The sequence below is a fragment of the Sinohyriopsis cumingii genome, chromosome 5, assembly GCF_028554795.1.
Source record: "Sinohyriopsis cumingii isolate HCF-2022 chromosome 5, ASM2855479v2, whole genome shotgun sequence".
In the NCBI taxonomy this organism is placed as follows: domain Eukaryota; kingdom Metazoa; phylum Mollusca; class Bivalvia; order Unionida; family Unionidae; genus Sinohyriopsis; species Sinohyriopsis cumingii.
The window spans coordinates 103,572,108-103,644,196 of record NC_142965.1 but is presented as its reverse complement, the minus strand read 5'-3'; the positions used below and the strand labels follow the sequence as shown (position 1 = coordinate 103,644,196).

The following is a 72,089-nucleotide window of genomic DNA, read 5'->3' as shown; positions in this document are numbered from 1 at the left end:
ACGGACGGATGCCAAGAAGAAGACAGATCATCCTCTTACGAATCAATCACTTTATTTGGGCGGAAACATATCGACCAGTCACATGAAAGATCAAATATCACTCAGCTATTTTAAAATTATGTTATTGTATGCTTTGTTATCTTGAATAAGAAAGAACTGTGTTTCTCATATTTACTGTGCTAATGTAGAATTTAAATCTAGAGACCCTGGAGGAATACAGATACTGCTTGACTGTAAACGTTATATTGTTTGACAGGTCTAACTACGTGGAATTTTCGTCCTTTCTTTTCTAGGTAGTTGGTAGTTCTTGTTAACCTACTGGATAGTTTAGGGTACCAGATTTGTCAGTGCTGATCAGTGGACGTGTGGTGTTGGTTAATATGAGTAAGTGTGGGAATGGTCAGTAAAAGTGTATGAAACACCTATGGACGTTTTAACATTACCATTCCCTTTTGCCCATAATGCTATTTTTGTACTAAAATCCCAAGACAAAATATGAAAATTAACAGGAGATGTCTAGGTAAGGGAAAATATTACACATATCTTGTGCCTATAGTGTAATGTTAATGTTTTTCCCATGAACGTAACGTTAGTTTTCCTTTGTGCCCATAGTGTCATTTTTAGAAAGAATAGTTATGGGCACACGATGGTCGTCGTAATTTTAAATTTCCCCTGTACCCGTAGCGTCAGTTTTGTTATCGTCCCATGTTGTAAATAATATAGGTTAGTGCTAAATTCACTTGAGCCCATGTATTATCAAAATGGCGGCCGTAATGTTAATCCGTCTTGTCCTTATATGGTCTTTTACATGCACATATTGTCACCATATACTACTCTTACACTCTTTGAGGTTGGTGCGAAGTGTTGTATTCTAGTTTATAATATTACTCTGGTGAGCTTTTACCGTATGTGCAAGGTGTGACAAATTTTTTTAATGCATTCTAACAAATTGTAGGTGTCTTGGTTAAGTTGGTTTGTTTTATTTTCTACTATCGATGAGTCACACGAAAGATCGAATATCACCATATACGAACCCACTGCAGTCGTGAATATCATCATATTTCAAAATTGGTGCCTGTTTGATCAAAGGTTCACTAATTAAAGACCATGACGATGAATTTAGCCAAGTTCTGCTGTTGAGGTTTCTAGAGCCCTTCGATGGTACGACGTAGAGATTCCTGCCGTTTCTGGTAAAAAGAAAACAGTGTTGTATTCTAAACAAGAGACAATCCAGCTAATTTTCATCGCAGTGCGGCAAATGAAACACTCTTTATCAAATTGACCAACAGATTAGAGTTGAACATAATTTCAAACACACGAGAATCAAAATGTTAAATATACCTTATAATAAAAACACGTAGGGCAAGGAGGAACGTTTCAAAAATAGTCATGATGTATTAATAATTATTTACACTAACTTTATTGAATGGGACAGATCCTATTTATGGCTTATTTTTCAAAATGAATTACCCACTGTTTCAAACAAATAAAACATTGTCCCTATCGCTTCATCTCACTCATAAAATTATGCATGCATCTATTTTCAGGCCCTAGACTATCCCAGTTAGGTATATATGGGATGGTTTTCAACCCATCCTTTGTAGAATTCATACTGTTGAATTTCACTGGCTATTCTCTGCTGCAAGACCCAGTCTCTGAGTTACTAGCCTAAGAGGGTGTTCAATAGAATCTTTTGAGGAAAACAATGTAACTTTTACGCATATGCTGATGAGATAAAATATAAAAAACAACACTTGCTCAGATTTCAGTCAGTGTCTCCTTTTTATAAATCTACCTGTATCAACAGTATTATTTATAATATTTATCTTGTGTTGTACCTTATGTACACCTCACATAGCACCCTTGAATTTAGATGTATTGACTGTGTGTGTTGAACGTTTCTGTCGTTTATGAAACACCAGTTACCTAATGGAACGAACCTCACCAACGAGGAGGCTTGAAGTTTTGATAAATGTATTTAGGCTTGAGTATATCTAAAATACGTCTTTTTTCATTTTCAACGATTAGATGCCTTCACCCCACCCCCACTCCAAAAAACAGAAACCCTCTTTGAAAGAGTTTTAGTTGTGTTACGTTGTTATAAAACCGGATTCTTGTAAGATTGTCAAAACTGAAGTAAACATCTTTTCTGTTTACATCAAGAAACTTGCGAAGAATGACTTAAACGGTATTACCACCATTATTGTGCGCCGCGTTTTGGTCTAAATATCTTTTCTGAAACTATGATCTGTTTAAATCAAGTAGCTAGCTTGCAGAATATTTATTTAAACTCATTACCGCCAAAAGTAACCATTATTCTATAACTCTATTTTCTGAATTGTTTTGAAACAATGGCCCATAATGTTTACATAAAGTAGGTTGCAGACCATTACCTCAGAGTGAACATTACTAGGCAACCAGTTTGTTTTTCTTCTTTTGAATATCTTTACTTTATTTAAGCACTTTTTATGAATCTCGTCTTTGAAACAATGTTATGTTCTGTTTACATCCAGTAAGCTGCAGAAGAATAATTCAAACGGCATTAACGCCATGTGAACATTATAGTGCAACGGGTTCCTTTTACTCCTGAATCTCGTTTTGAAACAAAGGTCTGTTTTTGGTAGCATCCGGTAGCTTGTAGAAGAATTATTTAAACGCATTAACCCAGAAAGGTTACCATTATTGTATAACGCATTTTCTTCTGAATCTCTTTCTTGAAAAGACGGTCACTTCTGATTACGTCCAGTAGCTTGTAAAATAATAATTTAAATAGTATTATCGCCTAGTAACCAATAGTTTCAACGCATTTGTTTCCCTGATTCTCTTTTATATGATGTCCCAATAATACGCTGAACAAAACATATTAAAATACCCAAAGGCAGAAAACAATAGCAAAACGACAAAACCAAACCACAAACACTGCAATTCCAGCATCATTCGAAACAATCATCGTATTTGGCTCATTTACAGACGATCTTAGCACATCTTTACTCATTCACTTCCTCCCTAATAATAAATTATTCACATTCTGGTGTACGCCTACTCTTGGTTGTCATGCATCACAGTCATCTTGTTTTGTTGCGTCCTATGCAAACATCCGTGTATCGATCAGTATTTGGAAAAATTAACATTCGTATCATCCTCATGTATAACATATATAATGAAATGTAACTATAAAAGTCCAGTCTTTCGCAGTTGAGAAAATAAATCTGAATTCAACGACGCTATATTGAAATAATGAGACATGCCCACTGAATGATCAAATCGGCTGGAATGGTTAAGACAAGTTTATTTTATCTCATACATTTCACTCAACTCGTAACTTTTCCTATCTTAAAAGAAAACATTTTTTTGCGCATTGCCTTTTTCAGCTGTGATATTTCTATATTGATCAATTGTATCTTAGTTTTCATTCATAAAACTATTAGACTGACTTGATACCATTCTGAGATTTGTAATAAATTAATTTAAATTTGGAGTACTTTATGTTTATGGTTCTTTACGTTAGACCATTTGACGAGATATGTCAAAGCCATTCTTGGGCTAGTAAAATTGGTTGTAACTACCCCAATTGTCTTTTGAATCTTCCCTAGTAGGTCCAACATGAAGACATAGTTAATCTTCCCTAGTAGGTCCAACATGAAGGCATAGTTAACCTTCCCTAGTAGGTCCAACATGAAGGCATAGTTAGCCCCTTAAGTAGCAATCACTTTGGTGAAAACGTAGGTTCAGCAGAATGTGATGTTTCGTCTATTGAGCTGATACAGATTTAAATTTACACGGTCGAGACAAGAAATGTCAGTGTATCAGTATATTGATTTAAGCAGCAGGGGCGGGTTCAGAAATATTGTTTAGGTGGGGCGTAAACAAGTAGGCAAGGTGTATATATGATGGGAGTCCTAGTGGATTCCAAGAAGCCCCCGAAAGCTTCTGTATTTTAATCGCTTCATGACATAATTTTGACCCTGAGGAAACTTTATTGTTAGAAACATTCCAGCTGTGTCGTGCAACATTTTGGGTGTGAAGAGCTCATTTGTTATCCGCTCCTTTCCCCACTACCCTGAGGTGTATACAAATATACCTTCGATAAGTGATAAATATAACTGATTATTCATAGCTGTGACAACTGAGTATGAAGAAATCACTCAGTTACCCCGATACAGGATAGAAAGCTGTAGTACAAAGTAGCATTCCGTTATGAAACTGCATGTTCTAATCTTGAAACTGGCTGTATATGTGGGTGTGGTAAAGAAATTTCTTAGGGTTTTAATTTTTTATTTAGAAATACAGCATTAAATCATGAGGCATAATGAAACTGGTCGCGTCGGACGGTCAACAGTAGTAATATATTTGTATTAGGTATAAGGGCCCATCAGAAGAATCAATAATTAATTCATGGCTAAACCGATATACGGCTAAACTCATAGCCTGGACAACAGAGAAGTGTGAGCTTTACGTTTACATCATAATATTATGACGTAATTTAGCAAAATCGCAGAAAGACGTTCTATGACGTTATTTAAGAGTTTTTCTGCTGATTGTTATAAATATGACTAATATGACTTTAAACAGAAGCATTCTCGCTACAGATTTTAACTTGTGTTACAAAAAACACCGCCATCCTTTAAAAGAAAGAAGTTGCAGCAAAAGTAGCAGTACGCTTGTATAAAAGTATGCGGAATGAATAATAGAGACGCCTACGATAATTTCTACTATTGCTTAAACATCTAAAGAAGTTACCTCCTTTAACCTAAAATTTAGCATCTTGATTTATGAGTAGAACATTAATGTAGTACTGTTTTTTATGAGATAAAAAATGTATTCAAATTAAAATCTACTGATCATGAGGTAAAAATAATTCCGAGTAACTAGCAGAAATATATATTTTTTTAGCACGGATTTCAAAGTTGATCTGTTCATGGAGGTTGGTAGGAACCGATCATTTAATTTTTAAATGGAGTTGAGTCGGGGTTGGGATTTGTGTCAAACATGTTTTGGGCAGTTGGGTTAGAAATTGTTGAAACAATAAACATTTTATTAAAATGAAAAATGTTTTCTAAAGAACATATATGCGCTTGAGCAGAAGGGTTTTAATACTCTGGAAGTTATTAATTAGAAACAAAGTATTGGTTTCATGGTACATATCGAAATGTAATCCTGACAACTTATGTAATTTATGTTTGGGATCTTGAACGATTTTCATCTTTGACTAAACAATTTCGATCCAAAGACGTGTTGTACAGAATAATATGCACATATGATTATGATAAACCAATGTATTCCAAACATTGATCACTACATACAATATATTCCAACACTTAGTCAATCCATACAATGTTTTCGCAGAAATAGTCAATACACAGGATAATATTTCTCAATGTATTCCCTCATTTAGTCACTCCATAGCTTAGAAATTTATTTGCTTCAACATAATTGATTTGAACGGATTGTTTTCAATATTCTACCTAACTCTCAGTCACGAACATTTTATCATCACCAACAGTTTATTTTATATTGATTTGAAAATAAATCCTTGTTGTATGTATACTAATCTAAGTCATTGTCATGCAGTTTCTTAGCGTGTGCACTTCTTAGAACAAGCTAGGCGCAGTGATTATCAGTGTAATATTTACGAAGGCTTACGTTACTAATTTATATATACATTTATTATTTATCAAATAAATATTTAGTAGATCATCTACGTTGATAAACAAATTGAAAACCCTTAGAATAATCTATATTTGGCACACGACACCTTCAGTACTAGCACATACTTAATTTTTAATGCCGAGTTGAACAACTGGAAAAGATGACTTTCTCTACTCTTTTCGCTAAGTATCCACACATCCTTCTAGATCAGTCTAGAAGAATGTAAGTTCTATTTTTGGTATGCAGTGAGTCACTCCATAGTGATGTAGTCATAGAAGAAACCAATTTCATTTGATTCAACGATAATTGTATCATACTGTCACAAAATGCTCTCGAGTTCATTGTCTTATTTCTTACTTCTACAACCTTAGCTGCTTTTGCAATCGGAATGTTAAATCCAACATACAAAGGAAGAGCACAAGGACACAATGGACAATGACCTGCTATTCCAACGATGCTATAACCTTCTTTTCATATGCCACAAACTGTACAACTTCAGTACCAGTATTTGGCGCCTTATCAACTCTATTGTTATTCATCGCACCTGTTTGTTTTAACAAAACAATATAGGAAAAATATTTGTACACCACAAAAATGTATCCTCATCTAACTTGAATAGATCGACGTTATTTCATGATAAGGTAATTATTTTCACAAGTGGTCGATGTGTCGCATCTCCATTAACCTTCATATCAAACGTAACTAGGTAACTATCCAATGCAGTACAGAGAGTATATTTGGAATTGATATTATCACAGTTTGTTCAGGTTTAATGCTTCTAAATGCTTATTTATACATTAATTTGTTAGATTGAGGTACTTAACTTCTTGTAGTTGTTTTCCTGCTTATTATATATTAACATTACGAAGGGATTCTACGATGTATGTAGGGAAAATGCATCATTGTGCTTTAATCAAACATTTAAAATATAGTTCTCTTCGAATTAATTCGATTCTGCTTCATTGTTCAAATTAGACCGCTGTCGTGAACTGGTTGTGTTTACAAAAGTTTATTCTTGGCCTGATTCTTGTATAAAAGTCGAAATGAATGATGTTCGAATTACACTTGATACGCTAACTCACAAAATATAATGTACTTTTGAGATTCTGCTTTGAAAGTCTAGGTGCTGTGAATTTCACATGTGTGTGTCTGTGTGTGTGTGTGTGTGTGTGTGTGTGTGTGTGGTGTGGTGTGTGTGTGCCTGTGTGTGTGTGTGGTGTGTGTGGTGTGTGTGTGTGTGTGTGTGTCTGTGTGTGTGTGTGTGTGGTGTGGTGTGGTGTGACGGAGCACATTGTAATGAATGTGTTCATTCTACATTGAGATTCATAGCAAGATTAAAACCAAGCTGACTATTTCTTTATTTATGCCTCCCGGAGTATCCTCGCATGGTAAATATTCAGAAACCGGAAAGCATACATCCATGCATTAATTTGTATTTGTCATTAAACTACTTTTTGTCTTATATGTTTCTTTTTAAATGTTAAAACTCAAACAACACAATAATAATTACGCCCGCCTCCGTGCTTAATTCAAAAAGTAATAGTTTATGGTTTATTTCTGATTAGCTAGATCAATGATCCCACTTAATTCAATATTGTTTGTATACCCTTTAAACCTAGATGTATATGCATTTGTTGTAAATATTTACACTAAATCATATAAAAATTGTCTTGTTCAATTAACCGTGCAACTTCTTGTCACATGCGATGAATGTGTCACCTTTTATTACTCTGATGTTATGCCACAGAAGTGAAATATTTCATCTGTAAGTGGTTCTAATAGTGCTTCCATGCACATTCAGCTTTGTTCTGATAATTATGTCTATGTATTTGTTTGTCTCCGTTAGATGATTATATTTCCGTACTCTGACAATGTATTAGCAATATATTTTGAATTGCCTTTCAGGTCAGTAAAATTTTTGCTGAAGTTGTTGAGTACATTCTTTTCATTGTTCTATTAGGTTTCACGTCTTCTTTAAATTCTCAAGATGAGATTGTAAAGTACTGCATAATTTAAGAGAGTTCTTTGTTTCCACAGAATCGATATTCAAAGCATCCATCTTATCGTCCTATCTTCGACTGGTTGTAAATATTTCCTGATGTTAGGCAAAGCAGATGCTCTTTACCGTACTGATTGTAGGACTTCAGCAGAAGCAGAGAGGTTCACAATCTTTGTGTATATAAGTCATGTGCATATAACATCTGGTGTTCGTGTCAACAATTTTGTTTTTAGCTGTACGATTTTGCTATATCTGTTAGTACTGCTTTGTTCAAGGACAAATAATGTATTACCAATTTGTTTTTAAATGATCAACTCGTTTTGTACAAAGGTTGTATTAGATTAAATGTATCTAACGGATTTGCTGAATTTGCAAGACAATTATTGTTGCCGTTTAAGTCAACGATATTTCCCTCATCAACTGTAGCTTTTTAGTCTTTTGTTCTGTTGTTCTCGTTGACGATTAAAGTAAGCCCTATATGGCTGACTGTGTTGATACTTTTATTTATACTTATCGATTTGCAATGTCATTTTGTCATCGGTACGATAATGCCGTTGTTTTTGTTCAAAATGGTGATAACTAAGATTTCCATGTCATCACATTTGAAGTCCTTTCAGCTAACTATCACCTAGTACAAAGCTTTGAAACGATACCCATAACTGCTGTACAAACCAAGGTCAAGATTAGTAAAATAAATACACCAGTAGATATTTCCATAGGCTCAGTCCAGCTGATGAACACCTACACTTGCCGAAACTGTTTTCATATCTCCCTCTAATAATTCAACATTTGACATAATATGTTGCATTGATTGCTTCATAACTTGAGCAAATAATTATTTTTCACGTTAATGGTTTGGTGTACTTGCATCATATTGATTGTCATTCGTTTCTAACGACGGAAGGTAGTGTATTAATTGAGTACCTGTCGCATCGGGGTACCGTCAGTTTCTTAACACGTAGTCGATCTTGGCTGCCTAAAAGAACTTGAATTATCAGTCCTGCAGTACATGCTACTAATATGTAAGACCATAAGAAAACAATATGCATTCTGTGTTTGTTTTAACTCAAAATTATTCAATTGATTTCTTGAAAAATGGCAATTTATACTTGAATTTACACTTGCATGTCCTGTTTCAACACTTTAAACATGTAAACATCCGTATGCTATCAATTAGTCATTTGAGCAATAATTAAGGACAAAGTGAATCAATAACTTTGCAATTTCGTCAATGTCCAATGTTGATAGTAGATCTGTTGATATATAAAACATTTATTTATAAGCATGATCTATGAGAACTTTGGTTATTGCTGTTTGGTACTTGTAGCTATTAATGTTTTGGTATGAAGTATCATACTTCGATGTAAACAAATCAAGTTTTAGCTCTTTATGAAACATCAGCAACGACTCCAGCAGTACAAAGTGCACAAAACACTTTAACTGAACGCATTTTATATCCACATACATGCTGACAATGTGATATTGTATGGAAACAGAAGCACTGAATTACTTCAGTGATTGATACTGTGTGGTAGATTTCCTCGGCCCTATGCTATAATGAAATAAACTTAAGTTTATAAATGCATAACACATCTGCATATTCTCATATATGAATGTTAAGAAAGTCATTCATAGTGGATACATAAATGGTTATGATTCATATTGGTATTAGCATTGGTAAAATTATGTAATAGTGATTTGCGATATCAGATGATTAATAGTAATCATATTTTCTCTCACTTTTCTACCGTGTTCTGATGTTATTGCTTGGTATTATATTACAGTTAATTTTCAGAATATAGTGTTGCCGATCTATCTACATAAATGTTCTCTTTCTGTAATTTTTAAAATTAAAGGAATGGTATTGTTCCGCTTATTGGAAGTCTTTGATTGTTCTCGATACAAAGAAAGGTTAGATAATTAAACGGCAGTCATAAAGTTATTTTAAGGCATTTCTGTTAATGCATTATATGCAAGTAGTTTCTTGCCGTCTAATTAGGATTGTTGTGCTTATAATCATCGCTGGTTTCTTACTACTGATGAGTATAATGGCGATGACGATGAAGATATAAACACTAAACCAATATAAATATGATGGTACACCAAACAGTGTTAGTAGTTTTGATCCTGACTACACAATACCGTTAGAGTACAATCAAGACAAATATTAAATCGAAGGAACTGTGACTATTAAGAAATTATGTTTGAACTATGGTTGATAGCTTTAGAAGCAAATAACTGATATAAGCCATAGCTTTATAAGCAAATCACTGATATAAGGCGCAACAATAACAATCAACTGGCAACGCTCCCCAGTATTACAAGCTCTCTAGCTTTATTTGCAATTGGTAGCAGTCAACTAATACAATTCAGTTCCCCAAAATATTCGTGTACAGTTTTATCTGTCAGTTTTCCAAGAAAGGTCATCAGGTAAGTGTATATAATTTTCAAGGCTGATTTCGATAAATCTGAAACATCGCTGTCGTGAAAATGCTAGAAGGAAATCCCGTAATGTCTTCCACATAGTGCAGTTAAGTTGATTCTCCCAGAATCTACCATAACTGTTATCTTCTCACAGAATTTATTACTGTTAATTTTAGGATTCAATTGTCAATGATATTTAATGACTTATAAAACCATTTGAATAAGGTGATAGTAAATTTGCTGTGTTAACTTGGTTATCCAATTAAGTGCATCAAACTAAGTTTAAAGTTGAAATACCAAGTATACGCTCTGTACTTGCTTGATTTTTCATTTAGATTTGGTGTTAAATTGATACAGTTTTAAAGGGTGCTCAGTTATAAATTAAGATTTCTTGTGCAGTTTTTGCCTCTGTATAAGGTTCATTCAGAATTCACATGTAAATCTATCCTGATTTATGTCCCTTATCTGTTAATGACCTACATTGTAATGCTATTTTCATTTCCTCCTTCAGTTGTTACTTGTTGCATTGGTACCATTTTACATCTATTTTTGTTCTATGGGATGGTCATCAGGAAATTTAGGCTCCTCTAACTGTGATTGCGCCATTTACCAGAGAAGTTTAATTTCAATTACAATCGAAAGAAAGTTCTTTGTAAAGGTAATATTCAAAATCTGCATATATACATACTATAAAAGGCAAATATGGCTTTTCTTCGTTTAGTTTGTGTAAAAAAATTTCATATGTCAACTGATTTTGGTCATTTATGTGCCAATTCTTTGATATTGAAGGTTTAATGAGTGAATTAATATCACTGATGGTACATATTTTTTACCACGCTAATAACATAATCAACGTTGCAATCATCTGTTAAAGTCCCGACATTGTGAGCCGTGCATACTGCGGCTGATCATGTGTAATGCACTGTTGCTTGATGTATCTTGATTCTGCTATGTATGTAACGTCATTCAGTCGTCTCAGTACGCTAGACGAATCTATGACACAACATTTATTTCAATGGTATAATGTATTCTGCTGGTTTGAAGCTGTTTAGCGATTCATCATTTTTATTCCAGTTCAAAATAGCATACGTCTTTTAATACATTCGTATGGACTTCATAACCTTGTTCACATTTTATGTTATTGTGTTTGTCGTATAGAGACATATCATATTTGTAAAACATTCTCTCCTTTACTGGTTTAATTTTGAGTGAAGTTCTTCCATATTCAAGTCTTCAGAGTTCTGCTAAAATCTTCCCACTTGAGATATTTTTCTATGAGTAAACGTAGGAATGCGCACGCAGTGTTTTGCTTTTTCAAGAAACCCATCATATGTGTGTTCTAAAATTATTTGATCTCGCTACTGAGATCTGTTGTGAAATCCAGTTGAATCCATGCATTCATATTGTTTCTATCCACTCTTTATGTCGATAGAACATATAATATTTTGCGCTCTATTCCATGACCAATTATTCAATAGATCAGAGTGATATAGGAATTCGAGTGTGTTGATTGTGTTATAGAAATTTAAAAGTGTGTTCTTTGTGCTTGTTCTGTCACTGAAAGAAGAGTTGTTTCTTTCTTGTAATCCTACACAGAATGGTGATATTCATTTGAAACGTCATCAAGTGTCATGTGGTGTAAATGTTTCATTTAAAAAATAGTTGCTCTTTTTGAACATTTATTTGTTCCTATCGGAGACGATAAAATCAGTTTTAGAAAATAGTACAAAGCGTGCTCGGGCGTTTTCGCACGTATCTGATCGATGGTTGTATTAACTTTTTAAAAGATTAGTACAAGACGTGTTTGCGCTTATACGTCTACTATGGTTTGGAATTGATTTAGCAAAATATTGAAACACAAATATAATAATTATGGTAATATATCACGAATCGATTTTCTAGCAAACCTTTCTTTCAGAATATTGGCTGACATAGAATATTTTAAAATGAACTGAAATCAAATAGTTCGTTTGAATTATAACTTTGCTTATAAGTGAAAAGTTTCATTCGACGTCTGATTCTTTGAATACTGCAATGTTCGGACAAAGCAAAACAAAAAAACCCAACAAATTTAGTTTAGAAAAGAGCATTCTTATGTTAGCGTTTGTGAGCGATCTGGTTACAGTAACTCTAAACACACATTGGAATTGCACTTGCTGCTGTCGTACTGTGTATTCATATTTATAAAGCAACTTTTTGGCATGAATTTATATGCTTAGCAAAAGATCATTTGTGAATAACGATCATACATTGCTTCCTGCGTGCAAACGTTTGACTTAGTCGGTGCAACATTTTAAACCTTTGGGCTCCAAAACTTGTGTTTGCGCACTCATAAACACTTCCACACCGCACACAGTGTATTATAAAAACGTATGATATTTCACATTATAGTCAAAAGTATTTTGTAACCGGACGTTCTCATGGATCAGAAATGCATATTTGAATACAGTTTGTTTCGTCTTGTAAAAACTGACCATGCAAGAATAATCAGCATACGTGTGGTATTGTCAACTGTAGAGATGCAGAGTAAAAGTAAGGCAATATGTGATTCTTGTCTTCGTGCTTTGTCTTTCATTTTCTCAGGTCATGTGATTATTACGTTCCATTAGGAAATAAACTGTCAGCTGTTTACATACTAGTCATGACCATTTATATATTATATTATGTTGCAAAAATTTCGGAACAACAAAAGCACGGAACACGATGTATTTGGCCACCATTAAACTCTGGTTCGATATGTTTCTCCTCTTCTTCCTTGTCCAAACCGGTTTAAAGCATAGTGGTAAAACTACCTGATGCTTATATTTGACACGCCTTGCTCCTGAACGTTATGAAAAAATGCAAAATATAGTGGTATTTAGGCAATATTTATCTTTAAAGCAGAGTACATACTTCGTGCAAGAAATAACCGCTTAATGTTTAATCTGCTCTGGGGTGTACAAGTTATTTGTAACACATTGTGTTTCATTGGCAGAAGAATCTATGGAGCAAGGTCATCACGAGGCCGAATAGGTATTGATAACTTACAGACATGTATTTTTCCTATTTTGATATAAGAAATTATTTAAAACCATAACGCCTTAATTTAGAAAAGGAAGAGAAAAACAACGAAGCAAATAAAAATATCTGACTACAAACGAGTTTGTTACAGATATCGTGGGAGCTTGATATCTTAAATTGATGCTAACACTAATGGGGTATATTCGATATTTATTAATTCACCATTCTTTAGATTTGTTTTCAAAGCAGGTAAGTGAGATTAGATACAGCAAAATGAACACTTAAAGCTAAATATAAGCTAAATTAAAAGTTAACATCATATCCATTAGGTATAAATGTACATTGATATTGATGGAATTATGATAGTAGAATTAAAGCAAATTAGACACTTCTTGTAATAACGTCTGTCTTTCCAATAATATTAAATAGGATAGAAAATATAGGTCTCTGTAAACCATTGGATTGTAGTAGTTGCATGACCCTATCAAATATGAATACTTCAGTGCTAATACAGCTTATTTCATCACGATTAAATATTATATATTTGATACTTTGCCTATGTTGGTAACTTACCTGTATTTGCTTCAGATGTATGGTATTTGATACCTTGCCTGTGTTGATAACTTACCTGTAATGTTTCAGATGTATGGTATTTGATGCCTTGCCTGTGTTGAGAACTTATCTGTATTTGTTTCAGATGTATGGCATTTGATAACTTGCCTATGTTGATAACTTACCTGTATTTGTTTCAGATGTATTGTATTTGATAACTTGCCTATGTTGATAACTTACCTGTATTTGTTTCAGATGTATTGTATTTGATAACCTGCCTATGTTGATAATTTACCTGTATTTGTTTCAGATGTATGACCACAAAGATATATCAACTTGGTAATAATAGTTTACAAATTAAGACAAATTGGCTCATGACATGTTCCATTTCATTTGCAATATTTTACCTGTATTATTTTGTTTGAGAATGTTCTTCAAACACTATCTAAATTAACATCCAATGCACTTAAAAACCTAACAATCTCGTAATTGCATTATAATTCAGATACAAAACCCCATAGGTTACAGAATAAGTGAAAGTCCAGCTGAACCGCATTTTTAGTTTTACTTTAACATACAGTACGATGAAATCTATCGTATTAATGTGCACTGAAAAACTGGCGTTATCGTCACATTAAAGTTTATATAATTTTCCTCTTGATGTGCTTAAGAAGCTTTCTGTGGGATATTTTTGTCTCTTTTAATTATAAAAAAATTGTGATAATTAGCACGTACTACATGAGTGCAATACATTGCAAATTTTATCAGTATTGCATCTGTCTTACTGAATTAAATCAATAACATTTTTATCAACTTGAATAATCGGATATACATACATAATAATTGTTATGTTTGTAATTATGAAACTAGTTACGAACAACTAAGAGAGTATACAGGGAAACATACGAAAACTACTTAGAAATCGAAAGTAATTAAAAGCTAACCACTCTCAAACCTACAGAACGTAATGCGACTTAAAGCTATAAGCAAAATTAAGTGACTCAAACGTAAAAACTCCCCACATGCTAAAATGATTAATATACAACCAACATGGGGAAAATCAATTCAAAATTATGCAAGCAACGTTGCGATATGTAAGGTAACAGAAAGCTAGAAGCAAATATACACAATTAGAAACCGAAACACTAAACACGAAGCCGATTATGGTAGCAGCAACGTATTCGTTTGGATCTCCATATGGAACAATTGCACAACTCACAGTTATACACGTCTCTCAAGGGGATTTAATATTGTTTAATATTTGAATTTGGCTAAATTCATATTGTAACTATCTTTGTTCTCCACGTGACTTCAGCCATTTGCTGTAGCTTGGCATTCCATATCTGAAAAAGAATATTGAGATCAAGTAAACTTTTATTTAATTAGAGTAGGAATTTTTCCTCATAAGGGACGAGCTTGTAAAACGAAACGCTAACTTCTTAAATGTAAATACATTATATTCACATATAAGCAGGTCTTTCGCAAACTTGTATCTATGATAATAAAACTGTTTTAATGCCATCATATAAACTACTTGCTTAATTCTTCCCTTTGCTGTCAGACGTGCTGCAGGAATTGTATTTATTTTGCGGATCTCACAAGACCGAGGTAATGTTGACAGTCTTGGCCATAACTGTTGCAGGGGTCTTCGAGTAACATTTATAATTATATCAACATGTGATTTCCCATGCATACCTAATTGCTAAAAACGTAGTTTTACTTTACTACCTAACATGATAAATACTAAAAGCCTGAATATGACTGGAAATGAGAAAAATAGCTCTTCAACGAAGCCTCTCTCACGTGATGGTAAGAAAGCTACCAGCAAACACAATTTGAAATGTTATAACCAGCAGACCACGTTGAACTATTCTGATGGCAATAATCAATCACGACAAAGGTCAAACTTAAATAATAGACTAGCGTATTCAGAAAGATCTGTGGTGCGCATTGGGTTAGTTAGCATAAACATATATGATATATTTATGATTGAGTTCATTAGAAGTGCTGCGAATAGAAGTGCAAATTAGTATTTGAAAAATGGCTAAAGTTGGATTTTATTATTGGCACAAAATAGCAGTAAAAATCGAAAACTACGTTTTGATATAAAGTATTTCCTTTACTGGCATACTACAACAACACCTATTATACTTGTTATTATTATTAGTAGTGGTATTAGTAGTAGTTATCGCTCCGGTAGCCTAGTGGTTAGAGCGTCCGCCTGGGAAGCCTGAGGTCGTGGGTTCGGACTCCGGCTGAGTCATACCAAGGTCTTACAAAAAAATGGTACTAACAGCTGTCTCGCTAGGCATTCAGCATTAAGAGGTTAGTGTTAGGACTGGTCGTCCTGGTGTCAGGATAATGTGACTGGGTAGGACATCATACTACATGTCTGCGGCAGGTTTCCTCAGTGCTAGACATCACTATAGACTGCCACGCTGCAGACATCGTAGCGATATGACGGAACAATTTTTAAAGCTACGTTAAAAATCCTAATCACACACACATACACATTAGTAGCAGTAGTAGTGGTATTAGTAGTAGTGTAACTACTTGACAAGACATCGCTTACCTTGTTTCTGGATCCTATTCTAGGCAACTCATCCATGACATAATAACAATCAGGTCGAAACGCCAAGGCCAACTGAAATTAGAAATCACAAATGCTGAGTACCGGGCAATGATAATGATGATGATGATGATGACGATGATGATGATGATGATGATAGTGATGGTGTTGATGGTGATTGTGATGATGCAGCCATGCCGATCTGTGAGAAACTGTTGCTTCTTGACTGTGCAGAAATAGTGGTACGGTCGTTATTTGTGGAAAGTGGTGTTTGAAATCGTGTGTTGGAAAACTTACATATTATAGTTATTTTCTTTACCTTACTCTCCATAGCATCCTGAAGCTCTTTTTCTGTCAAGGAACACCCTTTCTTTGTCCTTTGTGAAAGAATGAATAATAAACTGGAAGATGTATACGTAACTGGAGAAGGTTTAATATAAACATTATGTAGGATTAGTTCATTTATGCAAATGTAAAAACACATTTGAATACTTAGCATGTAAGTATTCTCCCCTTTTGTCTTGTGAACTTAATTGAAATGCTAATATACTACTGTTTCTCAAAGCCCTATATGCAAAAGGCTCGAATTAAGATTAAATTACATATCTATCAGTATCGTTTGGTTCCCGTACTTTCCAAATATAAAAAAATAATAGATAAAATTGAATTTTTCTTAAGGTTGTTCCTGTCCACACGTCATCATTGCATGTTTTACATGGCTGTTTAAAAGACTATTATATCAGCTTGCAATTATGAAAATATTGTCTTTAAATGATGCAATCGGGCTGATATTAAATAATGCACGCAACTATAGTTATTCTGTATTTGATACCGTAGTGGATAGAACGTAACTTACTCGACGAAAAGACATACTACATCTCCTGCGACGTCATTTGGTACACCAATAACCTGCAATATACGGATACAACAGGCAATCAGAAACGCCTTTAAAATTAAGTCTTTGATTTTGAGGTGTCAAATTAACCGACTGGAATTGACTGATTATCGATTCCTCAAATGGCACAAAATGTGGTAGATGCGATACAAGTTGAAGCCCAAAAGTAAACACATCTATAGAATATCTTTATTTATGTCACGTCAAACTCTCGCTGTCGACTCTTAATGCATACATATTTTCTTCTACATGTCCTTCATGGGGATGGTCACCGAGTTCGAAACCCTTTGTATACTTCTGTAAACCCGATGCGAATAAAATATATATTATTCATCCGACATTTGAAGCAATTGGTTAGGAATGTAATTATGTATATATTAAATTATTTGCATGATGTTAGGGCCATCAGGATGAAGTAGCACCTCTGGATGGAGGACATGTAGTTTCCTTCTCAGGACAGTTTATCCACCTTTGGTCCACACTTGGCGCTCAGCCCTAATATGTGGCTCCAAGAAGTTGCTAGCATGCGACAGCGGCCACACCTCGGTAAATCACTTTGACTGGCGGGCTAAACCAGGTAAGGGTAGCCGACAGGTCTTAAACCCGCGATAAGTAAAGGCTTGCCTCCCTAAGCATGTGAAGAGTGGACTCGGGGACTGTTGCGAAGGATGTCACCAGCTGGTTCAACGGGCAGAAAGGTGAACCCAGCAAATCGTTGTAGATCGTGAAGAGCATTGCGAGAAACTTAAGACGCCATGCTCATCGAGTGCATCAGTCCATGTCATGTTCTAGATAGGTCAGGACGAGAGGGTGAGGGTGACGAACTTCGCAACTCTCCTTCACTCTAATCCAAGTTAAGCGCAAGTCATAGTTTCAAATCCATACCGCATGAATCCAAGTCATTTGGCAATGGGAGAGTGACGAGACAACAAGTGTGGTTAACATTTAAGCTGCAGCCACGAACCTGCACAAAGGTGGTTCAGGGCGTTGGGTCACTTGACACTGGATCGAAGCAGCTGTGGAAATCGGCAGTCCACTGAGTTTCTGAGCAGCCGATTCACGATTCCTCTGCTCAGTTCCGTAACATGTGCTCTAATCATAGCCTGCTTCATGTCACTATGGCCAGTTGATTTTACAACTCAGACTGGGAAACAAGAATAGTGCAATGTTGATCAGCGCCTACGCTCCAAGAATGACCAACCAAGATGATGTAATAGTTAAATTCGATGAAAAACTGGATTCTGTCATCTCAGTCACCCCGTAATCTGAAAGGCTCGTCATTCTTGGCGACTTTAACGATAGACTGGGGACTGACCAGCAGACCTGGTAAGATGTTGTAATGCATGGCGTGGGCAAGTTCAACAGCAACGGACTTTTGCTGCCAAAGATGTGCGCTGAACATGATCTCGTCATCGTCATCACCTTTTTCCGCCTATCTACCCGAAACAATACGTCACTGATGTTTCCCCGTCCAAAGCATTGGCATCCCACCTACTGTGTCATCATCAGGATGGTGGATGTACAGGACGTATGAGTGACGAAGGCTATGTTTGGTGCCGAATGTTGGACGGATCACAGGCGAATTGTGTCCAAGTTCAACCTTCACATCCATCCCAATAGACGCCCCAAGGGAAAAAGACTGCAAAGAGACTAAACATCGCCAAGCAGATCAATCGCCGAAGGCCTCTCAAGAATCCTTGTTAGCAAACTGGAAGATCGGCAAGGCTGCTGTGGAAGAGGACTGGGCCTTCGTTAGAGACACTGTCTACTCCACCGGCCTTTTACATCTGAGACAGACGGCACGCACGAACTGGGACTGGGTCGATGAGAACGACCAGGAGATATAGACACTGCTCTCATAAAACCACCGCCTATACAGAGCAGTTCTGAACGACCCTTCATCAGCCTCCAAGAGGATAACCATCAACAGTATGCGCAGGGCAGTGCAGGCGAACCTTCGCAAAATGCAGGACTCCTGGCTCAGCACTAAAGCGGACGAGATTCAGAAATATGCATATCTTGTTACCAGGAATCGTGGGCTCTGAGAATCTTTACCGGGATGAAACGCACTGTACCCGGCAGGTGCGCGGCGTGTGTCCTATCGAGTTTTGAAATTCGACAAAGGCAAGAGAAGCTATGCGAAATTCAAAACGATAGCATTTACGTATGACAATAAAGCACCATTTGCATTATAGAACGTTACTAAAATGAAAGGTGCTATGTATTGACTTGCAAATAATAATAATAATAATAATAATAATAATAATAATAATAATAATAATAATATAATAATAATAAGTGTATATTATCATTAAAACGTTATAAAAAGATTATTTGAACATATATTGTATATATTCGCACATTTAAACTCAGTTTCAAAATTAGTAATTATTCTGATTGAACGATTAAGCGATGAACGTAAGATGCTACCTACCTTTGCCTCTTGAACTTTGTCACATGCCATGGCAATATCTAATATTTCTTTTGGATACAGTTGAATTCCAACATGCTTGAATCGAACGCAGTCAGAAGATCTTCCAATATACGTCACATGGCCAGTGTCGTCCATGCATCCAATATCTCTATAAGTAAAGAAAACAATCTTGTATTAACAGACGGTATAAAATATTAACCTTAAATTATTCAGTGGAGAATAGCGCCAAGGTTTTCAGAGGATACATTATAATCTTACTCACCCATACCCCAACAATACTAACGCTCTGATTGCAATACTGTAACAATTATTTGTGTATGCACGTTCTTTATAGGTAATATATTTATTATATAATATTACTTATGTGAGTCTTTCTTGAATCAGTCATCTAAGTCGTACATATTGACGCTGTATTATTACAAGCTATACCACCTTTTCTTACATATATTATTGACGCCGTATTATTACAAGTTATGCCACCTTTTCTTACATATATTATTGACGCCGTACTATTACAAGTTATACCACCTTTTCTTACATATATTATTGACGCTGTATTATTACAAGTTATATCACCTTTTCTTACATATATTATTGACGCTGTATTATTACAAGTTATACCACCTTTTGCGCTCTCTTCTAGACTTGGATAAAGTTTAAAAATTTGTGTCAATTCTGATTATTTTCATGTCATTATGCCTGCGATTTGAAAAAGCTAGAAGAATTTGGAAAGGCGACACATTTTGTATTGAAGCTTGAACTTTCAAATAAAATCAAATATTTAGCTTGCTCTTAGATTTTGCTCAAGGTTCGATATAAATCATATACTGTTCATCCATTATAAAGCGTGTCGGAAAAAGAGGCTGAACAATGGGCCAGATACATTTGTCATTCGTTAACAACTGTAATTTACATACAGGTGAAAAATGTTAGCAAAAATAAAGGGTTCATAATTATTGTACATGATAAGAAGGGGTAACTGATTCAGGAGGAACAATTGCCGTTATTGGCGAAAATTAAGTGTAAAGGCTAAATTGAGGAAGAGGAACTTCTGGGTGAAGTAAATGAAAAAAAATTAAAGACAGCATTTACACTCTTTATTTTATTAATCGTTTTAATTTGCGTTGCTACCATTGATATATTTTCTAGAGCTTTTATTATAAAATGTTTTACGACTATGCTTTTTCAAAATATTTTATTCTGTTTCTCGACACTAAATTCTCTCGATTTCGAACTCTTTCTCGAAAATCTCGAACGTGGAATTGTGTATGTGTGTTACTCAGAACCACTGAACATACTTGACCACATGAAAAACGATGTAAACCTGTTTTATTTGTGATATCTCTTTCTCTGCAAATAAGACATTAATTTAAAAGAAACTAATATTCAAGTAATTTTACAACATTTTAATTATAATGCTGCACGTTCACAACGCAGCAGGCGAGAAAAATAAGAACATCTTGCAAAGAAAACCTAAACATAAGAATATCACAAGGAATACATTATTTTATAATAAAAGTAAAAGCAAGCATTTTCCATATCGACGCTATAATGACACAGTTTTGAAGTTTCTTAAGAAGTTATAACAAACCAAACATAATGTTAATTTCCCATAAAGAACCATGCCGTCCCAAAAGCTAATCTTAAATATTCCAGGAGGCTGTGAGTGACACAAACGTGATGTTACTTTCCCAAAAGTCCCATAGTGAACAAAATTTAATGTTAAATTCCAGTAGGCCCATAGTAACTTTAAATTGGCATGAATCCCAATAGTGACCCAAACTTAATACTAAATTCGACATGTTCTACAGTATTCAAAATATAATGTTATATTCTAATTGACCAAATATTGACATTCTTAATGCTAAATTCATATAGGATCCATAGTGGCAAGCCTAATGTTCCTATAATGTTAAATTACCATGGATCCTATAGTGACATCCGTAATTCCCATAAGGCCCCATACTGACATCCCTAATACTAAATTTTCATTGGAATCAATTGTGGCCCATAGTTCCCCATATTGCCCAAAACGCTAATGTCACATTTTCATTTAAGTCCCCATCGTTGTTCAACAATAGTGTGAAATTCCCATTACCCCCATAGTACATCGGCCTCCCAAAACATCTCCCTTATTTTCCCCATATTTTTCCCTAATAATATATCTATCCCTCAAACTTCTCCCCATAAAGTCTTAAAACCTCCTCCCCATATTGGCCTCTCACAGCTACTTCTGGTTGATCGAAGTATTAAAAGTACATAAAAGAACATGAACTTACCTTAACTTCACCCATCCATCTGTATCCTTCACGGTAGCGGTTCTTTCCGGTTCATTCCAATAGCATTTGAAAGTTGACCAACCCCTCGTCATTATTTCTCCTATTTCTCCGATATTAACGATTGATCCGTAACCATCAACAATTTTCATCTAAAAAGTTTTGAAGCTATCAAAAATGTAAGTGAATATCTTCTTTTACGGAAAAATGCGACTTTCACATAACCCAGAAGGCCTTCTTTCCTGAATTCATGATCGCATTATATTCATTGATCTTAATTTTTCCAGATGAATTTATGTGTACAACTTGTTCAGGCATACGCGTATGTTTGAAGCGACTAAAACAAAAATAAATATATGATTTTCTCTGTGATTTTTTTCTTCCTCTTAAAAACCTAACAATGCAAACTGTAAAATTGCTACATGTGAACGAAGGACATTTTGATTGGGATACATATTCCAACCAGGCTAGCGGACAAATAGTTTCGATGATGCTTTAATCTATGACTTGAACTTGCAAATAATCTGGAAGACAATTAACAGTTATTCCTAAAAAATAGAAATCAGCAATATCATTTTCTGATACCTCACAATGTGGAAAACCATAGCCCACTGTTTTGCACCTCTGTTCTGGAGAAGACATTACTGGAGATGTTGCTGTGACAGATATCGCTTCTGTAGATCCATATGCCGTCTTTTTGTGTGCATAGTTACATAGAATTAAATAAGAAATTCTCTAACTAGTCTTTAAGAATTACCGGGGTTTTCCGACCTAGTAATTTGTAAATTGTCTCCCGTGTACATTTTCAAACGTACCTTTTATTTCTATAAGCAAATATGTATATAAAATATAATAAATCTCACATCAAGATGCAAATATATATATATATATATATATATATATATATATATATATATATATATATATATATATATATATATATATGTGTGTGTGTGTGTGTGTGTGAGTAAAATATAATGCAACTCATATATGGACGCAAAGAATGGCATATATGTACATAACCTATAATAAATCTAATGTATGGTCTCGACGTTATAGCTAATAGCACGATATGCATAGTTTAGAAAATATAAGTATGATCGTTAACTATACAGCATTATTTGCTCTTGTAAAGTGTCAACAATATGTTAAAATATTTTTTGACTACCTTTCCATGGAAGGAGAAAGTATGTTATAAAGGGACAAAAATGAGGGCAAAAAATTGTCTGCAGTGATTCAAAAGACTTTGTATTATGTTATAGCGTTTCTTTTTTTGTTTTGTTTATTTTTTAACGACACATTTAATACTTTATTGGATATATCATAGGTCGGTTGACAAAAACTGAAGACCCATTTTGAAATTTAATCAGATTCCCAACACTGATTCGATGCTCCGATCACTAGAAGAAACACCTACAGAGTAAGGTCTTGAGGTTCGCTCCACACACCCTCCATAACAACAACACAAATATGAGAAAAAAGGGTCTGTGAAGAATGTGTCCTGTACGTTTATAGAAACTTCGATACAACTGACGTAAAATAAATAATTTTCTTTAGACAAAAGTACTAATCTCGTCAAGTCTTTTGATACCTACGACCAAGTCTTTGTATTTTGCCAAGAGTTCTGCCTTAACTCCTTCGCTCACCGCATGGGATACAAGAACACCTGAAAAAAAATGAGGTCAGTTGAATTATCACAAGTACCAGAACAATCATTAGGTATCACCACCACTACTACAACAAACCACTCTTACTATAACAACCGGACATATGTATAGTCTGGTATGCGGCATGTTTAGTTAAAGGAACATATTTAGAAATATCCAACAAAGAAAATGCACAGGAAATAATCTACGAATTGACTACATGTGTATCACTAAATATTTTAGCGTACAACGATTGAGCGCACTAAAACTGAGAATGAGCGCAAGATGGTAGTACAATATAAGGCCATAAAACGAAAGAAACATGTCTATTTCTGAGTATTATCTTTTAAGCGACCCCTTTTCAGCATTAAATGATCCAAACAGACACTTGTTGTGGATGTTAGATTTTTTCGGGGAGAAAATCACTTCAAGAGAGGTAACATATGCTCCAGAAGTTTTTTCTTCTCACAGCTATTTAGAAATATTTCAGGAATTAGTTTGGGCTTTTCGGGGCGTTAGTTGATCTCTTTAGTTGGTTTCAAATAGATATGTTCAACAATGATTTAAATTTACATAAAAAATATAATCTTTAGAGAGAATATTTACACCCAACAACACAAACACAACAAAGTCAGTATTAACTTTTATATTACAGTCAAACACTAATAATAGTTGTACGAATGATATAAATATATCAACCTGTCAAATTATTAAAAATCTTGTCGCGAGAAATAATCTGAATTTGATATGTAAATAACTCAGAAGTGTAGAGAAAATATACAAGCAAGAAGTTTGACATATATTCCTTGAATACAAAACTAAACGAATGACATATTATATATAAAGATATGTCAGTGTTCATAGCTATGTGAATAACACCTGACTAAAATTGGTATATTTCGAAATCAAGAAGATAATATTAGATTAGAATAGCCCCTGGAGGTAAAAAAATTATGCAAGGACCTTTCTATTGGGAAAATCTAAAGTTATATTACATAGGAGTAGGAATCAAACCAAAGCCATTTCACCCTTGGGGTGGCGAGTGTAAATCGGAAATTGCAATGAGAGATCAACCCTCCATTGAAGACCAACTTTCCATTGAAGTGATTCGTTTTACCTTTACCTACCTCCACGCAGAGATGATATATCGTATTTGCTTAAAAGTGGACTCTCTGTCACTTTGATCAGTTGAAACGGCATTCCAAGGTACCACGTAATCCTGTAAGTAAATACATACCGATACTTATACTGGTTCTTAACTCAATAAACACGGGAACGAACACATGCACACAAAACGACGTTTGTATTGAAGTTTTAGATCATGTTCTCAAGAGCAAGAGTAATTGTTGACAACTAGAAACAGATATAGAACATCCCTTTAAAGAGAAAGAAGAAAAAAAACGGCCAAAAGATTTATTGGCGCAATAATCTTTTCCGAATATTAAGGAGCTTCTGCAAACTAAAAAAACACCCCCAGAACAACCCCTAAACAAAACAAAACAAAACAACAAAACAGACACATGTACAACATTATCAAATCTTTGCATACATTCTAATAATATCTTCTTAGGAGGAGGGGCCTACATTGGGTTGCAAGAAAGCTAATACATAATTAAGTTTTCATTGGGTCACCCAGTAAACGTAAAAGTGATAGTTACTCCACGCATTTGATTTTCCCTAAAGAACTGTTTCTGAAATAGATTTATTTTCTTTCTCAATTTTATAAAGGTAACTATTAGTACTTTGACAATCTCTTTACATTAGTTGGAAATGATATACAAACAAGGATCACTTACTTCTCGTTATGAAAGAACTCAATAAATTCCTCAGTTGACTCGTCGTCCATGTCAAGATTCGATGGTGCAAGAACCATGGTGATGTCATCATCGAAATAGTAAACTGGTCGCAGAACATGAAGGAAAATCATGTCGTCGGTGAATGGATTAGGTGATCCTAGCACTTCTTTCTGCAAATAAAAATACAGTACATATGTTCATGTATAATGGAATAGGTGATCCTAGCACTTCTTTCTGCAAATAAAAATACAATACATGTCGTCGTGTACAGAAACTGGTATTTATTATTGGTGTAGATAAGGACCGAAAGAAAAATGACAACAAGACTGAAGGTTATACCTCCATGAATACACTACTACTACTACTACTAGTAATAATAATAACAATAATGAGGACTTTGTATAGCGCCTAATCTTTAGAAACTCTAAACGCTTTACAACATTAGACAACACCTAAAACATAAAAACATATATAATGACATTATTACAAAAAACAAACACGTTCAAATTAAAAAAAAAAAAACATAAAAACATGCTGAAAATATTTAAGGTCGGGAACATTATTCGGTCTTTAAGTTTGTTCTTGCAGTCGAAATAAGTGAGTTTTGAGAGCACTCTTGAATGGGATCACTGTGGCTTTGTGTCTAAGTTCAGTGGGCAATTCATTCCACGTTGCTGGGCCCTGGTATGCAAATGAACGTTGTCCATATGACTTGGTTTTCGTAGTGGGAATAATGAGTATACGATTGTCAGAAGAGGAGCGTAAGTATCTTGATGGTGTGTACACATGGGTGAGGTCGGATAGGTATGTTGGACTAGAGTCCGTCAATGAAACGTAGCACAGAGAACAAATTTTGTGTTTGATTCTAGATCGAATGGATAGCCACTTTAGGGTACAGAGCAGCAGGGAGGTGTGCTCCGATCGTGGTACTCTAAGTATGATCCGAGCAGCTGTGTTTTGAACTTTTTGAAGTTTCTGAAGTAGATATTGAGATGAACCAGACAGAATTGAGTTACTATAGTCCAGTCTTGAAAATACTAATTAGCATACAAGTGTTTTAGTGGCATCCACTGAAAGATATTTGCGAATGGAGCTGATGCGTCTCAGCTCAAGATATGAAGCCTTGCATATGTTCATGGCATATTGGTGCAACGTGAGAGTACTGTCCAGAGTAACACCTAGGTTTCGTACTGACTGTGTGAATTTAATGTTGGTGTTGCTAATATTTATTGTTTGAGGCAAAGGATGTAACTGAGGAAGCCTTTGTGTTGTGATCAGAATGACCTGTTTTATCATTATTCATCTGCAGCTTGTTACACGTCATCCATGATTTCACATCAGAAATGCACCTCTCTACACCTTGGATGGTAGCATCAACTTCAGTTGGGTGGCTAGATTTGTATATTTGGGCGTCGTCAGCATACAATTGGTGAGACACTGGATGATGACCTATGACACTTGAGAGCGGCTGAGTGTATACAATGAAGAGAACAGGTCCAAGAACAGACCCGTGTCGAACACCACAACATAGATTAACTAGGCTGGAGTGTATTCCATTTGCAGATACAATTTGTGTCCTGTTGACCAAGTAGGACTTCAACCACAGTAAGGTTGTATCATGAATGCCAAATACATGCTGGAGACGGTGAAGTAATATATCATGGTATATTGTGTCAAATGATGTACACATATCAAGGAGGGTGCGGACAGCAATCATTCCGTTATCTAAAGCAGAGAGAATCATTAACTACTTTTAGAAGAGTAGTTTCAGTACTGTGGTAAAGGCGATATGCAGATTGTACATGGCAAAAAAGACTATTTGAATTTAGATGAGATACAAGCTGGGAAAGAACAACCTTTTCTAAGATTTTTGATATGAATGGGAGATTAGAAACTGGGCGGTAGTTCTTTAAATCGTTATGGTCGAGTGTTGGTTTCTTCAGCAGAGGCTTTACAATGGCAGTTTTGAAAAATGGTGGGAATTCCCCGGATGAGAGAGAGGTATTAATAACATCAGTTAGTGAAGGCAATACTGGATCTAAGCACTCAAGTAGCAGTGATGTTGGAATTGGATCAAGTTCACATGACTTGGTGCACTCTTCATCACGATTGAGTGAAAACGAATATGAATGAAAACGTATGGTCAATTTACTCTGGGCGACCCAGTTTTACCAAGGCACAAATCTGCACTTCGGCCGCTGTTATGACCTAAATTGCACTCAACATATACAGGGTTAGAAAGCCCGTTGCATTTACGGTTTCATATGCTGTTTGCTTGGTAATACATTCACTCCTAATGATAGACAAATTTACATTGTAGCTGACGTGTGGTATTTTTTCTTTGTTTATCTTGATTACTACGTTTGTCTGTTTGTGTGTGTGTGTCGGAATTTAACCAAATCTATTGATAGCTATCACGGTATGGGGAGATTCCGTTCTTAAGCTTCGTGCATATAACAAAAGAATAAGGTTGTGAGGAGCTTGTTTTCCCGATCTAGGTTCACTAACCTATTTCTTATGCATCCACTTCATGGTCAAGATACATTTGTAAACCAGTCGTCCACACTAAAAACCCAGATAAAAGTAGCAGTAGATGTAGGGTTTAACGGCACACCAGCACAACAATGGCTATATAGACCGGATCGAAAGTAAAGTTCTATTTGCAATATAATGAATTGGGATGAAAAATTATATCTATCTATCTATCTATCTATCTATCTATCTATCTATATATATATATATATATATATATATATATATATATATATATATATATATATATATATATATATATATATCGTTTGTACGCTGTATCAGTAATATACCACGAGATGTATATATTTTTGTATAAAAGGAAACGAGGCTTGCCAAGTTTCCTTTTAATGAAAATGTATACGAGTGGTATATCATTGATACAGAGTACATACCCTACATATATTTTATTTACTTCACATACAAATGCATATATTTGTCCTTTGAATGGAGTTAAGATTTACTACAGGCAACTGTGTATTGACCAAGTTAATGGACTCCTTACATCCCAGAGTGTGTCCACTACAAACTGTAGTTCTATGCCTTTTGTGGCTAATCACAATCACCTTTGCATATTGATAAGTTGATGGTTTTCTTATTTTAGTTTCTATTTTTCTTCACATTGTTTAAGTCAATATTATACAAACTTATGATTTAAACATAAACGATTGCTTTAATAATGAAAGTAGATCACCACAAGCACTCGGTTAGCTGCGCCATTCACATGAAATATTTTAAAATATTTAAGTTGATCTAAGTCATTATTATGCTTTAGTAACAGTAACACGGACCATAAAGTCCCTCTCTCTCTCCCTCTCCCTCTCCCTCTCTCTCTCTCTCTCTCTCTCTCATTGGTAGGCTTGACTTAACTTTTACCATCATTCATAAGTCCAGAGACATCGTGGTATGACACGAACGAAAATCCTCTACGTTCGTCATTTTAGACTTCAGCCCGTATTCTGCTACGATGATCCAGAGAGAGAGAGAGAGAGAGAGAGAGAGGGAGGGAGAGAGGCCTTTGGACAATTTCATATTTAATTAATATTAATCGATTTTTAGAACATTATAATTTGTTCAAGAAACAATAACAACGAAACATTAAATATATCACAGTATATGTACCACATAACCGAGAAATTTGCCGTATAATGTCGACATGATTTGCAACTTTGTCACATTGATAAACAGTGTAGATCAATCCCAACGAAAGTGCACACATATCGTTATGACGAACAATATATTGTAGGTTACCCGGTGTAACTTCTATTTCAAGCTTTTATTCCAGCACAAATTCCTGTTCTCTCTCACTTCACATTTTTGAGTAATTTGTAAGTTAAGCATGATAGTGGAGGGGAACAGATATCAGAAAGAATGGCGATGAAAATGTGTATCATATTAATTAATTTAGAAAAAGGGGATTATTAATACTTGTTATCGTTATTTACATACGTCACTAACGATTCATGTGTGGAAATTCATCATTCATCTAGAATCAACCGTACACGGTCGCGAGGATGTTATATATGCGTACTATTTAATACTAATAATGAAAATGAAAAAAACATGAAAAAAGTTAGAAAAAACATGATGCAGTTCACTAAGTTGTAATACCTTAATGATATTGTGAATGGATTTTTTGCATGCATAAAGCATTGTCCAATTAATGTGTTAAGATTATTTGATGTTAAACGTTCATATGTGAGATGATGTTTGACACTACGAGACTTTGCCATATTTGATCATGTCATTTTTATCTGTCACTAGAAACATCTACCACGCGTGAATTACCTCTTCCATTCCTGATCTATGCCACCCACCCACCATTGTTTAGATCGCAATCTACATCTCTTATAAACGTGTACTCTGTGTTTTATACAAAATGTGAGTATAAAACCTTGCGCTGGTCCTCGTAATGTCACGCTGTTGTCATGAGTATGAATGAATTCGTCAAGGAATTCATCTAAAGAAATCAACAGTTCTACAAGCCCTGGGACATCAACATTAAGTGGAAAGAAGTTCGCATGCTAGCAGTTATTGTGCCAATTCATCTGCATGTTGGTCAATGCATGTGTCGTGCTAGAATTTCTCAGTTTAGGAAATGAATTGTATTACCTTTCATGATTTTGGAATATCAAAGCCAGAAATATGATGTTAATCCAATAATTTGTGACCTCAACCATCTGTTGGAGTTTTGATACCGAAAGAGCGAGATGCAAGATAGCGATGTAATCAATGTGTCTGGCATTTTTCGTGTCAGACTATTGCTGAACAATAAGTTAGAACTAATGTTACTGTTCATTATTGTAGGTTTCTTGGTTATTTAGAACTTATTATTTTACTGTAATGTGCAAACTATAATGCATTTAATAGGGACTATTTCTAACCGTACTATATGACTCATTGCATCATCGGTACATCGCACTCTCGCTCGATTCACATCACACTTGTCCATTTCGTTGAGTTCTACATAATCATAAGTATGAATATATTAATAAGATTAAAAGTAAAAACGCACACCACGGACACTGAGAGGACAACTTAATTCTGTCTAAAATGTTGTGTTCAGAGAGACTTTTCCATGCAATTTGAACAGTTGACTTGGTTACTGCCATAGCTAGCCTGAGAAGGACAAACATTGATTGGCTAAGGTCATATGACGTGAATAGGAGTCTATAAATACGAGTGCAGACAGTGCACTGGCAGATAACTGTCAGAGCGGCAAAGTATGAACATATAAGTAGAAAAGAATTTTGGCCATATATTCTAAATCCAATCGAAAACCATATTTTTTTTTTTACATAACCGACATTAACTTTGACACATTAAAAAAATCTCAACACTTGATCATATTGTTACAAGAAATTTTAAACAGATTGTAAACATGATTATTATTGAATTTATATGCTTTACAATTCTTATATAATTCTTTATAAAACCGCCGCTATAAAACCGCCGCTATCTCCCACAATACTGCTCAAGTACATTAGTACTAAAATTGTTATCTTTTTCGTTGAGATGCTATGTCAGAATGTGTTACAGTCAATCTAATAAATTTAATTGTTAATATACGCATGGATTTAATAATATAATTAATTAATTTCACCATAAAAGGGTGTATTACAACGTTATCTTTTGGCATTTAGACAAACAAGTCTGCTCTATATTATAAGAAGTTGTCATTGTTGTGACAAACAGTGTTGACGTAAAGTCACTATGCGATGTTGAAAGGCATGTTCTATCTCACCTTTATTATTTATAAAAAGCATTTTTAAGTCCTGAACTCTGATCTTTTCGATATATAACACCCGGGGTGTTACTATATCTAGATCCATATATATATATATATATATATATATATATATATATATATATATATATATATATATATATATATATATATATATATATATATATATATATATGTAAGACAGAGTTAAAACATGTAAAATTCTTAGAAAAAAATAAATTACATACAGAAAACATTAAGTTAGTACTTCAAATGTCCATACATTATCAGCTTAATTCTATCAACATGACAAGACTGTTACTACTACTAATATTAATACTACTACTACTACTACCACTACTACTACTATAGCTGTATTATGTATAGAATTTTTAATTTCCATCACGGTCCTTGGGGATTACTTAGTTTTAATATTACAAGACGTGTTTCATTGGGGGTCGCTGCAAACAAAGATCATTATAGAAATTATACAACTATACCATAAGCATCATCATGTACGACCTTTAATGGTACATCGCAATACTGCAGTCAGTTGATCGCAATCCCTAAAGATTCGATTAGATCGCTAAGGAAGTGCAACCTCTTATGAGACAGTTTACCACTAGTGTCTGTTAAATCATTACGAGTTATAACCCAGTAGTCTCCCTTCCTTTGAAGTTAGGCACTGACGAACTCTACATTTGGGTGCAAGAGACAGTTTTTATGCACAAATTCATTTTAAAAAATACATGAGTGAGATCAAAAAGGTCCATATTTTTGGATAGGCATAATAACGCAACACATAAGAATATCATTCACTTGACCTAAGAAGTCAATAAAAATTAATAGAATAAAAAGTTGATGCCCCGCCCAATTTATAAATGAATTTTTCATGTCCGAAGTCCAGTTTTGAGATCACGTGATGCTCACAGTGCAAACACAAGCCCTTTCTATGGGTGATAATTTTGAACACTGTGTGCTTAATAGTTTGATGATATTCACAATAGTTGCCATCCAGGCAAATTTTGAGATATTCTACTTGCCTTGAACCAATGTGTCTACTGCTGTAAGTGGCTCGATCTGGTTCCTAGTCGACTATTAGTATTTCACTGGCTACATACTGCGTAGTGACTACATGAGGTGCACATGCTTCATTCACATCAATTTCAAGAACAACACGAAATGGAAAGACCAAATTCATAAATATATCCATATCTTTAATTATTACACAATAATAGCTAAAACAAAAAATCTCACTATAGCCTTAAGTTAAGAAATTGGCCAGGGTCCAAAATACGAATCTAACCCCTGCCATCTTTATACGTTCTTCACCATCTGAATATACTCAAAGAAAGTATTTGGGCAACGATGTAATTGAATCCGATACAATCTGATTGGATTTAAATGAAAACTGTGTGCCTTGTAGACAGGCAGTGTGACTGCCACAATCAATATATTTAAAATAGTGTAAGGGATTCTTTTGAAAGTTTGTAGATAACTAGGAAAGTTAGTTTTCGCCACAAATTTCCATGAGCAATCAAAATTTCGAATTGCACAAAGACGTCTATAGAATGTGTGTGTTGATCACACACTAACTGCATAAATATTATATTTCATTTATACGAAGGTTGTCTAAAAAATTAAAATTATGACCGTAATGGTCGCATTTTGAAAATAACAATAAAATATTTGATAATTCAGGATGATAGGAAAGCTATCAAGTCCAAAATATACAAGGTATGATCGAACATTTATTAGGGTTTGAGGTCAGCATTCCTAACATTTCGAAAAATTGTCTAAATTAATTGTCTATTTCTTTCGTTTCAAAGGAAACATGCAAAAAAGCAACGAATTTCTGAAGAGAAGCGACTCTTTCTTCGCAAATAATTGACAATTAGCCGGATACCTGTTTATAAGGCAATACTCGCACGGCGCAAAACTTGATAATGTTGACGAGCTCAAAATGAGTATGACATGGCCGTTTTGGTTCGGAAGTCGTGCCCTGTAAACGAATACAGACATCAAGTTTCTCACAGTGGTATGGGTATATAATTATGATCTCAAGTTAAAACAGGCAAAACAAATTAAGGTTTTGAAACAACATAAACATTCTTGAAAATGGGAATGTATACTTTTTCAAAGGATACAATGCAATTATTTTCTACTGGCATGACTCTTTCACTATCCCAAAAATGTGTGTTAATTAACGTGTAAAGAATACATATGTTATTAATTTTTATGCCATAAGGCTCCAATGTGTTTTCGATAAGAGGGATATTTTGATAGACACTACATAATAAGTGAAAACTATTAAAGTCACATTAATATGCAAGAAATGTAATCAAATTGTATACGCATTGAAAACGAAAACGAACCTTGTATAAGATATGCATAAGTACTCAAAATCCCCAAATATTATGTATAACATTTGTACACAACGTAAGTGCATTTAAGTCTAAGGTGAAAATTAGACGCATTGATAAAAGTAGCATTCATTGAGAAGATTGGTCTGATATGAACCATGAAGCTGTAGACATTGTGACAGAATAATAATGTACAGACGTTTATATGTTCGATACTGCACTAAATCATGTATTGAACACAGGATAGAATCAAAACGATAACAATCTGTTAACAAACTACTGTATCTCACGTGTCTGTTTTTTACAATGTACATGCATGGAATATTTGATTTAATAGCTTTCATTATGGCCAGTTTATCTAAAGCAAGGGTTATTTTTGTTATTTCGGAACATATTTTGTGCCTGGTTTAGATAAAAGTCGTTATGATGATATTTCAAGACTTCGCTAATTTGTTTATATTATGTGTACCTTATTTCATATAGAGATGTAGGTTACACGTAAACGTTCTTGATTTTCGCAGTTTTTATAGATATTTGTCTTCAGTTTGAAAGGTTTTAAGTTTGTGAAGGAACATTTTATAACATGTGTTAAGCTACTAGTGAAAGAAAATGAATTGTGTGTTATCTGAAAGTATAGCCATGACGAATTCATTTTGTTATCCAATTTTGTTTTTATAGGACCATCTCTCTAGCCAAGTTTTTTTTAAATCTCTTACAAACTATTCAAATAACACATACTTTATTGTGAAATTAGTCAGGCTTTTAATATATATATATATATATATATATATATATATATATATATATATATATATATATATATATATATATATATATATATATATAGAGAGAGAGAGAGAGAGAGAGAGAGAGAGAGAGAGAGATGCAATTTACATTTGCCTTGTCTTGGGTTCATTATCGATTCTAGTTTTTATTTTCTATATCGACATTGTGATGCCTGCAGAGAGAGAGAGAGAGAGAGAGAGAGAGGTCGTGTTCTTGTTTGTTTCTATTTGCGCAAAAGATTTTAGGGATACTTATGAGGAGATGTATGGAAATAAAGTGTACTTTTCTTTCCAGTTTTGTACAGATGATTGTAAATTATGGACAAGTATGTCATACTTTGTTAAATGTAGGCCTATTTATGTTTTATATTACTATTACCTTTAAGGTGCAGATTTTAAAATGCAGATACAAATCGATTTTGTTTTTGTTTGCATTATGCTTTGATTATTCAATTTAGACAGGAGGTGCCGTATTGGATGAAGTAAAAGTCTGGGAATCTGTGAAAAATCTGAACAATACAAAACAATCATAAACATAACACACACAATATCAATGGAAGTGTGATGCAAGATCATGTAAAAATCTCAGACAAGTTTACTAATAAATGTGTGTGTGTGTGTGTGTGTGTGTGTGTGTGTGAGAGAGAGAGAGAGAGAGAGAGAGAGAGAGAACCGTTGTACTGGCGATGACAGCGACATCATCTGTGCTAACTTGTTTCTTTGCAATTTTAAGATTTTCCACGGATACCTCATGTCCCTTCTGTAGAAATTCTTCATAGGAAAGTATGTCCCTGTAAAACTTAGTACTCGAAGTAATTCAGTTAAATCAATTGTGAGGTAAATAATGTCCTTGAGTGAAAATTCTGTACTGTCAGACAGGGTCTATAATATCTATATCAGTGCCATCAAATACTCAATACCATATTGTATGTGTATAGTTTACTATCGAAGGAAACGTATTAGTAACTAAAATTACAACAAAGATATATATCTACCTAGTAAAGATGGACAAGACAGGAATTAATGTAACGATCAAGGTTGGTACAGGCCTAATAGTTTCGGTACCAGTTTCTCAATCAACGTATGAAATACTGATATCGAGGAATGTATTATATTTATTAGCTAAGTACCGAATGCTGGAAACGGATTTAAAACATTAAATCCAAACATGGGCATTATATATATAATATATCAGAGAGCCAGGGAGGAAAATAGCTATGTAATTTAACGGAAAAAATCTCTTTTCGAATTTAATAATACCAAAGTATTATTGAAAATTTATTTGTATTACTTACGCAGTGTGGTCTAATGCATTTACACCGATAGTGTATTTCAGGGTTGATAATCTGTAAAGGTCAATGAGTATAATTACACCTAGTGAGAGATTTCGTGTAAAAAGTGAAAATATTGTTTAATCTTGGCGATCAAATGCTAGCACAGGAAAACATCGAAAATGAACTTTGGTGTTTCTAATAGAACACATTCGTTCTGAAGAATTATTTATCTACAAGAGATATTGTACTCTACATTTAAACAGTTTATCTTGACGCTTCATTGATTAACGTAACTCATTTTACGGACTCGATTATCGTATAATGTTGTCATTTCTGTCAATGCATCAGCCTTTGGGTCTTTGGAAATTAGATAATTAATTAAGAAAATCTTATATATGATGTATTCTATTCAAGTGATAGAATACAATAAACATGTGAACAAAAATTCGAGGCGTATCGATGCTTAATTGCTAACTGACAATCAATGGTGGTACTGCCCTAGACTCGAATAGTGTTGTGAAAAATAAATAAATAAATAAATAAATAAATAAATAAATAAATAATGTAACTTGTAGAATTGTAGCGATTTAGTAGATGATACACAAATTACCTTGCGTTCTCCGTATAATCATGAACCAAATCCAGAAGTTTCTTCCCACATGCACGTCCAACAAACAGAGCGTCAGGATTTATCTAATTAAAATTACCGAAATGTTTATGTAGATGGTTGTGAAATAGTTTCGGTAAAATTGGCCATTATTATATTATTATTTTGAACTGAGCGCAATGCTTGTCTATGGCGCAGTAAAGAAAATTCATCTTTTCACAGCAGCGACATTTCGATCATGTGTACTAGTCAGTTTCCGAATCTTTTGGGTTTGATTCTGACGTAGCTTCCAAATCTTTCAGTCATATCGCTACGATGTCTGCAGTGTGACAGTTTATAGTGATGTCTAGCACTAGGGCATCATGCCGCCTACATGTAGCATCATATCCCACCCAGTCACATTATCCTGACACCGGGTCGACCAGTCCTAACACTAACGTTTTAATGCGGAGCGCCTAGCGAGGCAGCATTATTACCATTTGTATAAGTCCCGCATCCTAGGCGAACGTCTAACCACTAGGCTACCTACAGTCAAAAAACTGAATTTGAGAATGGTATCCGATTGCAAGGACGCTTTGTTGCATTTAGACTTTATAAGTGCTTTAGCATAAAGATTGATCACGTGTTGCGGGCGTAAGCATGCGGTATTGCCCTCTGTCGGGAACGCGCTGTTCTCAACAGATGCGTGGCTAGGTTTCTACTTCATGTTTGACAACGGCAGCAGCATCTAACCTCTATACAAAGACATTTTTACGTACATTTAACATTACTCCGAAAGAATGTCAGTGATAAACTTTAGAGCAACTACCATACATTTTTTTAAAACCGACCCCATCATTGTAGAAGGTAAACTGACATCCCTGATGGGGTACCACTTTTGTACAGTTTTATATATTCGAAGAAACGCGAAGTCCACAATCATGCCTAACACCTGCACAGTATTGAATGAAATAATACAGTTTACCCACAATTTTCACCTTCACACTGATACATATAGCTATATATATATTTGGGCCATTTGGAGCTATATAGGGATTGTATCAATTAATAGCTGAATTTTATTTTAGCATAAAATCTCTTTTTGTCAGTTACGACCGAATTCTTCTTCATAATGGCAGTCAAATAGGCAAATATACCGATATTAATATTTGACGACTCAGGACGTCTAAATATCCCAAAATAACATGAATATAGCATTTTGAACCAAGTCTGGAATCTGTATCTGATATGGGTCTTCGTATACTAATTCTGATTCAGAAGCAGCCATAACCGATTTGAACTACCGACATTTGCTAGCAGGAAACATTTTATTTTCAAACTAGACGGCATACTCACATATAAAGGCTAAACATACAAATATCTCTGCAGTTATGAAAGACTAATCGATAACCAAGGATGCTATTAATATCTCTAAATTATATAAATGATTACTCCCCCACGCTTTCTCTAGATACGGTGTTTTATAAATTCAAAAACTCGAACAATAGCATTCAGTTTTAAATTTACAACCTCTTTACTAAACATAATTCTGAATACCAACATTTCTCGACTCATGGAACGATACGCTACAAGTCCATAAGTATCTATTCATCCGTACTAACCTTCAAAAAGAAATTACCAAGGACAAAACTTCGGCTCCAGGCTATTTGGCATTTCGCAATAGGAACGCTACTGTGATGAAAATGTTTTGAAAGAACACAAATGCAGTTCGTTGAATTAAGATTTATTTAGATGTTGTCTTATCGCCGACCCTTCCTGTTTTTGTGGACTTTATTAACGCAAGAAATGAGCTTTTCAAAAGATAATCAGCAAGGAATATTAAGTCAGATTATGATATATTTTGATTTGGCAAAAACCTTTACACAGCAATAAGGCAGACAAAGACACAATCAAAGAAATCAAAACATTTTGCTTGAGAAAGAAAACGCAGAAACGTTTTTTCAACACAAAAATTCACCAAATTCGTATTGACCGCTCTGGTGACCTAGTGGTTAGAGCGTCGGCCTCGGATGCGGGAGGTTGCGGGTTCGAATCCTGGCCGAGTCATGCCAAAGGCTTATACAAATGGTACGAACAGCTGCCTCGCTATGCGCTCAGCATTAAGAGGTTAGTGTTAGGACTGGTTGGCCTGGTGTCAGGATAATGTGACTGAGTGGGTCATCATGCTACATGTCTGCGGCTTGATGCCCCATTACTAGACATCAATATAAACTGCCACACTACAGACATCGTAACGATATGACTCAAATGATTTAAAGGTACAATAAAAATCCACACACACACACACACACACACACACACCTTATTATATTTTGCTTCATTATAACTACAGTTGTAACGTTAACGGACCAGAATACAGGAAACAATGCCCCAATACTTTGTTTACCCTTCGTTCCTCTCAGTTTTGTAAATGTATGTATGTCACCTGGCTGTTTCCATAACTCGTGTTTGTATGTTCGTTAATTAGTTAGTTGCCTTTGCTTATAATGGAGAGGAATTTGTGACGTGAAAAAGTAATTTTCAGTAATTTGCCGTGCGTACCATCCTGGCAATAATATACGTTTATGAAATAAATATTTACTTTCAAATTCGTACAAACTGCGATAAAACAAAACATTATTTGTGCTCTGTGATTTTTCTCAACTAAATCCTAATTTCCATAATAGGATCTGAATCGTAAATTTTGGCCACGATGACAAAACAGTGGCTGTTAATCAGATGGTTGAACCATAGCTTTCTTTTTCCTTGCTTACTATATGTTCCTACTTGCAATCATAACAATAGTAGTGCTGCAAGACGCATGTGACATAGGCTGAGTTAGTTTCTGCGAAAATGTTGATATCTGCACAATTTTATCTGGTTAACGATATAAGATAAGTAAACGTTTGTTTAAGATGGAACCACTTTGAGAAGATGGTGGTAGATATCCCAAACAAATTTGATACTATCGCATTTTTTCAGATGACAAATAAAAACGCCATCCGAAGGACACGTGCAAGATTGTATGTAGATATAGCATACACTCATTCCGAAACATTATCATTCTCTCAGTTGTTTACGATTTAACATGCCATAAAATATTGCTCTCATCCGCTGTAAATGGCAAAGATTTATTTAATTCATGCAGATCTTAAACTTTCCATATTTTGTACTTTGTACTTAATTATTTTCTTTAAAATCGCGTAAGCATGTTGAAATAAGTTTGGACACTAGATGTAATTGGGAGACCGAGATCTCATTCTAAAAGGCCAATTACTTGTAAAAAGAGTCTAGTTATATCTTTATAATGAATGGCTATGTTTTGTTCAGAGAAAAATCGACACTTGAAATCGATTTCTTAGCACTTTGTTATTTTATTTCATTTGAACCTACACCCTCGCGTATTTACAAAGATTACTTACCGAGATTTTTCCTGGGAAATTTTTATCGACTGGTTCATAAATCTCTGGCTGAAAGTAAAATTCGTGTAAAAAGTAATATATTGGCGTGAAAATATTGAAGCAAACCCTGTTATTACGGCGAAAACCAAAGAACAATAAATAAAGCAGGTTTAGAGACCCATGAACAGATTTTATCTTTGAATCATTAGAAAAGAAAGATATTCATTTTACGTTACCACACTGCCTTGCCGGCAATCATGTCCTGGTCAAACATCCCAGTTCATGTGTTTTTCTCATGATTTAAGTCTGTCTTTCATAATGTGTGCAGCGAATCTCTCTCTTTCTTTATTACCCCACCTCTCTCTCTCTCTCTCTCTCTGGACCATCGTAGCAAGATACGGGCTAAAATCTATGAAATGACGAGCGTAGAGGATTTTCGTTTGTGTCATCACACGATGTATATGGACTTACGAATGATGGTAAAAGTTGTCAAACCGACTAAACGATGAGAGAGAGTTGTTGTTGTTGTTGTTGTAGGGTTTAACGCCATTTTTCAGCACACGGTAGGCTATACATGGCGGCCAGTATTAATGGTGGAGGAAGAACCCGGGAAAACCCCGGAAAGAACCACCGACCCACGAGAAGCTACTGGCAAGCTTTCTCACATACCCACATTGGCTGAATCCGAGACTCGAACCCACGCAGACAGAGATGAGATGGCAGTGATCCGTAACGGAGAGCGCTTTAGACCACTCGGCCACTCGGGGCCCCGATGAGAGAGAGAGAGAGAGAGAGAGAGAGAGAGAGAGAGAGAGAGAGAGAGAGAAGTTGAACATAATTCTACGATATCAAAATAGCAACAATGAAAATAATTATTTCCAAATACAAGCACTATTTTTAGTTTGGAACACTACGTTCTTATTAAATTAAGAAATATGTTATGCAATTTAATCAACAAAGGGCAATATGTAATTTCCTCCACAAAGGGCAATATAAGATGCGGTGAGAGACTAGGCCTTTTCCTCGGCGATCATCACAATTCTGAACGAAGGAAACGATGGCAGTTTTGCATACCTAAGAGCATTGTCTATATATACAAATATATATTGTGTATGTAAATACTTACGTAGTGAAATATCATTCCAATTTGTGTGATGGCAAAGAACAGGACAAAATATTCTATGTCCGACACGCCAGCTAGAAAAATAACATCACCCTTTTTCATACCTAAGCTTAGAAGGGCACGTGATGCGGCATCTGCCTGATAACGAGAAGAAATAAATAAAAAATTGTTGTTAACTTCATATAAGCCAATGAAACCAAAATCCGTGATATGTTCAAAATCCACTGCCCCTTTTCAAAGACTAAAATCCACATGAAATTTCTTGTCTTTAAAAAGAGACTCAGTAATTTTGTGATGCAACTGAACCAACTGAGTGTGAATTTTAACTATATTCACAGCACCTGCTGTTTTCAATGTTACTCGCATTTTATTGAATAAGAAACTTAATTCACGTATGTTTATTAATAAGTTAGTCATATGAGAGCCTTAAAAGAAACAATGACATCGTATGAAGGACGTCGGTTAATAACACTGCAGAGCTATCAAACTCTTAAGAAAGTGTAACGGTTGAAATACAGGTTTATGACAATATGATTCAGGAATGAAACAATCATTTCAAAACAATACAGCAAACACGCAGGCATCAAATGTTGAATGATGAGGCATGACACCAACAACACAGTTTCAGATTATATGGTTTATTTATGAAGTCCGTAATAATCTACTTTTCCCAAATAGGATTAATCTTTCGCAATCATTTTCTCGAAAACATTGGAAAAATGTTAAGTCGACGAGAATGTAACACAAAAACATTACGAATTGTCATATTCGATCTTTAGCATTAAAGAGTAAAATATAATTTCAAGATTTTACATTTCTTAAATCGTTATTTCTTTCCAACGCGGTTGATAGTAGTAACAGTAGAAATTTCATTTTCCTATATCGCAGATGTTAAACTGATCACGAAATTGCGAAGGAATGTGCGTGACACGATTCTTGAATCTTCAAAGTAGCTTATTGCTGTTGTTCAGTTCATTTGATCTCTCATTATTTGCAATCATAGGAACAAATAATTAATGGACAATGTGCACATCCATAGACTTTTTCGACATTTAAAGGAAAGTGATTTGGAGAAAAAGATTAGACATTATAGTCAATCAGAAATCAGTCGTCAATGACACTATGCTGTCATATTTGCTTTATGTTTCACCCCCAGTCTTACCCGATCAAGCAGGTCATGCAGGTTTATTTCCTGATTAAATTCAGGACATCGGAATACAACATGTTGTGGACTAGCTTTCGCGGCTTTCTCCAGCAGTTGACTAATTGTCTTGTTACACAGTGGCTCTGTACACAGTCCTTGATAATAGCTCAGCTTGAGGGGTTTCTGGGCCGGTTTGCAGTCTCTATTATGGACATGGAGTAGAAATTATTTAGGTACAAAATAAACAATCTCATGGTTAGTGATGGTTGTACGACTGTAAGATGTCTTTCAGTACACGTATTTAGCAGTTTTGTAATTAATTTATCGGATTTATGTAGCCATATGTTCATAAAATTTCTTTTAATATTTTTTATAAACTCTTTATCTCCTTAGCTGGTGACACGTTTTGATGATGATATGCTTTGTTGTCCAACCGATGGAGGGACTTTCTTTTAAAAACAATTGAAAAATAGGGGTAATTGAGGAAATCAATCTATTAAAAAATAGCATTTCATTCATTTGGATCTAATCATTTCTTATGTTACGTGTTTAAGTTATCATAATCAGTAACAAAAGAAACAGTGAAAATAGCAAGGTTCAAAAAAATTAACAAATAACGTATTTTCCTAGAAAAACACTGTAAAATGACAAAATGAGAACTTACGGTTTTAACAATCAAATCCAGAAATAATTCAAGAATCACGAATTTGATTTTAGAAGTCCAAGCAATGACATGTTCTAATGAATTAAGTTGAGTCCCGACGAAAAATCAAAAATGGAAGGCGACGACGTATGCTGTAGTCAGCATAGCGCTGAAGTGTTTACAGTTCTTTGTGAACCACATAAAATAATATTCCGGGCTTTTTGAATTCCGAATAAAATTTAAAGAAAGTTCTTTGTCCATGAATTCTATATGGGCCTTCAAATATTGCCAGGAAAAAGGATTAATCTTCTAAAATCCAAATAATTTGAATACAAATTAAAATGTAACTCCAAACTGGTCATAGACAAACACTTTCCAGTGTAATGGCCCAACTTAGAAATATCTATCTAAACACCACTATTATATCTAACAGCTGTACAATTTCGGAAAACCCAGAATTGCGAAATAGATGCTATTTACACATATAAAGTCACATGACCTTGATAAAAACCAATCATTTTACTTCGAGAATAAAATAAAAATAGAAAGTTTGTATTTGAGTCAGTGATTTCTGAATCAAGGTTGGGAACTAGGTAAGCTTTAGGTGTTTACGACAAAACAGTCTGGTCAAACTAATTTCGGGAAAATATCGAATTCCTAGTAAACAATATTATATTACTTTGACATGTAATGAAATAAAAAAAATGAAAAGATTTTAAAACTTACAAGCAATTAAATTAAATCAAATATAAATTAAATTAAATCAAATATACAGAACAAATAAAATCTATCAAAACTCATTGTTACTGTTGCATCAACCACCTTCACCATCCAGTTGGTTTATGTATTTCCGTTTCGTGTGTGGATGCAATGCTATGTTTCAGAAGTTTGTTGTTATCGTTGTATATTCTATTACTAGTGCTACTTTAATTGATTAATATCGATCTTTCCTTTAAAGCATGTCGCTTCCTGCTTTCTTTATAAGAAGGTATCTTTCGGACATGCCACAAAATATTTTTTTTTTCTCACAAGAGTACATGAATATTGTAGTGCTTTATGCGAAATTAATGTCATTCTTTTGTTGTATTCTTTCAAAGGAATTGTTTTCCTACAGTGTTGTCTGGAGAGTTATAGAGTCCAAGTCAAAGGTAAGGGCAAAATAGTCCACTAGAGAGGACAGCAGAGGAACAGTTCCCAAAGTATATGCCAATAATGGCTTGAGAATTCCATGATGTTGCATGACGTATGCGCGTAGTAGTAGTGTCCCCTAGAACAGGGATCATCACCGGTACCAGGTATATTATTCCAAAGTCAATGGGCAATGTACACTATTCTTAAATAAATTCCATTGGTATCCAATAGGCAAAAGAGACGTTGTCATATCACGTACTAGAAATGGTAGCATTCTACTATTTTACTGCATTCAAGTATAGTAAGCTATCTGTAAAAGAACGCAAAACCCTGCGTTTTATTTAATTTTATGGTTTCCTCAGAAACTGTCTCCCTCGTGTATATGCAGTACATAGTGTATCTTAAATGGGTATAATTTAATATCAAACAGCAGAACATGATTTATTGTAATGGGTCTACTTCAGAGAGATCATTCAGTCTGACTCAGATGTTGCATCTTTCATTTACTGCACATATAGTTCTAGACAATATCAGAATTAATCAAGTACACTTCTATAACAAGTAACGTTTAAAAGCATATCTTTTTTAACAAATTGTAATTCAGAGAACAACTTCCCTTCCAAATCAATAGAAGGTTTGACATAGCATTATTTTCAGCAATGGATTTCTGATGGAAATACCTTTGTGATATCAGATAGTTGCCTGCGGTTAGGTTAGACGAGCCATATGCATCGGCTTCAATGGTAATATTTACAATATTTACACCTAAAGTACGTCAATTCCACTACTTAGTAATCCAGTTTATGAATATTCATGCAAAAGGATCAAAAGTGCATGCAGAAATTCCAGATTTGCTGTGGTTATGTATATTTATTCTTTTTGTAACTCCTGGAATAGCATTTGTATATTTTTTTTAAATTTTGTATTCATTGTACAGAATATCTTTAGTTAGATTTTGCCTACGCGAGATGGGTCTGTTAAGCGAGTAAAACGGCATATGATCTATAATTAGATGCTTACGTATGAATTACTAACAATAATCTTAACAATAAGACATGATGACGACTTTGGGTTAATTTCTCGTTGGTTGATGAGGTTTGGACGGTTCTACAAGAATTCAGTAACTCACTATTGGTTTGGCTAGGTCACATGAATAGGCAAATTCGAGATAAATTGAGTAGTAAGATCCGTCACGTGGGTTATGTTGTGAAATATAGTCGTAATAAATGGTGTATATAAAGAGAGAACTGGGAAATCACAATCAATCCTATTTTGGAGTCATCCTCATTTCTTGTGTTCCTGTTATAAGTCGGCAAACTTGTTTTATGTTGTACATATATATTATTGAGAAGAAAAAACAACAAAAAAAACAAACATTTGTTTAGACTGTTCAGTGGAAATAGAAATTACTCATCATTTAGTTCATTATATTTTTCGGGAACTATCCTAACTTATTCTACGGAGTCCTAGACGATTTCACGATTCTTGGCAGACCCGTATTTTTCCGGTTTCGAAATTTATACGGAAGTTTTCATTCATTGGGATTTTTATAGAACTTTATCAAGATTATTTTGGATTCACTTTTTAATACTGTAGTTCCTCTTGCATTTTCATTTATAACATTTATCATTATATTCGACGTCAAGTTTAACAAAACTTGTTGGTTTGCTTCTTTGTGTTATTTAGTTCGTGACCAGCGAGTTGTAACACTGTAATGTATTTCTAACCGAATATTTGCATTGTTGGATTTACGACAGAAACAAATTTTATTTACAGTCGAAAGGCGTTATATAATAAGAAGCATTAATTAGCTCGTTTGAGGCTTTTTACAAGGTACAAAATCCTGTGGTTGGTTAACTTTCTGTCATTTGGGTGACCTGCAAGTCTCTATATTGTTCTCTAAAAAGCGGTCAGTTCATTTCTTCCTACAAGTTAACATTGAATGTACGATTGTCAATGAATTGCGACCATATTACAGTCCCGTATGCTTTCTATTCATGCAACGATTATACTTTGTTTTACTATAACGAACCCCTGTGTGGTAAATTGGACATATTTTGACAGACGTAACCGTTTTCCCAGAGCCCCTTGGGTTATCGATTCGACCAATGACCGCCAAAATCTTAATGGTACTAGTAAAATAAGTTTAAGAATCGGGCTAAGGAGAATCCTCACGGTTGCAACCAATTATGCTGCGGAAGACTTTCATGGGCTTATATGTGCCAGTCAGATTCTCATAAAGTGATGTGTTAACATGTTGACATATAGAAATATTAAACTGCATACACTATATGTGAAGGGTACCAACTATGTAACAAATAAATAGAAGCCATCGGTGTATATACACGATCGTTCTTCGACTATTACAAGTATATGTAACTGAGTGGATTAATTTTGTTTTTATTTATTTTCTTATGCATTTGACATGGCGTACTGGTAGTTCATTACACGGAGTTAATTTCGTGTTGAGTCTATTTTATTTCAGAAGTAATTGAAATCGGTTTTATGATCTTCAAAATTGTGCAGATAGTTGTCATCAAAAGGGGACTAAGTGGGTCCATTCTTCAAAACCCGGTGATGTGTACTGTTGCATTCTTTTTTAGTTTTTAATTTTTTATTTTGGTCAAGTTAGAATCATAGATAAATACAAATATTGTAGCTTTTCATTTATATATATATATATATATATATATATATATATATATATATATATATATATATATATATATATATATATATATATATATATAAGCAGACACTCTTAGTACACAGAAATACCTGCATATGTTTAATTTATAATAAATAATGTATGCATATTTGAGCAGATATACTTATTTTACTAGGGTCCCCGAGTGGCCGAGTGGTCTAAAGCGCTCTCCGTTACGGATCACTGTCATCTCATCTCTGTCTGCGTGGGTTCGAGTCTCGGATTCGGCTAATGTGGGTATGTGAGAAAGCTTGCCAGTAGCTTCTCGTGGGTCGGTGGTTCTTTCTGGGGTTTTCCCGGGTTCTTCCTCCACCATTAATACTGGCCGCCATGTATAGCCTATCGCGTGCTGAAAAATGGCGTTAAACCCTACAACAACAACAGCAGCAACAACTTATTTTAATCAGAAATATCTACATGCACATATATTTATTTGATAAATACTAATTACTGCATAGTTGTCAGTGCTTTAATATTTTCCTATCTTCTTATTTTTTTCTGACCGTGGCGAGGGATACGGGTAGGTAGAAAATAATTCTAACTGCTGATTAGTGTTTGATGTTCTATGCAAATTTCTAAATTTACATGTATACATGTACTTTTCATTAGAATTAAGCATTAATGATCTCCAGTTATGGTGCTAAGGTAGTATTGTATTCGTCAGCAGACAGTGAGACATTGTTTTTGTAACTATTTATTTTATTTTATATTATCCGGCGATGGCGGTGTTCTCATCATAATTAAATCATCGTGTTTGTGAAAATAATGCAGTATATAGTCAAATCGAAAAGCTGCATTCATGTATGGGAACGTTGCACGAAATCCTTTTAGCTCAATCACAAAAGATGCAATGAAGCTAAAAGAACTTTGACGTTGAAATCCTATTTCATATTTAAACAACCGTGATTATTACAAGCCACCAAACTGGGGGCTGTACTCGGCTAAGGGAAGGTTGTACAGAAATCCATTGTATTTCAAGCAAGAAGTCTTTTGCATCAGAAATTTGAAGGAAAAATGTATAATATTTGTCACGATTATTACGGCTTTATGTTTGCCTAAATCAGCTGTTGCCGTGTCTATAACAAAATGGGTAAATAATTGAGCTCTTGGGAGAGGAACAGGTTTTGGAAGAGGTCCACCGCAAAGATCCATCTGCAGACAATGTCCAGCAAGCCATGACATATTACTGCAGACTAGTTGCATTATACACAAGGCAATATCAGCATTGCATGGAACCATTGACAGAGCTGAGCCCGCCCAGTATTAGCCAGCTAATTTGAAACTACGGAGACTTAGCGATGTATCCATACATTATTAGCCAGTTAGCAAAACCTGTCAATTCAACTTTATTTTGGTTAATTTTTATATTATGATAAAATATCATTTTTAAGAAATGCCATATGTACAAGTTAAGTATAAAACGTATGTTACTCCTCTATCACATTCATAGTTAAACATCCATACAGGAGATGTATGAAAATGCGCAACATCTTGATCACGCCATCATATTTTAATTCGCCCTGCACTAGTAATAAATAGTTCAATCCAATGTTAACTTTCTTGACACAGTCTAATGCCGAACTGCCATTGTAAAGTCCATAGCGATCGATAATTATTGTTTGGAAATTTTGTTACGACAATTAATGCGCAGATCACGCAAAAATCGCGATTGAATAAACTTTTCTATAACCATATTACGATTAAATTAAAAAACTAAGAATTGCTGTTTAATTTGTATCGGTAAGTGCGCTTACATGACCTGTGTGACTTTTACTACAGCAACCTCTAGCTTAATCAAAATGCTGAATCACTATAATTTTCCCCCGACGCACCGCGCCCATTAGTCTGGTTCCCCGCTTTAAATTCACTCTGCAATGTATTCCGCTACACGACTAACAAATCGGAAGACATATTTTACAACTTGCCGACCTATGATCTTGGCTTGCCAATTTAGGCCGGGCACCAGCGATGTTTGTCAGGATACAACATTAGCGGCAGCTACTATATATTCTACTAGATCAGTTGTGCAACAATATCATTGATACATTAGAAAATTACCAAGATAGGACACAGGTCAAATTGCATGTATCAACATTGTAACTGTATTCCTCATCCGTAAAAACAATCGAATTAATCTTTACTCTTCCTTCACGCTTATCATCCATACAAATTTGAAGGTGTATGCTTAGAATAAACCACCGGGAAATTCTCTAGAATGCTGTGCTTCGCCGCTACATAATTTATTTAGCATGACGACTTTCATTACAAAGAATAACAAAGTTTGTATGGGTGCTAAAATAAGAAAGAAAATTGGTGTAATTAATTGTTCTTTACAGCACATCAGTATAATAGTGGCTAAATGGTGATAACTAAAAGTTAAGTTGAAACTATGTTGACCTGGATTGAACAAACATTTCAGAACATAAACCTTTGTAAATAAATGTAACAACGAAGCACAACAATATAAACTATAAAAAGCGAAAATGTTAAAATGTTTGTAAAATGTACATAACATAAAAGATAAAGGTGACATTCCAAATTATTAAAACAGATAATATATTGCTAACAGAATAGAGCTCTTCAGTAAATGATTTGTTTAGTCTGTTAGATGAAACTTTTGCAAATGAATATATCGATAACATTGGGTAAATGAATATATCGATAACGTTGGGTAAATGAATATATCGATAACGTTCGGTTCCAGTACAGCTACTGCCTCATACAAGAAAATTTGTAGCACATGTGGAGAAATAAAAACGTTTCGACTAGACTACATCCTCACGGATGCAGAGGATGCTTGAATAGCTGATAATAGGTCAGAGCTATTATACAAGGATAACCAATGAACTATGATCCCATAAACTGATTTGATCTTTGTCCCCATCCAGCCTTATGTCGTTATCTGTGTGATTAGGGTTCGGAGTGTATGAAAGGTCGAAATGAAGAATAATGATGTATGTTAACTTTGTCACTTATGTATGCATGTATGTATGTATGTATGTATGTCTGTATGTATGTATGTCTGTATATATGTATGTATGTATGTGTGTGTGTTTGTGTGTGTGTCTGTGTGTATGTACGTGTGTGTATGTGTATGTGTGTCTCCTCGTATACCTGTCTGGATAGTGAAAATATTCTGTGCTTGACATGGCTTGATTCCAGTTTTCTCCAACTATGATTCTTGTTGAGTCTCGGGTATGTAATATAAATACCTGTCTGGATAATGAAAATATTCTGTGCTTGACATGGTTTGATTTCAGTTTTCTCCAACTATGATTCTTGTTGAGTCTCGGGGTAGATATTGTCTGCTATATCACAGCATGCGTATATCTATATTTATCTCCATGTACAACAGTGTGCACAGTAAGTTCTAGCTATTTTTCTTACCGTAAAATGTCTAATGTGCATAATAAAAGCGAATTGAGCGTCTTGTTTGTCTCTATCGTGCTGAGGTAAAACTACCTTACTCCGAGTAGTGTGAATGTGTAGTTTGCTCTTTTAACGTGTCTTTAACAATTTTCCGGTAATATCGCTAAGATGTCTGCAATGTGGCTGTTTATAGTAAGATGTAGCAAAGAGGGATCATGTCGCAGTCATGTAGCAAGATGTCCCACAAAGTCATATCTGCCTGACACCAGGCCGACCAGTCCTAACACTACGCTCTTAATGCTGAGCCCATAGCAAGGCAGCTGTTAGTACCATTTTTATGTCTCTGCTATGATCCTGCTTGGGTTCGAACCCGCGATTTACCGCATCCGTTGCGGATGTTCTAACTTCTGAGGCCCAGGAGTGGTCACATATATGCGTCTTACTGCTTGTGTTAACTCAATGTTTGACAAAATTACCCGTCGAATCGATAGTAGATGAAGGGAAATTCTCTTGATCAATAATGTAGATAAGCAGAATAACGATTATCAACAAGTTTGTCTAACAACGTTTAATATGAATATTTGTGCTGCTACAAGATTTTCTTTCCAGTTTCTACTGAAGTATTTTTTCCAAGTGCAGATTTTAATTTTTTCTTCAGACGTTTAATCCCAATGATATATCTTATTGTACATTTTTTCTTTTATACATTACTTAGATATTTACACTTTATGAATAAATATTGACTCATATATAAGCGCAGTATGATATTAACTGAATAAGATAGATTTGAATACTGAAATGGGGAGTGTCTTCCGCTAGCAGTGTCATAGTCTTGCAGCCAGTAATTTCAGTCCTTAACTACTTTAGGAGGAAAATATATACATTAAACCATAAGATGTTTTTTTATAGGAGCTCACGTAATTTTATACGTACTAATTACTGCATAGCTGTCAGTGTTTTAATATTTTCCCATCTTATTTGTTTCTGACCTTGGTATACGGGTAGGTAGAAAATAATTCTAAATGCTTATAAGTGTTTAATGTTCTATGCAAATATCTAATTTTACATGTATACATGTACTTTTCATCAGAATTAAGCATTAATTAATGATCTCCAGTTATGGTGCTAATGTATTATTGCAATTGTTAGCAGACAAAGGCATTGTTTTTGTAATTTTTTTTTTTTTATCCGTCGATGGCGGCGTTCTCGTCATTATTAAATCATCGTGTTTGTGAAAATAAATCGGTATATAGTCAAATCAAAAAGCTTCATTCACGTAGGAGAACGTTGCAAGAAATCCTTGTTGCTCAATCACAACAAATGCAATGAAGCTATAAGAACTTTGATATTGAAATCCTATTTCATATTTAAACAACCGTGATTATTACAAGCCACCAAACAGTGGGCTGTACTCGGGTAAGGGAAGGTTGTACAGAAATCCATTGTTTTTCAAGGAGGAAGTCTTTTGCATCAGAAATTTGAAGAAAAAAGTCATTATATTTGCCACGATTATTACGGCTATATGTTTGCCTATAACAACTGCTGCTGTGTCTATAGCAAAATGGGTAAAGAATTGAGCTCTTGGGAGAGGAACAGGTTTTATAAGAGGTCCACAGCACAGATCCATCTGTAGACAATGTCCAGCAAGCCATGAAATATTATTGCCAATTAGATGCATTATACACGAGGCAACATCAGCATTCATGGAACCATTGACAGAGCTGTGCCCGCCCAGTATTAGCCAGTAAATTCGAAACTGCGGAGAATTAGATACGTGTCCGGACAGTATATGCCAGTTAACTAAACCTTTAGGGAAATAGAGATGTATCCACCCAGCATTAGCGAGTTAACTAGTACCTATATAGAAATAGATCTGTATCCACCTGGCTCCAAGTCATTGCAGTGGATGTTATGAATGACTGACACCGGGACGGTGATGCTGTACAAGCCTAACCACCGAACATCGATCTCATTCCCTTGGAAATGGATTTAGATTTGTACTCATTCAACCCAATGCCACTATCTTCATATTTTATCGTTAGACAGGACAAGATGATAAATTGTTATGATGGTGAGTTTATTTAGCAAGGATTATAATAATGTCGACGTTGCCTCCCATCCTCATCACTGTTTGCCCATATTTGTCGTTTTTTACTAGTCTAGTTAATTGACCATTAAGAAGGTAACACGATCGTGGTTTTACATTCTTTGTAAAAGAGTTACCAGATGAGGAGTTTCTGATATCCGTCAAAGTTCTATACAGTGTGACAAATTAGGAAAACAGTATGTTCGTATTACCTCGGCTATTTCTGCAATTAGATTGACTGTACAACTGACAAAAGTTACGAACGATAAAACTAGCCGCAACTTCTTGATCGATCCTTGTTTCGTAAATATCCGAGGTAGTCAGAATGGCAGCTATCTGCAAACATTCGCTGTTTGAACCGTAAAATTGATCTCGAAATTGCTAAAGCATAGAGATGTTTAGTACAAGTCAAATAGGTTATGTACTCGCTCAGAGTCAATTGTTGCAACTCTATGTATCATTTTAGAGAATTTGATTACACATACCAATAAATGGCGTTTATTTATTTTATTTCGCGTTATGTCCATCCAAATTTCTTTCAACATTATGGTGCGAATTCCTCGAAAAATACATAACGGCAAATTCAGTGATAACGTACTTTGACATTTTTAGGCTTAGTCAAGCAAGCGGGGTGATCTCGATTAAATCTGTTTTTATGATGTTAAAGGGAATGCGCCTGCGGTTGGGAAGAAATTGTATTATTCGGCCCTATGTCGGTATGTTCGTGATTAGGGTTCCGAGTGTATGAAAGGTTAAAATGAAGATATGTGTGTGTGTGTGTGATTTGGATTTTTAACGTAGCTTTAACAATGTTTCAGTCATATCGCTACGATGTCTGCATTGTGACAGTTTATTGATGTCTAGCACTGTGGGATCATGCCGCAGACATGTAGCATGATGTCCCACCCAGTCACATTATCCTGACACCAGGCCAACCAGTCCAAACACTAACCTCTTAATGCGGAGCGCCAAGCGAGGCAGCTGTTAGTACCATTTTTTAAAGTCTTTGGTACGACTCGGCCGGGGATTGAACCCACGACCTCCCGCATCCGAGGCGGACGGTCTAACCACTAGGTCACCGGATCGCTCTCGAATTAAAGAATGATGATATATGTCAACATCAACACTTATGTACATATGCAAGCATGTATGCATGCATGCATGCATGTATGTATGTATGTATGTATGTATGTATGTATGTATGTATGTATGTATGTATGTATGCATGCATGGATGCATGGATGCATATGTATGTAAGCAGCAGAGAGGGTGAACAGACCACTTAAGGGAGTGGTCACCCTTGTGTTTGGACCAAAAAAAATAGTGACCCTTCATAGAGGTCAATACCACGTCTACGATTATTGTTTGTCCCAAACAGAATTGTAGACGCCCCCTCTCTGCTGCTATCCATGTTGTAAAAGAAATTTTAAGTTTGATGAATATTTTTCTTTTCATCTGAATCATGGGAATCTTCATCTGTTTCATCTTCATCTGTTTCATCTTTATTTGTTCTATGTTTCAAGTAATATTCAAGTTCTGATGGTGGTTTTTCTATTTTTGGATTTATGTTCTTTCTGTGTTTATAATATATCATCAAACTTCTGTATCGATCTCCACCGCAATTTTTGCAAATCTGATATAATCCTCTAACGCCGTTGTTACAACCAACACAACTTCGTGGACCAGCATGAAGGTTTTTCTTTATAAGATAATTATGTTTCTTGCAATATTCTCCACGGCATTTTTTATTACAATTGTTAGTGGTTCCTTGACGCAGCCACGCACAGTTGTTCATTATATTAATGATATCTGTTTAATTAAATTTAATTTTATCATCACCCCTGCTACCCAAATATTTTATCAAGACCCACACGATATCTTGTTCTTGGATCATGTAAATGTATTGTTATAAATCCATGCGGAGTAGCTTGCGCTCGTGAGAAGAAATTTTTGAATTTAATTATATCCATGTCACCACCACACCAAGTTTGATGAATATTTCTAAGTGTGTGTGTGTCTACGCCATTAAACACAACTAAAATGTTGCAGTTGTCTCTGATCACCTTCGGAATTTGTGTATATCGTTGAGTAACATAGATCACGTCTGTATTTTTATGTCTACCTCGGGAAAATATTCTGGCTGGATTTGATTGTTTATCTAGCATCACATCGTCGTATACAACTAAATTATTAATAAATCCGTCTATGGAATCTACGGATGGTGCTTCATCAATATCGGTTATAAACTCTATAACATCATTACCTTCATCCAGTAATCGTGCGTTTTCATTGAAATCTTTAAGTACATCATAACATCGTTGATCATCAGCGGATGGTGCTACTAAGTACAATTTATCCCATTTCAACCATCTCATTATCAGATTAAGTAATAATTGCGTCTTACCCGATCCAGATGGTCCTATGATAATCATTCTGATGGAGTTCGGTAGCGCAGGATGATGCTTAACTGGCTCTCGTTTTCTTGTTGCTGAGAAATCAATTATATCCATATATTTTATAACATGAATTTATATTGCTTACGTTGTAAAGTTAAAACTCCAACTACTGATTTAGCTACGGTTACAACAAAAAATAAAAAAATAGCATACGGTGGAAAATGTTCTATATGCGGTAGAAAGAAATTTTCATTTTTACCTAATAAGCGCGGTGGTGATATTGCTAATTTGATGTCAAAGTTTCCAGGTGCTCCATGGGCTAAATATAGTGGAGAAAAACATCTACCGGGATATAATTATTGCGGTCCTGGTACCAGACTTGATATCAGGCTCGATAATCAAGATCAACCAAAACCAGGCGAGGAACCAATAAACGCTATTGATCGAGCTTGTCATGCTCATGATGTAGCTTATAAAAGTCAAAATCTACAACATAGGCATATTGCAGATGTGAAATTAATTCATGCATTAAATTCTATAAAAAATAAAAATATTAGAGAATCATTAGCTAATTGGTTAGTAAGATCCTCGATGAAAGGTAAATTAGCGCTTGGGGCTGGTAATTAATAATGGAATTAATTTATTATTCACCAAGAGGATACTGGAGAGGCAAAGCAGCAATTGGTAAACTCGCTGATGCAGCAGCGGTTAAACATTCTACTGCTAAAGCGTGGTTATCCAAACAAGCAATATGGCAAATTTATCTACCACGTCCTAAACGAATTCAGTACGCGTATTTCGATGTCAGTGTTCCTAATTAAGTTCATCAAGCTGATATTCTGTTTTTACCGCATGATACTGTGCGTAGAAAAACGTACAAATACGCGTTAACCGTAGTTGATGTTGCAAGTAGATACAAAGAAGCAGAGCCGCTATCAGCGAAAACATCATCTGAAGTAGCCGATGCGTTTGAACGAATTTATCAACGAGGACTCGGACCACAAGGTGGTCTGCGATGGCCACAGCTACTACAGGTTGGTCAATGTAAGGAATTTCTTGGTCCAGTATCATCCCTGATGAAACGGCATAATACCAAAGTACGACAAGGTCATACTGCAATTCACCGTGATCAAGCAATTGTTGAGCGATTTAATCGAACACTTGCTGAGCGGTTATTTGGATATCAATACGCGAGGGAATTTTTTCAAGATAAAAGATCTCGCGAATGGGTTGCAAGATTACCAAGCGTGATAGCTGCATTAAATAATGAGATCACACGAACAACCAACATGAAACCCATTAATGTAATTACAAAAAAAAATATACCAACACAACGAAAAGATGTTAAAAAACAGAAAATATTGGGTGATGTTACAGTTAGATATTTATATGAGCCTGGTGAACTTGAAGGTGGTAAACGAAGAGCGACTGATCCTATTTGGAGTGTTACCACACACAAAATATCCACCGTGACAAGATCCTCAGGTAGACCTGCAATATTCGATTTGTACGTGAACAACTACAAATAATTCCCACGGATACACAACTACCGCCAAAATCACTTCAGTGATTTCGATCACTTAACTAGCGCTAGCGCCTCTACGTCGATTACACTCAAGACAGGTTAACATGGTATTTTCTCGTGTATGACCGCGACTATTATCTTTTCTATCTACGGTAAATTGTCTTGAATCATTACTCGAATACCTCCACAGCATTATGCAATTGCAACTGGCGCAATGATTGTTCTGCTGCTGTTTTAACTCAATAATAAATTCAACATCAAGATCAAAGTCACGTTTATTTTTTTTATCAGATTGTTTGTATCCGATTAATTTTTTTCTTATTATATCATCATCGATGATGTTAAATTTATCAACGATTTCAGGAATTATGATTCTACGTAATTGAGATATATTTCTGACCCTCGATACCGCTAAATAAACTAAATTTGACCACTCGATGCGATCGTCTACAATCCAGACTCGTGTATCAGAAATAGTTAATCCCTGAGACGAGTGGATTGTCATAGCGTATCCCAACACCCATGGAGATTTGTCAGCGTGTATTGCATCTTCGACCACATTGATATCAACGGCGACAATATAATTTAATACGAGATTTTGTTTTTCAGTCTGTCCTGGAATATCAACATTAATATTCTGTTTTCGTGTATCTGATGGTCTATAACACAACGGTACGGGTAATTCTGAGTATTTTTCTTTATGCAGCTGAAATAACTGCTGTTGTAAAGCGTCTCTGATTATTTTTCTACTTGCTACGATCAAATCGGTGGGTCTCCATAATTTCAAAAAATCACTCATTGAGGTCTCTGAGATCACTCCACGTATTATTTCACACTGAATTTTGTTTGATTGTAATCTGATTAATTTTTTAAATTCCTTCAAATTTGCATCAAGAGCTCTATGATCATCATCTATTTCTTCGTAATAATCAACGAAATTTTTTAACCAATCATGTGGAGATGGTCCAACAAAAGGCGGCGGTTGACCATGATCGCCACACATTATTATAGCGGTATTTTTCGTCAACAACCAATCAAGAAACTTTTTTAATGTACCCAATGAGACCGTGCATATCTCATCCCAAATAATTATTTTAGGTATATATTTTTCTCCCATCCGTTCAGGAGTCCATGTATCTCCGCGCCACCGAAAGAAACTATGATACGTACACGATTGTACTTGCCGCTGTTTCATCTCACGTGCAAGTCTATGTGTGGGTGTCAGCACGATTATATCTGAATTTTTAAAAACATTAATCGCTCGAGTCGTTTTGCCGCATCCACCAGGTCCATTGAGATATACTGCCTTATATCTGGTTATTGGATCACTCAACGATGGTGCTTTCGACATTTCTGATATTTTATTACCCTTACGATAAAAATCTCTCATTGGAACATCTGCTGATTCTGCATAATTGTGTAATAGTTCCTTTTTTATTCTCCACGAACTCCATCGTTCATCATTACTTGTAAATTTCATAACAGGTTCTAAATATTTACTTGAAATATAAAATGAGTCTGTTGCGACTCTGACTGCGGTCTCAGGAAATCTATTAATCATCGATAATAAATTTATAGAAACATAAGCCAACATGGAAGATCTTAGATGAGTATATTGTGGGGAGACGTCATTTATGTAACTAACGATCGTACCCAATTTTGTTCCGTCGGATAAATAAACACTTTCTCGATTTACAAATATATTTTTCGCTGTTGTATCAGCAATTATAAAATCGTACTCGGCATCATCTAGAATTAATCGTGCGTGATGTCTTTTATAATCATATGCACCACCTTGAGTAAATTTACCTATAATTTTTCTACCGAAATCTTTTGCGGTTTTGAGTTTATTAGGAATATCATCTTCGGAAACATCAGGATATTTTTCCTTAAACTCGCTAATAACTTCAGAATCTGACATGGGCAACCAAACTTTGGTCTGTGCATGATATGATATAATTGCCTCACTGACCACCAACGATGTCAGTATCGTACAATCTAGCATGTATCGTAACAAAACTATAGGTGCCCAACGTTTTTCACAAAAATGTCTACCAAACCAAACATAACAAATCTTGTGAAGATTTTCGTTAAACTCGAATGATTCAATACAGGCGAATCCAGTCAGATCAAAATCAGGTAATGGTCCATTAATTGCCACTCGCGTCATCTCGTTTGTTGGGTGACCAAATCTTTCAAAGTACACAGAACAATCTCCGTATCCCAGAAAACTTCCTGGATAACATGCAACCATATCAACCGAAATAACATCATTGTAATTGTATTTGGTATTCCATAATCCGCCATGTCCATATTCGACGCAACTTGCGCGTACGTCCTCGAGTAAATCAAATCGTGTTGGTTTCCATGAATTTTTTTCTCTAGCGAAATGAGCCGCAACAGATGGAACGGTAAAACAATTAGTTAGTAATTTGTCAGTATTTTCCGCGTGCTTGCACTGTAAAAACGTCGCGAGATTTTTCATCTCCTCATGGAGGGATTCTGTGCGATATATTTCACCGTTTGGTTTGACAAACTGATCAAATTCACCTTCCTCATTACTTTTAAATAACCATACCGATACAGGATCGGTTTTACTTATTTCTTTAATAAAATCAAATATACCTCCCCTAGAATTATCTGTGGGGTAAAATCTAACAGTTCGATCACGTGGAAATATTGTTACTGCGTTAGTCCATGCGTGCGCGTTATGATCGATAATATTTATTGGAGCTCCTTTCGATTTATATTTAGATTCGTACAGAATTTCTCCCGTTATTGTCGCTACGGTTATTGGAAATTTTAATAGTTTTCCTAGTTCAGCAACATCTTTTATTGTAGCACCGGTATCCTTAACTGAATCAGCCCACGAGTTTATTTTTTCACGCCTTAAATCAGTTAATCCATTTCCACGCATCGCGTTTGTAAAGTGTTCTATTACTCGTTCGGCTACACAATTTAACCTTGAAAATTTCATCGGCGCTAGTTTATCAACGTTGGGTTTTCTATTTATCTCATAGATTCCATAAATAACCGCTGTTACAGGATACGCTCGCTCATAATACGGTTTGTCAATACCCGTCAGTAGACCGGTCTGGAATTTTTACTTAATATGACAGTTTTATTATTGCCAAGGACAGGATCATATTTGTCACGGATAATCCAACTACCTGTTTCTGTTAATACAATAAATTTTACTCTGAAGAAATATTTTTGATTGCCCTCGTATTCAGCGATGTAGTTAATGATAGTTGCCGCTCGCTTGTCGTTCATTGTGGCGTCCGTGACAGAGTCGACACTGACTTTGTCAGTGTTGCGTATGATCTTGAACGTTGACCATGTATGAGATGCACCATCCGTGTAAAATTCTTTCTTGGCGTCGTGAATTTTCGAGATCAGACTTTTATTTTTCGGATCAACCAAATCTCGCACTGGCAAGTCTGGAGATAATCTGTCGAGGTTGAATTTATATTTAACAGGCCTAGTTTGGGATAATCTCTCAAACTCGTTCATATAATTAAAACAAATATTTAAAATAAAAAATATTATATATACAATGTCTCAATGCAGATGGTTGATGATCGGCTCAGTAAATCGATGCAACAAATCCTGCAGAAAGGAATTTTGTTGGATGCACTTACAAAACATACGACGAGGAAGTCTAGGACCAATACCATGTCTGCGGTGTGGTATTGGAGTGCGAGGAAAAACAGAATTATGTGGAAAGTGCGGCGGAAAACGGTTCAGAGAACTTAAAAGATATTATGACAAAAAAAATAATAGCGGCGAAAACGCTATAAAATCCGTGGAGGATTATATATCAAGATTTCAGACAAACAATGATTTAAACAAATAATATTATTATAATGGAGCAAAATATATTTGTCCCACATCCTGTTATAACAAACTATGAATCAAATATTAATGGTATCATCAGACACTGCAAGTTGAAGAGACCAGTTGGTTGTATTAATAATCATGGTTATCTAAGGTTCACATGCGAGGGGGGAAAGAAAAATTATTTCTGTCATCGTTTCATCTACGAATGTTTCTTCGGAGTGATCAAAGACTGTCTTGTTATTGATCATATTGACGGGGATCCTCAAAATAACTCCCTACACAACCTTCGAGTTGTCACACGAAGCGTGAACTCTGCATGTGGTAATACAGGAAGATGTAAGACAATCGGAAAGAGGGCGGTAATTTCCACAAACACAGAAACTGGCGAAAAAATTATATTTTAGTCTATGCGTGCTGCTGCAAAATATTTTGATATTGACCCGCGTGTGGTAAAATACGTCGCAGAAAATATAACCAGATCTACTTTCTCGAAAAAATATAAACAGAAAATTACCTTTCAGTATCAATAATTATCATCACCACATTGAATTATATCATTATTTGAGGGGGTCCAGTACTGTCTGATTGTATACTACTGAATTTTTGATTATATAAAAGGGAGATTATTTTGTAATATATAGTTTTCTTCGTAGATTTTTGATTTTTTTATGATCGTAATTAGTCAGTTTAACTAATTACATCGTAATTAATTACTCGTAGAACTATTATTTATGTTTTTTAAATATTTCCCATCATACAACATTACGAGAAATCATGATAATGTTATTGATCAGCAGGGAAGCTGTAATACAGGTACAGAACAGAAACCGTTGTCATGGTATAAATCGATCTGCAGGTGTGTTCATGCCACTGTTATTATTGATTCGCAGTCTGCTTAGGAAAAACGCTGTTTTATATTCAGAAATTGTTGTTATAAATACAGAAACTGTTATTATTCAGAAACCGCTGTTTTAGTGTAAATATTGGTTCCTTGGCTATATATTACCTTCCGAAACATATGTTCGTAACAAGGTTTGATAGCTCAATCAGTATGGTATTGGACTGTGACTCTCGCGGTCCAGGATCGAATCCCCATGGCTGACAATTTGTCGGTGGTGCGCGCATAATTGCGATTTTTATAATAATGGGGGAACCGCAAAACCCCCGCTCAGCAAAATTCAACCACAATATTGACTGGTTGTTGATACATATTTTCGTATCACCCACTGGATTAATTATTGTGGGTGGGATTTTTGCTGAGCGTATATGTTTGTACTGTGCTTAATTAAGTTATATGTTTGTGCCGTCCAAGCATAATCTGAGCTCGCTAATACACTCGATAGGGGCTCTTCATTCATAATCTGAGCTCGCTAATACACTCGATAGGAGCTCTTCATTCATTGTATATAACCATTTCATTGTATATATCCATTTCATTGTATATATCCATTTCCTTAGTTAAGTTATATGTTTGTGCCGTCCAATGCATAATCTGAGCTCGCTAATACACTCGATAGGGGCTCTTCATTCATTGTATATATCCATTTCATTGTATATATCCATTTCCTTAATTAATGTGCCGTCCAATGCATAATCTGAGCTCGCTAATACACTCGATAGGGGCTCTTCATTCATTGTATATATCCATTTCATTGTATATATCCATTTCCTTAGTTAAGTTATATGTTTGTGCCGTCCAATGCATAATCTGAGCTCGCTAATACACTCGATAGGGGCTCTTCATTCATTGTATATGTTGTGCTGTCCTTGAAACATCCCGACGAACTCGCTAAAGACTCGATAGGGGTTCTAGGGATATTTTTTTTTATTTTAAAGATTTATATATTATATAATGAACCATGAAAATATCAGTGATGTAATTGTTACTATTAAAAAATTGAAAAAAGATGGAATTAATATATCTGATGAACTTAATCCTGAAAAAATAGTTTCTGACTTTGAGATTTTACAAGAACGTAAAACCCAGGGGACACACACACTATCATCTGAATACAAGCTCATGAAGCGGATTCAGGCGGCAATGTTTCAGTCGCTAGCTACCGTAGAAGATGATCATGTGAAGGAGTTCGTTCCTCTCTCTGCCGCCGTAGAAAGAATTAAATCGTTATTATCCCACGAGTACGAGGCAAAGAAAACGATTAGTACTCGTATAAGACAATTAAGAAAAATTATGTTAGATCGTGAAACGATCCAGAGTAACTTCGTTACTGGTGAAACGATCCAGGGTAACTTCGTTACTGGTGATAATGAAAATGAAAGTTTTGGTAACTGGGGTCCCTGTCAACGCTGACCACGTGTGGGCTAGAATTAAATTTTTAAAAAAAACATATTTTTTTTTTGCAAGGCCGAATAATTTGTACCAAACACAATTTTGTATCAGTAATAAAATATTTTTTTATTTTTTTTTTTTAAGTTGATCGAATTTGAGTCTGATCTCTGTTACAAATGTTCTTCTAACTGTTAAGAAATCCTCGTGTGTAAAAACCCTACATTACATAAAGATCTACGATTTCACATACAGATTTATCACAAGTTCTTCTCCACGTATGTCAATTAAGCGATTAAGGTGGTCTGTGAGCTTAAAATTTATTCGTGTTAACATATTATTGTGACACCGCAAATACACAGGATTAGTTGGTTCTTGCACGATTAAACTTCCAGGGGGAACTTGTGGTGTGAACGTGTACAGGATGTATCCTTGTTGAGCCTGATTTGATCTTCCGAGATCTATTTGATAGCTGCCATCGATTACGTCACAAACCAGATTGACCGCGACCGTCGGTGTTATATTAACGATTCCCGGAGATACGTGTCTTCCGCCGCCATGTGGATCATTATCATATCTAAGAACGGTTGCTGGTGGAATTAATTTTCTCCATGCATCGAGTATTTTAGGAAAAAACTCATCAATGACATCATTGACAGATTTTCTTAACTCAGTTACACTATACCCGGGAAATTTAAAATTTGGTACATCGGCTTCTGTTAATTTATATCTTTCTAACCATTTATCTGCACCAAATTGTTTAAATGATTTTAAACTAAGCATCGCTTGAACTACTCGGTTATTAAAATATTCCATATCTGATATAAGCTGATTTAATATTTCCACACGCGTGATGATTTTTTCACGTGATGACGCTGATATGTCAAACATATGTTCGTTAAAATATTGATTTAGTTGATCTAGTTGTTTTTTACATTCTTGATTGATTTCCTGAAAATATTCAACAATCTCACTTTGATAAAAACCTGAAGTATTTATTTCCCCGGGATTTTTAAAAGTCCATGCCTCATCATAACTGTAAATTAAAAACATGCTAAACATTGATTTATTTTTTATAATACGTAGTTTTTCCAGGTATGATGGATTAATTTCATGATATGATTGCCTATCCGTGACATAATCAGACTTTTTCGGTTCTGGTGGTATCGGTGTTATCGGTGGTGATATCTCAGGCCATCCTAGTACGGATCTTATCGTGGATTGATAAATATCAACGGCATAATCAGGCAAGTTTATTTCAATCGTCGAGGACAGGGTCGGTTCATGAACATTAATTGATATTTTTGATTCTTTTCCTGTTATTGATTTTATTCTACGTTGAAATTCCTCATTGATCTCTTCAATCTCGTAACTGCCAATTGGTATTCCAACAACAACCCAGTCAGGTGTTCCATCGGGTTTGCTGTTGTTAGCAAATACAAGCGAATTATTTGCTGGTGTACCATTAAATGATTTTGATCTGATATTTGGCCAGCTGTAATATATTCGTAATTGCGCTAGTGCTATTTCTTTTACTGGAATTGCAGTAGGAAAATTAACACTAAATTCAGGATTAATTGAACTTACCGAGATCATCGTTATCTTTGGCGGAGTTGTGTTGGTCACGATCTGCTGGAGTAATTCTGTCATTATTAATACTTGTATCTTTAATACCGATACCTTCGTCGTATATTTTGGTCATCATTGAAAATTCGAAATCAGATATAATTCCATCACTGAGACTCGCTGATAACAACGAGGATAATTTCGAGTATGCTACCGTCGCTGTATGTAATTTTATTATGTAATCGGATAATTTTTCGTTCGTGCAAGTACATATTTTTTTTGTGATGATATTAAACACACCTGCAATAGTTGTTGCTGCTGAAATACAAATAGTCACAGCTACTGGTGCCATCGTTGTCAACGCTGATAATATGACACCGGTTCCAGCAACAACAGCGGATACTGAATAAACAATCACATCAACGATAACCAATCGTCGTCGATATTTTTTTACTTTTACTGTATATTGATCGACTTGATCTTTTAGCGCCGCCTGCCATTCACGCGCTTGATTGTATCTGTATTGTGCACCGTCCATATATATTTTTATGCAGTAACCAATTGAGGTGTTTCAGCTACAAATTCCAAACACCACCAGTAAGATGTTGCGGTTAATTTCTTATCAGCTGCTTCCAGAATAAATATTTCTTCGGTTCCGCTATTTAATATAACAGATACAACCCCGGAAAACCTGTCGGTGGAATGACGCCATGGAAACGTTGTAAATATTTCAAATTTTGCAGCACTAAACACAGACAGCCTGTACACGCCAGTGACTGTTGAGGTATATTTGATAGTATTATTTTGCTGCGACCATGTTGCAAATCCCGATGATACCGTGCATACGATGTTTGTGATATGCCCGGGAGTTATTCCAGCTGGAATTTTAATCAAATTGGTTTTATTGATAATCTCAGGAATTCCCGCTACGATGTCTTGCTGTGTTCGTTTGATCGTGTCTAGGTTAGTTTTGATATCAACGAGTTTCATGTCAATGGCGTGTGGAGTGCCGAAGAATTTATCTATGGCATCATCGGTTTTTTGAAAATTTCTTCGAAATCTTCCAAAAGCGCCTGCGTGAACATCATATTCGGCCCGTAACGTGGATAATTTACCGTCTACGGTGTCGACGTATTTTTTTGTTGCTGCGTCTTCGTCAGATGTTGGATCTCTTAAAACTACTATTTTATTTCCGTTCATGCTAAGTTCACCTGTCATTGTGTCACCGGTGTTTGTTACGCGATTAGCAACACTTTTTGCAATTTCATCTCTGATTGTTTTAAGTGACATACTTGAATCCCTAATTCTGCCGCTGTCAGTAAACACGGGAATATTATCCGTAACTGCACCAAGTACTCGTCGAACTATATCATTCCATTTGATATTGCTGGTTTTTAGTTTACCATATCGATCTTGAAAAATAACAACCTCATCTGGGTCAACTCCAGCCAGGTTCATAATATCAGCGAGGTCATCCTTAGTCGCATACTTCGACAGATCAACGTCGCCGGGCTTTTTCTTAACGCGTGAAGAAGATCTTCCGTAAATATCAACCATTATATAAGATCCTTCGGATCTAAGATCTGTTTAAAACGCTTTACGCGCAACATATCGGTTGCTTGTATAATCGTGCACGACTTTATGTGGCGGCCTGGATGATTTTGATATAGCGTCGAGTACATTAATTATTTCACGGCCGCATATTGGCGGATCTGTCATTGTTTGTGTGGGTAGCGTTGAATACCAAACTCTGGTTGTTGCGTGCAGTGGTGCGACATACTTGATAAATTCAACAGGTGGAGCTAACCCGTACGAATCAAAATAAATGATTCCACGTGGATCAACCGCGTATGATACCCAATGAGTACCGGGTCCGGAACGTTCGTCAAGATTAATAATACCTGTTTCGAGTTTGTTTGGTTGTTTCGGTAATTGATCTCGCATAAAAACACCTCTAAAGGCTTTTATTTTTAATTTTTTAGCGGCATTAAGTAAATCAAAATTTGATGCTGGAACGTCTAACGAAGTGATCCTGGAAGCCTTAGGCCTCTCCCCCAACGAGATCCTGGCAATCTTAAGCCGCGTCCCTTTTTTTGTATCCTTGCCCTGTTGCTTTCTTTAGAGCCATTCCAGCAGCTGTTCCAACAGCACCTAACGCGGCTGCTTTTGCTACGGCTGGAGCAGCTGCAGCTATTAATGCCGGAATGGCCGCGAGAAGTGGAAATATACCACCTGTTTTAACCATGTCTTTGATGGCGCTCGGGGAGAGATGAAATTGAACTCCAGTTTTTAATTCCAGAGCTTTATTGAAATGTTTAATCTGATTATTTGTCAGCGATAATTTGTTTGGACCACCACTAATCTGATCTCGTTTTAGTGATATTTTAGTTCCGCATTTGTTGGCGGTTTTTGATTGAAGCTTCTTTACCTGACCGGGAGTCAGAGTAACATTAACATGACTATACGACATTTTTATATAAATAATATTTTTTCTGAATAATTAAAAATTTTCTACTGGTGAGTCAACGACTCTCATTCGACCACTACCACCTTCAAGTAACATGGCTTTATCGCTGAGTATGACCGCGATTGCTCTGTAGAGGCCGCGAACAAGTGGTGGACCAGCTATATCAGGAGGAGGTCTAGTAACACGAGCTCGAAAGTGTATATCAATGACAGATTGCTTGGATAAATCAAGATGCTCCAGCGAAAAATAATAAATCGGATATAAAGTTCTGAAAGCTAGTTGTGATATTTGCAAACCAGTATCCACATTTTGATCACGTCCCATGAATGACATCAAACGATGATATGCACGCGCTACATGATTTTGATCAAAATTTAACAATATATCCTCAGCCGGTTCTTGATGTCCATTTATCCTCAAGGAAACTTCATTAACTCCAAGGTTATCAAATATCATATGTGATCGTTCTTGATTATTTGTCCGAGCATTATTTTGCAGCGCAATAAAAATATGTCGTGGTGCAGAAACACCCTGTTGTGATGCTATATTCCATGTAAATAAACCATTAACATTGCTTTGAGCAGCATCCGTGGTTACTATTAACCATGATATCAATGATTTACCGCCTTGATCCATAAAAGACAGTAATTTTTGTTCTTCAGTAATTGATGGTGTTATTACTGGCATCCACAATGTGAGTTTTGATATATTTACTTTGCCATCATCATCAACACCAACACCTCGCCAGATTGCATCATTATCATCACCTTTTCTTACGAGCACAATTGTGTGTTTAACTCCAAAGATGACCTTTCTAACATTTCTGCAAAATCCAAAGATGTGAGATAATGGAATTGCGCATGAGAAATTTCTATTATTTCCTGACAACGCTGCTTGGCGTGTTGCAAATCCTAAGTTGAAAGTCACGCTATCACCTTTTACAATATCAAAAGCAGCAGCTGGTCTGGCTGCGTATTCAGGACCATCAGCAATCGGTTGTGGATCAGATGCAGTATTTTGTGGTGTCCGTATTTTAGCATACCTGATATGATCAGCGTGGTCAGTAATATCCTTGGCAAACATCATTGTTGGACCGGCTGATCTTGTAAAGTCGTCAGAATATCTCGCTAGACCAATTATTGTTGTAGCAACATCAACATCCTTCTGAATTGATTCAATATTTTTTCCGTCAATCATATATGTGGCGCTATCAAACAGTGCCATAATTCCGTTGTTAACAAAACCAATACGCAAATTGGCACCATATGTCGTATTATCCCCCTTTACAAGTTCACCTTCTACTTCAATAAATGCCTCTGCGGGTAAAAAATATCTACTTGTATCGTGAACCTGTAATTCGATTCTCCCCCGCTGATCTGGTTGTTTTGCGTCATAGGAATAAAATTGACAATCACGCACCGATTCATCTTTGAGGACCGGCGTATCCATGTCAAATGCTGGGTCGGATATACGTTTAAACATTTTATTATAATTATCATTTTTTCAAATGATGATCATCGTCGACGAAGACCGCTTCCTGCTATTAAATTTGCTGTTATATTTTTTTCCGCTTCTTCAGATAATTCCGCTAGTTTTTGATTTGCAGCTTGATTTATTATTTTGCTGACATCTGCAGGCATCACCTCAGTACTTGGTAATTTTACTGGTGGTTGTTGTTTTCGTCGCAATAATCGTGCTAGTCTTTCTTTGATCGCCGAGAACGCCTTACCAGCAACATTGACAATTGCACCAGGAGCTTTTTCACGAACAGCCTCAATAGCCTTTATCGATAATTGTTTTGCAATCGGTATTGCTTTTGGAGCCATCCTTCTAAATAGACCCTGAATAACATCACCAAGTCCATCTCCGTAAATAACCCTATGGATTGGTAATCGTGAGTTTACCGCTCTGACCTGTACAGGTTTGCGATGATTATTATGTATTATCATCTTATTTTTATTTACCATTTATCTAACAACTAGTCATCAACAAGTTCATCGATAAGTTCTCGGTAAACTCCGATATGCATGATGCCGCCACGAAATAATCGCTGGCAAATATCAGCTGCTTCATTAATTATTTCTGGTGAATTATTTCCGGCACGTTTTCCTCCTATGAGAACTTCTAACCGTGACACGTCATTGATGATATTATCAGGACATAAACCAGATCCTGTTTTAGGTTCATCTTGAGGTGTTTTAAATACTGGTGGTTGCATTACCGGCGTAAGTACTTCATTGGTGACCGGGGGTGAGCCAGGTGAGTCACTTCCTCGAAATCCAGGTGGTGTATCTATCGGTGTAAATGTTATTTCCGGTGCAGAAATTTTACGTAAAGGTGAAGGAATTTTCTTCAAGGAGGGTGATTTTTTAAGTGACTCTTTAGCCCTTTTAATTTCCGACTTCAACCTTTGCTGCGGCGAAGAAGATTGCTGTTGTTCTATTTGTTGCAGAGGTGGAGGAAGCTGATACTGGGAGAACTCTCCTTGTTCTGGTTGTTCCAGTCTCTCTCTGTAAAGTCTTTTTACTTCTTCATTAAGTCTTTTGAACTCTGGACCTCTAGCTTGTTTTTTATTGTAATATACGCGATATATCCATTTAATGAAATTATCATCACTTGTTTTTTCATGAAAGGGTTTTAAAATATTAGATTTATCAGATATATTATTCAATATCATCTCAGGTAATTTTTCTCTTTTAGTATTTCTAATAGTATCAACAACTCCTTCGTTAAATCTTGCAATTAATTTTAAGTTTTCTCCTGCTGATTTGGATTCAGATGCAAGTTTTTTTCTCACATCGGCGACTTCAGTACGAAGTTCTCCAATACTTTCAAGTATTTCCTCACCAACAGGTGGAGGTTGAGCCGCAGCTATGCCAGTTGGAAGGTCTCGTAAAATCTTCTTTGCCTGTTTAGTTCTTCTTGCTATTTTTTCTGATACCGGAAGAAGATCTTCTTTGATGACAGTTGTAACTTTCTCAGTAGCTGCAGTGACGGGTTTAAATAGTTTTTTAGTTTCTTCTTCATACTCAACTTGTGCTTCTTGCTGCGCTTGCAGATTTTTTCTGAATGAGTCTCTGACAGGAAGAAATTTTTTAATTGCTTCTAATCGTTCTCGTGCTGTTCTTGCAGTATGAGATTCTGGATGTATCATTATTTTTTTAATATAATATATCAATCTTTTAATTAATATCAGCAGAAGGGGTGTAAATTAAATTAAACAGATAATGAACAACTGTGCGTGGCTGCGTCAAGGAACCACTAACAATTGTAATAAAAAATGCCGTGGAGAATATTGCAAGAAACATAATTATCTTATAAAGAAAAACCTTCATGCTGGTCCACGAAGTTGTGTTGGTTGTAACAACGGCGTTAGAGGATTATATCAGATTTGCAAAAATTGCGGTGGAGATCGATACAGAAGTTTGATGATATATTATAAACACAGAAAGAACATAAATCCAAAAATAGAAAAACCACCATCAGAACTTGAATATTACTTGAAACATAGAACAAATAAAGATGAAACAGATGAAGATGAAACAGATGAAGATTCCCATGATTCAGATGAAAAGAAAAATATTCATCAAACTTAAAATTTCTTTTACAACATGGATAGCAGCAGAGAGGGGGCGTCTACAATTCTGTTTTGGACAAACAATAATCGTAGACGTGGTATTGACCTCTATGAAGGGTCACTATTTTTTTTGGTCCAAACACAAGGGTGACCACTCCCTTAAGTGGTCTGTTCACCCTCTCTGCTGCTATGCATATGTATGTATATGTATGTATGTATGTATATGTATGTATATGTATGTATGTATGTATGTAATATAAATACCTGTCTGGATAATGAAAATATTCTGTGCTTGACATGGCTTGATTTCAGTTTTCTCCAACTATGATTCTTGTTGAGTCTCGGGGTAGATATTGTCTGCTATATCACAGCATGCGTATATCTATATTTTATCTCCATGTACAACAGTGTTCACAGTAAGTTCTAGTTATTTTTCTTACCGTAAAATGTCTAACATGTATAATAGCGAATTGACCGTCTGTTTGTCTCTACCGTGCTGAGGTAAAACACTACCTTACTCCGAGTAGTGTGAATGTGTAATTTGGTCTTTTAATGTGGCTTAAACAATTTTCCGGTAATATCGCTAAGATGTCTGCAGTGTGGCTGTTTATAGCAATGTCTAGCAAAGGGGGATGATGTCGCAGACATGTAGCAAGATGTGTCACGTTCTCCTGACACCAGGCCAACCAGTCCTAACACTATCCTCTTAATGCTGAACGCCTAGCGAGGCAGCTGTTAGTAACATTTGTACAAGTCTTTGCTATGATCATGCCTGCGTTCGAACCTGGGACTTACCGCATCCGTTGCGGATGTTCCAACTTCTGAGGCCGAGAGTGGTCACATATATTACTGCTTGTGTCAACTCAATGTTTGACAAAATTACCCGTCGAATCAATAGTAGATGAAGGGAAATTCTCTTGATTAATAATGTAGATAACGATTATCAGCAAGTTTGTCTAACAACGTTTAATATGAATATTAGTGCTGCTACAAGGTTTTGTTTGCAGTTTCTACTGAAGTATCTTTTCCAAGTGCAGATTGTATTTCTTCTTCAAACGTTTAATGCCAATGTTATTTCTTAATGTATATTAGTACTTGTACACATTGCTTAGATATTTACACTTTTTGAATAAATATTGACCCTACCTAAGTTCACTTTGATACTATCTGAATAGGTTTGAATACTGAAATGGGGAGTGTCTACCGCTAGCAATGTCATAGCCCTGCATCCAGTATTTTCAGTCCTTCACTACTTTAGGAGGAAAATATATACATTAAGCCATAATTTGATTTTGCATAGGTGTTCACGTACGTGAGACAGGTGAATGCATACATATAGGTTCACTACCAGCTTATTTTGAAATAAATAAAAAATCCAATTATTGTATGTACTTCATAAGAGACGCATCACAGGTGTCACAGGATGAAGCCGGGTTGGGACTGGATTAGTGAAGACACCAAAAGCATCTGCGTTTACAAGATGTTTATTTATAAACGCAATTTAAATATTAACGAATCTGACACCATTATAAACAAAAAGATAAGAAAAATTAAAAAGTTCCTAACATGGAACTATCAACAAAAAACTCAAACGAGAGAAAAACTAAACATTAATTTAACGAATGGAATTTCAAAACAAACGTGAATTCCTATCACCGATCAACAAAATAAAAGTGATCTACACCCCAATATAAAGAGTCTTGAATGCATCATTCAAATAACGATTTGGAAAAGAATGTAAATTTGGATGTATCGTTTATAAAACGATACTGAAAAGCTGTGTAAATTACGAATCTATCGATCGTTCACATAACGACAGGAATGAATGAAATTATGAACCTATCTATTGTTCACATAACGATATAGCAATAGGAATGAATGAAATTATGAACCTATCGATCGTTCACATTAACGATATAGCAATAGGAATAAATGAAATTATGAACCTATCGATCGTTCACATAACGACAGGAATGAATTAAATTATGAAATGCAATAGTGGAAATAACATGGAGCACTATAACTATCGTGGCGCCCATTTGACGACCAAGATGTTAACTCCAGTTCCATGCGCTCTGGTCAATGGCCAGAGAAGCACCCACGCATGGTCCGCTCCTCTCAGTCTGTTGAAGGATCCCTCGAGAGCCCTCACATCACAGACCCGATGGTCGCGAAGCCCTGGTCCCTCCCATCGAGAAAACCAGTCCACTCTTCCGATCCAACGTCACCAGAACACAGCGTATACGTCACAGGAAACCCCACAGAGCTCTGTGACTCCACATCAAACGATGTACAAGGCATGGCAGACATGTATAAAGAAGCTCTACAGCTGGTGACTCCACATCAAACCATATACAAGGCATGGCATAAGGCAGCTAAAATTATAACTAAACTGTGTAGTACATATGACACGGATAAGTACTTCTGCATTGATACATGTTACGCATGCGCGCACATGAAATCGTTACCTATTATATTGATCGTTCAATGCATGCAGCGTATAATTAAATATCAATCTGTTCAGTTACAACAAGCAGCTAACTCGACCCAGACTAAAGTATTCCTAATATGGCGTTGTATAACCTAGGTATTGACTCTGTAGAATTTAGAATAAATATATGTTTCCTGCTCGTTAGCTACTGCATTCAACGGATATGTTTGCAGATATAATTCTTTTTGAAACATTAATTAAGGTTCTAAAACATCTAAAGTATGAAAACAATTCTGTCATAAACGAATAGTAATAAAGAAAATTGCATTACCTCTACAGCTGGAGATTTGCTTCCGTAAAGGCGTAAGCTTTCTGACAAGACTCTGCGTA

At 35.4% G+C, this 72,089-nt stretch overlaps 1 protein-coding gene across 3 annotated transcripts; it reads right to left on the bottom strand.

Annotated features, from left to right (window-relative positions):
* Positions 1 to 13,267: 13,267 nt before the first annotated feature.
* LOC149799916 (medium-chain acyl-CoA ligase ACSF2, mitochondrial-like) lies at positions 13,268 to 69,615 on the bottom strand. 3 transcript variants are annotated; one of them, XM_089959374.1, is made up of 18 exons: positions 69,533 to 69,615; positions 41,693 to 41,876; positions 40,534 to 40,668; positions 39,429 to 39,476; positions 36,031 to 36,113; positions 35,442 to 35,492; positions 34,820 to 34,937; positions 32,905 to 33,000; positions 25,241 to 25,410; positions 24,572 to 24,663; positions 23,394 to 23,464; positions 22,384 to 22,491; positions 21,802 to 21,950; positions 19,523 to 19,670; positions 17,050 to 17,102; positions 16,513 to 16,570; positions 16,197 to 16,268; positions 13,268 to 14,967 (listed from the first exon to the last, which is right to left on the bottom strand). In XM_089959374.1, exons 1-18 carry the CDS (start codon positions 69,565 to 69,567, stop codon positions 14,902 to 14,904), a joined length of 1,737 nt encoding a protein of 578 aa, XP_089815500.1. In that variant the 5' UTR covers positions 69,568 to 69,615; the 3' UTR covers positions 13,268 to 14,901. The 3 variants fall into 3 exon arrangements, with proteins under 3 accessions (XP_089815500.1, XP_089815502.1, XP_089815501.1); XM_089959376.1 differs by lacking the exon at positions 69,533 to 69,615 and adding an exon at positions 49,368 to 49,498; XM_089959375.1 differs by lacking the exon at positions 69,533 to 69,615 and adding an exon at positions 49,270 to 49,399.
* Between the last annotated feature and the right edge of the window lie 2,474 nt (positions 69,616 to 72,089).

Bases quoted from the DNA above. Each gene is read 5' to 3' on its own strand.
- LOC149799916 (XM_089959374.1), bottom strand. From the start codon at position 69,567: ATGTCAAGCACAGAATATTTTCATTATCCAGACAG. The intron at 34,938-35,441 runs GTAAGTAATACA...TAAGTTTTACAG, and splicing joins AATGCATTAGACCACACTGC to GGACATACTTTCCTATGAAG. The intron at 22,492-23,393 runs GTAGGTATCAAA...GCACACAAAAAG, and splicing joins CAAAATACAAAGACTTGGTC to ACGGCATATGGATCTACAGA.